The sequence below is a fragment of the Microtus ochrogaster genome, linkage group LG10, assembly GCF_000317375.1.
Source record: "Microtus ochrogaster isolate Prairie Vole_2 linkage group LG10, MicOch1.0, whole genome shotgun sequence".
In the NCBI taxonomy this organism is placed as follows: Eukaryota; Metazoa; Chordata; class Mammalia; order Rodentia; family Cricetidae; genus Microtus; species Microtus ochrogaster.
Genome location: NC_022035.1, coordinates 12877526 through 12937968, shown reverse-complemented (window position 1 = coordinate 12937968; position 60443 = coordinate 12877526). Strand labels below are relative to the sequence as shown.

The following is a 60443-nucleotide window of genomic DNA, read 5'->3' as shown; positions in this document are numbered from 1 at the left end:
AAAAAAAAAAAAAAAAAAAAACAGAAAACACTCCAGGAAACTCCAGCTTCAGGCCCAGGCCTCTGTTTTTGTACAACTGGTATATGATACAATCTAGGGGTCCTGATCAGGTTTGTCTTTTCTGCTAGGTAAAGAATTAAAAGGTAGGAAAAACCTAAAACCTGAAGTATGATAGATAGCTGCAGAGAAATCTCAAGCACCTCAAACAGAACCAGCAGTTAAAGAAAGGCATTTACTGGAGGTGAGAAAACATACAAAGGCAGCAGACACAGAACAAAGACCCTCTGCCAAGTGGGAGTGGGGTGAAAACCCTGTCTATCCTGGGGAGGGGGGTTGCTTGAGGCTTTAAATCCTTTGAAAACTTTTCCTCCCCTAATTCAGTGTTGGTCAGTTTGTAGAAAACTAGGGTAGTTGATTAGCCCAGAACTGTGGTGGGACATGTCTTCATCCAGTTTTGAACTCCTTCGTGACCATGCAAAAGCAGAAGATCTGCTGATAGAAAACAAAAGCTTTTGTGTCAAGTTAGAAGGGTGAGGAAGAAGTTGGATATCATGGAACTTTGCCACTTGTATTACCTAGCCTTGGCCCCTCTCCCTATGTTTGCCTACTAGGGAGTTTAGCTAACACCTAGTCTCTCACCTATGTTTTATGTGTAGCATATTTTTGTCCTTGTGTACAGGTTGAACCACTATCCCTGAAAAAATACCTACAGGTAAATTTTACTTTCCTCTTCTATTGACAAAGGCTCTATGTTGAGACCATAACTTCATTTAACCCTCATACCAACTCTTTTGTGGATACTAAGGCATATCAAATTTTTGGGAAAGGTAAGTGGAGCAATGGGAGAAAGGATGCACAACTATGGCTAATGATTCTATCACTCAAGAATCCAATAGATTTGGTTCCAGAAATCAAGCACACTTACTTTTTTACTTTGAGGAAACCTAATATTCAACAGTCTTACTTTGTTGTATCCCCTTTTTTTCTCTCTCTCTCTCTCCCTCCCTCCCTCCCTCACTCCCTTCCTCTCCTTTTTCCTCTCCCTCTCCTTCTCCCTCTCCCCCTCCCTCTCTCCTACTCTCCTAACTAAAATATTGCCCCCATCAGGTACCATGGTTTGTCTTTAATGCTGTCTCCTCTAAAGCCTAGTTTGGGACTATAGCTGACCATGATGGCATGTGACATAGAGTGAGTATTCTAAAGACCAAGGTAGGGGAATCCAGAATTTACAGCAAGCCTAGGCTACATGGTGAGACAATCTTCTCACACACACACACACACACACACCAACTGTATCTGGCTATACTCAATGATCCGTGATATTTACCGAATTAATACATTGAGCTAGACTAGTGTTCCCTCCAATCCAAACTAGCCTACTTAAAAATACCTCTGAAATGATTTCTTACATTAAAAAAAAAATCCTTCAAGGAAAAAAAAATACTGAAAAAGAATAGAACACGGCTACTTTGCTTTTAAGTCATTCAGATGAATACTTTTTAACCATTTTCCCCCCTGTTGTGGCAAAGATAATAGATATGTCACCAACATTTATTCAATGTGAAGTAGAAAAGTGGGTCTAACCTTCGGCTGTTTTCCCTTGAAGTCGTTTGCTCTCCGGCTATCTGAACCACTGTGTTCTCCCAAGGTTTTGGATCTGCTACTTCCCCCACATTCTCCTCTCACGATTGACGGAAGCATTTTTCTGCTGCAGCATCTATGAGTCACTAGGGGAATGTTTTGAGGTTTTTTTTTTTTTTTCTAGCTCTAAGCAGAGATCTTTGATCACAAGAAAGACAAAGAATGGAAGTAGGGGTGTTTCTCTCTCTTCTGACGGCTTCGGGGAAGTCTGCGGTACTGGCTCACGGCATACTCCAGCAAACAGGGGTCCGTCTTACAAGGTACTCATGTCTTCCAGGAGTCCGTCTCACCCCGCAATCTGTTCTGAGGCGGTTTGGCAGGAGTCCGCCAACAGTATGGGGAGAGAAGCTCAGTCGCGCATGGCTCCCGCCACAAGCGCAAGCATTCTTTGATGCCATAATCACGCATCTTCTTTTTTTTTTTTTTCCTAACAAAACGAAGTACCACGCAGTGGCGGAGCGAGGTTGCGGATCTTCGTAAGGCATGAGGCCACCAGCTTCAGGTGTGAAAGGCCAGTTCCCTCCCAGCACGTTTCCGGTGGGCGGAGGAAGCGGCCTGCGCAGCGCAGCTTCGCGCGTGCGTCAGAGGTCCCGCGCTTGCGCAGGGCCGCCTTCCTGCTCTGGAGCAGCTTGGGGCCATGGCGGCGGCGGCGGCGGGCACGCTGAGGGGTTTGGCAGTGGCTGGCGGAGGCGAGAGCAGCGATAGTGAGGATGACGGCTGGGATATTGGGTATCTGGACCGGTCGTCTCAGGTAGTGGAAGAGACGCCGCCTCGACGGCCCCTAATTTGGGTCTCCCCTGCCTTTTGAAAGAGAGGCCCAGACCCACGACCCCCTTGTTTTCCTCATGCCCACCCAGATCCCTTTCTCCCAGGATTTTGAATTGCGCGTGTTTCGGGTTACTAAGCAAACTGGCAAAGTGTTCCCGTGTTTGTCAACTGCTGCTTTCTTCAGTGGTACCCTTTAGGCCTCAGCGCTTTGCTTGGATTTGGCTCGTCGTTGCCTGTTCCCTTTAAATCCATTTTAGACATGGACTCTTCACGCATTTTATTTGCCCGCCAAAGCGAAACAACCCTATGTACTTCGTTCTTTCCTGATGCAATGGGAATGAAAATGTACATAACGAGAATTTTAACTTCCTGCTCTTTTAGAAATTGAAGAGGATGTTACCAGTTGAAGATAAGAACGAAACTTTTAAGAAAGCGCTGACCACTGGCGACATTTCCTTAGTGAAGGAACTCCTAGACTCTGGTGAGAGCCAAGAAATATTATCAAGCAAACAGAGTTGTCTAAGTTCACTAGACTGCCTTATTTTTAATGTTTGTGCTGTTTTCCTAATGAGTGTTAGTGTATCCAATTGTATTATTGGTGCCTTAGTTGACTTTTTCTCTACCTGACCTATTTTCTTCAACTCTTCTCTTATTTGGAACATGCTGCCAATTACTTTCTATTGGTTCTTGCACCTTCTTTAAGAGACAAGTTCTGACTAATCCAACCCCACCTTGATTGTCTTTTTTAACTATTTACTTGGCTTTCATATGCTTCTTAAGATCTCTTTCAAGTTCTGTTTCCATCTGTGTTTTGTTACATTTTGGTGGATATTGCCTGAGTTCAATATCAGAATGAATATCTGCATCCGTATTTCTTCTAGTTTCATGGCCTATTCAGTCTGATCCCTTGGGGAGGTCACTTAAGCATTCAGGGCATCAGTTTCTTTATGTAAAGTATAATTTTATCCTGGGTCCCATAATGCTTTCTGATAGCGTAAGTAAAACTTACTTTAAAATTACTTCCACATGAAAATTAAGTTGTTGACTCTAATGGTTGAAATTATGCAAGGATTAACAACTGTTAAACAGCTATAAGATACAAAATACACACACACAGCATGAGAAGTCATGAACAGCAAGTGTTTTTCTTCTTTGCTAGAGACAATATATCATTTACTGAAAGTACATTATTGGGAAACAAGATCATGTGTTGATTACTGTCCATGACACTTGATGGCTCTGTAATATTAAATCAGCTGTCAGAGTTTTGAAAGCTCCAGTTTCCCCATTTTTAAAAGGATCTCGACATTCTACCCAAGGTTATTGGAAATAAAATAAGTCAATATGTAAATAGCAGATTAGAATACATAGCTTTCATGTTACTGTTAGCTTAAGAGTTATAAACAATATATAAATCTGTTTTTGTAACAGATGAGGAAGTTCTGTCTTACTTGTGAACAAACACTGGACCTTGTTACTCACTTGGAGTTCAATAAGGAATAAAGAGGTCTGGATATATAATATGAATGTATGGATAGTGAGCATAGTAATAATGGGGTAGGATAGGCAGAAGTTTTAGAGAAGAGAATTTGTCCTCAGAATAGCAGGACAGGTGTTGTTGAAGTTGATAGAACATGATGGATCAGGATTTAATATGATTGGTGGCAAGTTGGGGCTTTTCAGCCTCTTGAAAAGAGCCTGAGTCTATGTAAGTATTTGGTTAGCCATTTGAAATTTTTCTTTAATTACAAAACCATTTAAAACTCATTTTAAAAAGCCAATAATAAATGTATAAGGAGAAAGGTATTTTTCTATTGCTTCTACAAAATAAGTATTTGAGTTGATAATCAGTAAGAATTTTTATTCCAAAAGTCAACATTTACTTTTCTTTTGTTATACTTTTCTTTCTATCTTTGATACCACGGTTTTGGTAACAACTGCCAAAGAAAAGAATAATAACTAAAAGAAAATAATGATTGTAAGTCTGAACTCATTTTCTGATTATTGCAGTGGTTTAGAGGGGAGGAAATGTTAGCAAGAACAAATTCAAGCCCCCCCCATAAAGTTTGTCATTTCCCCAATAATTACCATATACATTATGACAATTTATCTAAGACAATTGGAGATTTTACTTCTATAGTCTTCAGTGACTTATTGCTTCAACATGAGAGAAAAAAAAATGAGCCCCTCAGAGCATTTCCTCAGTGATGACTTTTATCTTTCTAAGTAGAATGCTGTAACTAAGGACCATAAAAATCTGTGAATTATAAAATATTAAAGCCAGTACTGTTGGCCATACAATTTTCTTTGAAATAGAAAAACATTCTCTTTTCTTTTCTGAAATTGACAGGTACTTAATTGTTAATTATTATTATTATTACTAATTTTAATTTTATATGTATGAATGTTTTTCCTGAATATATGTCAGTAAACCGTGTGTGTGCCTGGTGCTAGGAAATGGTATTGGATCCATTGGAACTGGAGTTATAGACAGCTATGAGTCACCACATGGGTGATGAGATGAGATTCCAAGTTCTCTGGAAAAGCACACTTAACACTGAGCCATTCCTCCAGCCTTTCCACCATGCAAGTGTCAATAAAAAATTATCCTTTACTCTCAATCTCCTTAAAGGAATAGGTTTATATTAATTTAATGGGTTGGGTTCATTGCCTTACTGTATTTTTATCCTTGTTACACACACAGCTTCTATACTCCTTAATCCTAGGTTAGTTCAACCTTTTTTGTTTGCATGTGTCACATTGCTAAGCCAGTATTATTGAGGAAATTCTTATTATTAATTCAAGGGATTTGTAGCATTAATGATTTGTAGATTTTACCATTGTCCTTTCTTGCCAGTTATTACCTGTCTCTGTCACATTCTAAATATGATTTACTATATAATGTGTGTGGGTGTTTTATCTACATGTTTGTATAGCACATTCTGCCATAGAGGCCAGAAAAGGGCATAGATATCATGGAACCTGAGTTAAATATGGTTATGAGCCGCCATGTGGGTGGTGGGAATCGAACAAGGTCCTCCTTATCCCTCTCTCCAGCCCTGTCTCTACTAAATAGTGACGAATTTAGACTTTATTTTATATTCAAGGCCTGACATTTTCATACCTCTCATTATTCTGGTTCTCTCCTTGTTATTCATTTTTCTAAAGTAAAACTTGATATTAATATGTTGCTTGTTCTTTTAATCAAACTTCCTCAAAGTAACTTAAATTTGTATGATGCTATCTTTCAATTTCCTTTTGTTTTCTGTCCTATTCCTTTCTCTTGCCTGTTCTTGGTTTTGTTGTTGTCCTATATACTTCCAGCTTCCTATTGGTCTTGTTGCCTCCTGTCCCGTTCTCAACACTAGTATGTTGTGTTTATAAGATAGATATAATATAATAGTATTGATCCTTGGATTACACATTGAAGTCTGCATTTCTCAACAGAACTTTAGTGATCCAATCCTAACTTTAAGTCTTGCTTTATCAATTTACCCATGGGTTTTGTGTTGGCAAGAAGTTAAGGATGTCTTGAGGATGTACATGGTATTTGCAGCCATAGAGATGTATGATGCTGCTCAAATCTTCCTCAATACCACACTGAAAAAGGTAGCATGGAAATCCCTATCATATTGTAGATACTGTATTTATAATGTAGTAAACATTGTTCGAATCGGGTCTCATAAAGCATGGTGCCACTGTAAAACTGAAGGTAGGAAATTTTAGTAATACCAATACAAGAATTTTTTGTTTTTTTTAATTTATTTTTTTTATTTTATTTATTTATTTATTTATTGAGGATTTCTGCCTCCTCCCCGCCACCGCCTCCCATTTCCCTCCCCCTCCCCCGATCAAGTCCCTCTCCCTCATCAGCTTGAAGATCCATCAGGGTTCCCTGACCTGTGGGAAGTCCAAGGACCGCCCACCTCCATCCAGGTTTAGTAAGTTGAGCATCCAAACTGCCTATGCTCCCCCAAAGCCAGTACGTGCAGTAGGATCAAAAACCCATTGCCATTGTTCTTGAGTTCTCAGTAGTCCTCATTGTCCGCTATGTTCAGCAAGTCCGGTTTTATTTTGAAGCCTTTCTTATAAAGAAATGTTCTTCCATAATAAATTACATACGTCCATATAAGTTTACATCTACTAAAGTAACAGTGAAGGGTTTTATTTAGATTGTGGGCCTTTGAAAATTTTGGTTTTTTGGGGCGGGATGAAAGATGACTCATATTAAGAGCATTTGCTGCTCTTGCAGAAGACTGAGATTTGGTTCTGTACATCACTAAGGTGGCTGACAACAGTGTGTAACCCCATCCCAGTTTTTGGAGTACTGATGCCCTCTTCTGGCTTCTGTGGAAACTACACACCAGTGGTGCATATATATTCATTCAGGCCAAGGTTCATATGTATACAATTTAAAAATCAGTCTTGTCGGACTGGAGAGATGACTCAGCAATTAAGAGCACTGGCTGTTCTCCCAGAGGACTTGGGTTCAATTCCTAACATCCACATGGCAGCTAACAACTGCCTATACTCCAGCTCAAAGTAATCTGACATCCTCATACAGATATGAATGCAGACAAAACACAATTCACATATAGATGGGAGGGAGGTAGGTAATAAACAGACAGACAGACAGACAGATCATTAAAACAAATTTGTCTCTACATCGACAGGCATTAATGTGGATTCCAGCTTCCGGTATGGATGGACCCCTCTTATGTATGCATCTAGTGTGGCCAATGTAGAGATGGTTCGCTTCCTTTTGGACAGAGGTGCTAATGCAAGCTTTGATAAGGGTAAGATGCTTGAGAAAATTTCACTTTGCTTTGTATTGTGACTCTTTGATTTTCATGCAAGAGTTAGACTAAATGAGAAATTAAAGTATTTAAGCAAAAAATCTACTAGTTATATTTTATAAAAAAATAGGAAAATTCAAATGTAAAGCATACATTTTCAAAACTATCTCTCAAAGAAGATAGGTTAACAACCTATTTTTGTTATCCTAATAACAGTTATATTTTTATGTACTTTTAAATAATATGCTAGATGATTTTGGTTGTTTTTAAATAAAAGCACACTGAAAGGAATATCAAAAGGCTGGTAATTTTTTTGAAAAATTACTTAAATTTTTTTATATGCTTGAAAATTGAATTATATTAAAGCTGTCTCATAGTTTATTAAAGCTATGTTTTCTTGTTATTCAACAACTTCCTTTTAGTGCCGGGAGTCCATTCTGAAGAGCAAGAGTGTATATGTAAATCCAGTTTGCTACATTATAGCAGTAATTACATTGTATTAAGATGTTTCTAATAGACATTTGAATTCATCTCATATTTTAGGTATAAGTTATGTTTCAGGATTAATTTTCACATTTTTGATCTACATGAGCTGCTTACAAAACTATTTCTACAGTCTATATATTTTAAAGAAATTTCTCTCTTGGTTGCATTCTTGCTGAGGTTTCGCTTTTCATTATGTCATTTGAAAACATCATTCAATGAAAGCCATATTTAAGAAGGAGAGTTTCAAAAATATATAGAATAATCTGTTCAAAAAACATGGTTTTCCTTTTTATCAGAGAAGTACTTTTGGTTGTAAGGCATTTTGTATTTTTACAATATGTACACATAAATTTCTCTGTATCTACAATAACCCCATTCAGTAGGGAGTCCAGTTATTAATTTCTTCTTAATTTATTAATTGGTTCTAGCAAAATATTAAGGCATCCTCATAGTGACATATAAATGATAATACTGGATCAGGTATAATTACGGCTTGTCTGTATTGAGTCATTAATGTAAAGAATGGCTGTGATGTCCTATTTTGTTTCTAGTATTTGAAAAGGGGTTTTGTTGTGGTGTTGTTATTTGTCTTTAATCATTCTTGATCTCCACCACTTTTAGAAAACAGGATGAATTCATAGAGTAGAAATGACTATTTAAAAAAAAAAAAACTGATGGATGCGGGACCAGCAAGATGGCATAGCAGACAAAGGCACTTGCTGCCAAGCCATGCTTGATTATGTAAATTTCATCTCTGAAAACATGATGGAAGGAGAGAACCAGTTTCCAGAAATTGTCTTCTGACCTCTTCATCGGTGCAGTTTACAAACAAATCAAGGATTGTCAAAAGTGAAGTAAAACCAGAGACTGTTGTTATTTTCTAATCACAAATTCAGCAAAGTAGTTTTTTTTTTAATTTTTAAATTAAAACTTCACATGCAGGCTATGTGGATATACAAATTCATTGTGCCTAACCACTTTCTACTCTCTTAAAGAGATGGTAATAAGGGAAGAAAGTTAGGATATGAATTGACATACACTTTAGAGATACAAAAGGCCCATTGCTGAGTGGTGAAGTCTGACTGGAGTGCTAGAGATGGGAAGAGGTTGGGAATTTTAGAGTACAGTAAATGCTTAGTATGGTAAAGAAGGCATTTAGAGACACTTCCTAATGCGTGAGGATTTCTTTGCTTTTCTTCTCATATAGACAAGTTAACCATCTTGATAACTGCATGCTCTGCTCGTGGCTCAGAGGAGCATGTCTTGAAGTGTGTAGAGTTGCTACTTTCACGAAATGCAGATCCAAATGTTGCTTGTAGGTAAGAATCTAATTCTTTGATGAAAACATACTTTATCAGCCTGTTATATTTGATAAAATGAGTTCTTAAAAATCAATAGCATTGTTTACTTGGCCCAATAGTGAATAAAAATGCATCATAAAGTCATAATTTCTTTATTAAAATTATTAAAATGAGATAACATGAAGTTAAAACTCTGGCTTTTAAATTTTAAAGGACTAAGCATTTGTAACTACATGGAAAGAGCACTGTAAACCTATTTCCTGTGAATCATAGCCTTAGAAGAGCATGGTGGTTGAACAATAGTATAGTAATAAAGTTTCTCAAGTTTTTTCTGCATGTAAAAATTAAGAATTTGGTTCTGGCAAGATGTCTCAGTATTTAGAAGACGTATATACTGCTGTTGCAGAGGATTTATGGTCAGTTCCCAGAAACCACATTGTCTGGCTCACAACTACCTGAATCTGTAACTATAGGGAATCCAACATCATCTTCTGAACTTTTTTTTTTAATTTAATTTTTTTGTTTTTTTGTTTTGTTTTTTTGAGACAGGGTTTCTCTGTGTAGCTTTGGTGCCTGCTCTGGAACTAGCTCTTGTAGACCAGGCTCTCCTCAAACTCAAAGAGATCCTCCTGCCTCTGCCTCCCAAGTGCTGGGATTAAAGATGTGCACCACCACCACCACCAAGCTCTCTTCTGGATTCTTTAGACACTTACACTGACATGCACTAACTAAAAATAATAACAAAATAAGTACTTTTTAAAAGAATTAGCAGTTTTATTAATAGAAATACTGAGAAAATACACTGTAAGCAATTTTTCTCTATCCCAACTGCCAACTACTAAGTAATCACACCAAGACTTCTTAATTAACCCATTTCTACCACTCTACCTATTGCCTCGTGGCTCGTGGCTTTATGTGCCCTCCAACATGTCTTGCTCCCTCCGCATCTCCTGGTGACCCTGTGCTTCTCCTTCCCAGTGTCTGTCCTTTGTGCCCCTAAAATCCTGACTAGTTATTGGCCATTCACCTTTTTTTTTAAACCTATCCATATGACAAATATTTGCAATGTACACAAAGATCATTCCATAACATCCCTTTTTGTTTAAGTAAAAAGGAAAGGTTTCTCACATAATAAAACTATAAACAATACAAACAGCTATCAGGTAAAAGCTATATTTACAATGTCCAATCCATTTTTTTTGACATATTTGGAGAAAATACTGCATTATTTATTCTATCCTGATGAGTCCAAAGCTCTGTACCTTATTTACATTTTATTATAACTAAGGAAAATTGTAACTATAACTATCTGGTATTCATCTCTATCAAAGACCCCAGTAGGATATAATATTACCTGAGTAAACAGTAAATACAGTACAAGTCACTTACAAAGCTAACAGTAATGACAGAAACGACTAACTGCTTGGAAAATCACCCAAACTTCCTCTGCAACATTGGGCCATCCATCTTTGGCTTGCAGGCCTAGAATATCTGACAGACTTTTCTGTGAAGCACGAGTTTTTGAAGGAGATTCCTACCCATTCATGGCAGTTTGGCAGTCACTTCTCTTTGTGTTCTATTGGTTCAGTTTGGACAGCATATTTTCAGCAGTCAAGGCAAGAGCAGTTTCTTAACCAAATGACTAGCTTTCGCCACAAAGAAGCAAATTCCATGTGGATGTTCTTTGATGCCAATTATCCATTTTGGAAGTAGATTGGTACTGCCAGGAGCAGACATATCTCACCAGGAGCAGATGTATCTCAGTCATAAAAAGCCTTATGTCATATCTGCTGCAGGAGCTCCTTCTGCTCCTTCAGCCAATAGACTTTAAGATACACTTGGGCGTGGTCTCTCTGGCTTGAAAAAGCACTTTCTCTCTTGCTTCTGACTCCACTTCCGGTTACCAGACTCTCTTCTTGGCTGTTGTCTAAGACAGTTATCTGTAAGTTTTTCCCTTTAAATTAATAACCCTTTTATTAATCATAATTCCAAACTGGTGTGGGATTGTTTTGTGACTTACCCCTTTAATATTCTATAGGTCCTTAAAATGATTGAAGACCATCATCTATCTAAATATGTATGTGTGATCTTGAAAACATACCTAACATGCCTATAAGTTTGACAGTTATAGATGACTATTAAGCTGTATTTATTATCCTAAATAGCTTTCAAAGACTTAAACGTTATATAACCTTTTTAAATGAGCTTCATAGGTACAATGCATTAAAGAAGAATAGTAACATATATACAATATAACAAAAATAACCTTAAATTTGTATCAGTATACAAAAATCCATACCAATGCAAAATATTTGAAATTAGTGATTATTTAAAAGTAGACTCAATAATCCACCGCTTAGCTCATCATTTTTATACTATATTCCACTTTTTTCCTTCAGAGACAGATCCTTGAATCTAACTCCTTTGTTTAGCTCTTTCCCTAACCATGACCAACAACAACTTGTAACCAACCCCCCTAAATGATGACAAACATCTGAAACTCATTCAATGATCAAAAGCTATCCATTTCACCTTACCTTAGGCATGTGGGCATTATATTCTCTAGACTACTTCATGTTGTCTGGGGACACTGGAATCTTTAGAAGACCCTGGAAAAATTGTGATAATGGTCAAGTTCAAGGAGAATTAGTATTATTTGTTGTCCAGGCTCTGTGTACTAGGAAATGCAAGGCTTATCTGAAATCCAGGTTAGAGCAGTCTGTGAAGCTGGACCATCTCAGCCTTAAAGCTGTTCTGGATGCAGAACTCTGAGGAAACTGCAGCAGAGGCACAGGCACTCTGAGAGTCTGAATCACCTGGGCCACTCATTTTTATTGGTGTCCAGTCCCCTTGCTCCGAAAACACATAACTTTCAAAGGTAACATACGTATCTACATTAATACAAGTATGAAATGTGCAGTGTGCACAGGTCAGTTAAAGGTGGTTTTCTGCTTTATGTTTGAGCAGGTAAGCGCATCTGTCAACTTTATAATACATTTGTACTGTATAATCAAATTGTAATGTAAGTTTCTCTCTAACCAAGCTATATGAAAAGATGGTATGTAATAATAACTCATGAGGACTCTGTAGCCAACAAGATTTATCATGGGTCATCTCAGAGCTGTTTCCATGTCAAAGGATCAGCTTAAACATTACCTGTCCTGTAGTCTTTTTTTTTTTTTTTTTGTCTTCTTCCTCCATGTCTTAGCCAAGATATTAGGAGGTTTCCTAGCCAAATCTGATCTTTGTTAATCTGGAAGGAATTTACAGCCTTTTGTTTGCAGAGGAAACCTCTCCCCGAACATAACATGTTATGTGACTTCCATTTTGACGTTAAGGCGTTTTAAAAGCGGAAGAGTACACCATAAAATCAATTTTTTACTGAGTCCAGGAAGCAAGCCTTATTTTAGTCCATTTCCAAAGGTTCAAATTTAAATGACAGCAGCACACTTGGATTCAAATCAACTAATAATTTTTCTCAATTTCAAGGCACAACCAGATCTAAAATATATACTTAAAGAGTTATTATCTAAAGAGAATAAAAATGCTAAAAAAGTAGTATGCTAAATATTATCAGATAGTTTTAATATCCCTTTTTAATCTTTAGTTTTTAGATGAGATTATCTGTATGGCTTTTCAACAATATATCAGGGTTTCTTAACTTTAACACTATTGACATTTTAGGGTTAGTAATTCTTTGTTTAGAGGGGATATCCTATGAATAACAGGATATTTTACCGGCGCATCCTTGACTAACTACTAAATGTAGTGATATTTTTCCAGTGCCATAATCAAAAGTATCTTTGCAGAGTCCCAGTGTGGTATGGAATCCAAAATAGGTCTTGCTTGAGAAATACTCCAAATAGATAAAAATCTTTTTTTTCTTTCAGTACTTTCACAAGATATAATAGGTAATATCCAGGCATGGCAGTCCATGCCTGTTAGTATCCAGGAGTCTGAAGCAGGGGAATTGTAAGTTCAAAGTCAAGCCTATACAACTTACAGAAAGACTGTGTACCGACAGCAAGTAGTGAAAGCTTTGCCTTCTTACTGACTAACTTGGAAGCATCCTAAAGGAGACATCAAAGCAATAAGTATCATGAGTTCTAGTCTAGAGATCATCTTTCAGATACATAGGATAGACCTTAAATGAAATGTCATGTAAAAGGAAAGTAATCTCAGGACACAGGAGAATATAGTGAGATTTGGAGGGAACTGAATACATAAATCATAATTCAAAAAAACTGATGCCTATTTGAATATTGGAAGGTTTAGTTTTATGTATTATATACAAAATATACCAGATATAAATGTAACAGGAATTATTCAAATGTCAGGGAGAAAACAAACACTTACATGAAGGTACTTTTAGTCTGTTGACTTAGGAATTCTTTTGCTCATAAAAAGTATCTAGAGTGATAGAAGAGATCCATAAAGCTTATAAATGACTAATTTTATAAGAGCTAGATGATCACCTAATTGCTAGTTGTCTAGGAAGATTTTCTTTTTAACAAAAATGAGGTCTGTAGTCTTATTTCATGAATAAAAGTAGTAACAAAGCCTTATAGGTCAAGCTGTAACCTAAAATCTGAACTTTCTGTTCTCATGTCTGATGTGGCTTGGGCACATTTACATCCTGCAGAAACAGCCCTAAATACAAAGTCTTTGTAGCTAGATTAGTGGTGTGAAGAAAATGAGGAATTCACTTGTTTGTTAGAAGATTCTTTAGGAGTCTGTAGACTTTTACAATGGAAGTGAGTTCTTTGAATCAAATTACTTTGTCAGTTTTTCTAAAAAAAATGAGAAGAAATAAAAAAGTTAAGAGTAAATGTTAAATTTTCTATTATTTTGTTTGCTAGAAGTCTTTTGGAATGGTACTAATGGATTCCTGTAATAATTTAATTTTTTAAGATTATAGAAAATTAACATGCAGTAAAGAATTTACATTTTAGTGTATAATTGACTGAAGCAGTACACATTTATGTAACCACACTGTAAGCCAGCATTTCTATCCTTCCATAAAGTTTGCTGGAACCCTTTCCTGTTAAATCCCCTTCTTTAGTGGCTATCATGTAGTCCGCAACTGGTTCTGCAACTCTAACCATTTTATTCTAAGCTGTTATGTAAATAGAATTGTATGGTATTTTTGTTGCTTAGTTTCTTTCAGCAAAGAATAAATATCACATTCTTTGATATTTGATATATACATATTGTATATATCAGTTATTTAGTGCTTGATGTTCCTATGAGTATTCTATAATAATTTTTTTATATATATCATGAAATCTTTGTATTCTGGTTGTAGTGATTAAATCATAAATGCCCCATAGTTTTGGGCATTTGAGTACTTGCTTTCCAGTTGGTGGTAAAGGAAGCATGTCACTAGGAGTGGGTATTGAGAGGTTGCAGACTGGTGACATTGCATTTGCTCTCATCAAAACTTGAGACTTCAGCTTTTGCTTTAACTTCCACGATGACTGCTTATTGCCATCCTTCCTTGCCTTGTCAGACTTTATCCTCCTAGAACCATAAGCCAACTTCTATGATTTGCTTAAGCCATGCGTTCTATCACAATAATAGAAAAGAAACTAATAACTGGCAAAAATAGCTGACATAATAAAACATAAAATTGGTTGACTTAAAAATGGAAAGAAAAGGCAATACATATTTTAAATTTCTATAAAGTTATTTGCTAACTTTCAGAGGCAGAATCTAAATCATTTTAAGACTAAGCTTAGGGAGCATGAGTAGTAAGAGAATCGTGATGGAGGTGGTTCTTGTATTTATCTGTTGCTTTTATTGGTTAATTAATAAAGAAAACTGCTTGGCCCTGATAGGACAGAAAATTAGGTAGGCGGAGTAGACAGAACAGAATGCTGGGAGAAAGAAGCCGAGTCAGGCAGTCGCCATGATTCTCCCACTCCAGACAGACGCAGGTTAAGATCTTTCCTGGTAAGCCAGCTCGTGGTGCTACACAGAATATTAGAAATGGGTTAGATCAATATGTAAGAGCTAGCCAACAAGAGGCTGAAACTAATGGGCCAGGCAGTGTTTAAAATAATACAGTTTCCGTGTAATTATTTCGGGGCATAAACTAGCTGTGCGGGGCAGGAAACACAGCCCACCGCCTTTCTTACGACAGAATCGCTGCCAGCATTGCACCTTTCATTACCCTTCCTGCCTAAGTGGGGACAAGCACATTGTGTGGTTCCATGGGGTAGCACTGACTTATCCACACCTATATTTAACCTATTTAGTTGTTTATTAGGAGATCACATTTTGTACTTGTTGTGACTGTTGTTTGCATGGTTTCAGCAAAACCCTTTGTGTGGGTGCTGATCATTACCACCAAGTGTTTGTATGTTTTCAGATTTTCTCTTTAGCCCATTATAGTTCATTGCTGTGTTCTCCTCCCTCCTTCCTTTTTCCCTCCCTCCCTTCTGTCTGGATTAATTTTAGACTGTTTAGAGAAATTACTATTTTATTGTTTGATAAAGTTCAGATTGAATTGTTGGTATGTAGTAAAGGGAACTTTTGTAGGTAGCATGAAATCTCTAGTGTTCATTCTCTGTTGGAAGTCTTTCTACTTTCAGCTGTATTCTAGCCATCAAGGAGAGAAGAAAAAATAGATTGCCTACATAATAAATGTTCAGCATCTGAGAGCATAGACTGTCCCCATAAGAGTTCCTCTTGTTTCGTAGAGCTATGAATTCTAACCTGTTTCCAGAGTCATCAGCCCTTGCATTAGTATGCCTGTTGCTCTGAGTTCGGATGATGTTCTTCACTGACCTGTTCAGGTGACAGCGGAGAAAGCTTTGCAACAGTTCTCTTACAAAGAAGGTTAAAATCTAAACAAATACAGCTTAGTGTTTTTGTAGTGAACCTTGTATTTCTTTCATTAAAAAATGAAAATTTGCCACTTAAAGATAAATATTTAATATCCAGAGCTTTCTTGAGACAGGATTTTGCTATGTAGCCCTGGCTGTCTGGACTTGGCTGTGTAGATCAGGCTAGCCTCAGCTTCATCGTGCCTTTTGAGTGTTGGTATTAAAGATGTGTGTCACCATGCCCAGCTATAGCACAGTTCTTAACTGCTTCAGTATTGCTGCTGCTGAAATTTTGTGTAAGTAAATAGCTACATGTTCAAATCTGAGACTGATAAAATGGCTCAGCAGGTAAAAGTGCATGGCCTGCAAGCCTAATGACCAAAGTTCCAAGAGCCCACATGATGGTGGAAAGGAAGAATGTCCAATCGCCACGCGCTTGTTGTTGGTACAGGTTTATCCACACTCATAACACCCATCATGCACATTCCTTTAGTTTACCAAATCTCATTTTACCTTCATTCTGTTACTAAAATGGTGAGTTGATTTCATTTACTTTTCTGGCTTCTTCTTAAAATTGAAGTGTTACTTTTTATAACTTATTATTCCCTGAGAATATTTCCAACTCTAAGTTAAAACTTCTTCAATGTGGTAAATATGTCATCTAGATTGATCAGTGCCATTATCTAAAATCTTTGTAAGCTTTTTTATGTTGGTAAGATTTCTCATGCCTCTTCTTAATGACCAGGTGTCAGTTACTAGATTTGAAAAATAACTGTGAGAATAATATGAGGCATTCAATCATTTGTCAGTGACATTGTCAGTTCTGGAATCATGTAATCTGAAATTTGGAGATTGAGGTTCCCTTGGACCAGTTTGGAGGTATGAATAGGACAATTTTTTTTTTAACTTGGAAGATACCATCCCTTGAATCTCAGCTTAATTTGTTTCAAGTATGACAGATAAAGCCCTTTACCATGTTTATCCCAGGACTGTTGCCTTAATTCTGATATTCACTGCCATTTTCCCATTGAGTTCTGTGAAGTAGCAAGGGTCCTAGAGGCAAAAGCAATCATAAATGCTAGCTCTCTTACTCGCATTTTGCTCTCTGAATTTCATCTGAGTTTTTCCTTGGTATCTTTGTTTTTAAGAAAATTTAAAAAATCTTAAATACATCTGTTTTGGGTGCCTTCAGAGTTTTTGTCCAAATTATCTATCTAACTTAACCATGTCTACAAGGAGAAATTAGCATCTTCTAATTATAATTTGTTTTTATATTTATGACTGACATAGTGTTTAAACTGTTCATTTTCTGTGTGGATTTCTTTTATAGTTTTTTTTTCAAAGTAACATTAACATTTCATAAGTTTTCCATATTGGTACAAAAAAACTACATGATTCTTTTATCACTTTCTCGATTTTTTTCCTTTTCTTTCTTTGGGATTAATGTCAGCTAACAACTTGAAAGTAATTTTTAAAGTTAATGCTCTAAGACAGAAATCACAATTCTGTTTTTCTTAAATATTGCTGATTTAAATGCTTAGCAGGCAGAGGTTTTCTCCCACTCTGCAGGTTCCTTTCACTATGTTGATGGTTCCCTTTGCTGTGCAGACACGTTATTATTTCCTGTGTCCCATTAGTTAATGCTCTCTGTAATTCCCTGTGCTAGAGGACTTTTGTGCAGAAAGTCTTTGCCTATTCCTGTGTCTTTAAGTATATTTCCTATGCTTTCCCCTAAAAGTTTTAGTGTTTTAACTTTGTAGCATGTGTATCCTCCTCTACCTTTCTGAGTCCTGTGGGTATAACTTCTGTGGCTGGACACAGCCAGGGCTGCTGCCCCACCATCTTATCAGACATGCTGACTTTAAAGGAAACATTTGTCTCAACATTTGCTGCCTCCCAAGCACTGTGTTAATTGCTTTTAAATATGTTGTTTAAAATATGCTTATAAATCAGATGTAAATGAGCTAACATTTTTATTGTTAAAGTAGTAATAAGCCTGATAAAATCCTGTGTAGTTTAATAAGATTTTTGTTTGTATTTAGAATTTGTGAGATTTTCCCCCTAATTTGCTGAAATATTTTCTTTTTTTTTTAAAAAAAAAAAAGGTTTACTTATTTATAGAAGATACTTTTTCTGGCAAAGAATTTTATTAAATTCTGATTTCTCAGCCATGATATAAGTTTTACAAACTTATGTGGCATTTTAACTTCAGTAGATATTTTATTACCATTGATAAATAAGAACACATTACCCAGTGCTCAAGAATTTGACATAATCATTGCATGGTTGTTAACTTGTTGAATATTATTGCCTATTCTAAAAAAGAAGAAGAAGAAGAGGAAACTCTGGGAAGACTTTACCTTTCCCAGAGTGTAAATTTAGTCATAAATGTCACTGGAGCAGCTCGGCAGAGTGCGTATAGTACTGACTTGTAACGAGAGCTTCTAATTTCAGTAACTGTGTGGCATAGCTTGTTGCTGACAGCTCAGGCCAACGCCATAACACTACTCTTCCAGAAGCAGTTTTTAAATTGCTAACTTAGAAATGATCATTAACTTCCTGACGTAGTTCCTCTTCTTTTTAAATATGCAAATTAGTTGACACGTTTTTGTTGTGAATATTTAAATAACAAATAGATCCATGGAGTAAGCACACGTGATTCACTGAGGAAATTCCTTCTGTTCTCTCGTAGATAGTAACTAAATAGTTTAATGAAGATCCAATCCTTCTTAAAACAGAACTGTATTTACATACAAATATATACATGCATGTAGGTTTCTTTCTCACTCAAAAATGAGAGAGGGGTCTTTCTGTCAATACGTTATAACTTTATCTTATTTGAGAACTCTTAACGTATTCGTATTGCTAGTACACTGTCCTATTAAACATTATCATGATGATATCATTAAGTTGCGTGCAATTTAACATTCTTGTATTGTATGGTTAGAAGTAATGTGCCATGAGCCAGATTTCTAAGATTTGAGCTTCCACTTTATTATTTTATAACTCTGTAATTTTATCTTTTCAGCTTTGTTTTTAATAATAAAAGCATCACATCATAGAGGTGTTTTTCTATTTTGAACGGTACCTAGTTAGAGAGAAAGACCCCCTTACAGGATGTACACATTAATTCTGTAAAAAACTTCCAAAGAAGACTGCTTTTAAAGTTCATACATTTAAAATGCATAATAATCCTAAAAAAAAAAAAAACCTATTTGACAGTTGATATTGTAAGCTCTCTGAAAGAACATCCACTTTACATCCTTGGCAATGTACAAATAAGTTGTGTGTCTGTGTGTGTTGTTAGGAATCAATTTTTATTTGTTTCTATTTAAAATAAGAAATATAGCTTTTCTTTTCAATATAAATTATTAAATTAAATAATTGCTAATATTTCTTTTCATTTGGATATTTAGTCCATTATCATTTCATATATATACTATCTACATATGTATTATTAAGGAAATGAACTTTTTTCTAATTTTGATTGAGAATTCAGTTTTTTTTAACATTATTCCATTCCCTACCTTATCAGTTATTTGTTTCTTTCATTGTTCTTTGAGTGGCTATCCTAGAAATTACAATATTGATTCTTTACTTTATTGAAGTCTACCATATATTAATGCTTTTATCAATCCATGGATACCGTTGGATTCTTAGAAGGTTTTTATTCCATTGTCTTTTGTATGTATTGTCATATATTTATATTTACTTGATGCTCATATTTGCTATTATTATTTTAGTATTGCTAGCAATTATGATGTTTTCTTTTAATTTTACCCATATAATTATCTGCTCTGGTGTTCTTCGTTCTGTCCTGTATTTTGTTTCAATCAAAAATCATTTTCCATCTAAAACCTTCTATTAATACATCTATGTCTTAAGGTTTCTATTGCTGTGAAGAGACACCATGACCACAACAACTCTTATAAAGGAAAGCACTTAATTAGGTAGCTTACAACTTCTGAGGTTTAGTCCATTATCATCATGGCAGCATGCAGGCAGTTATGGTGCTAGAAATGGAGCTTAGAGTGGAGAAGCTACATCTTGGGCCCACAGGCAACCGGAAGTAAACTGAGACACTGGGCGTGGCTTGAGCATATATAAAACCTCAGAACCCACCTCCATAGTGACATACTTCCTCCACATTTACTTCAACAAAGCCACAGCTTCTAATGGTACCACTCCCTTTGGGCACCATTTCATTTTCTTTCAAACCACCACAATCTGTTAGAAGTAGAATTTTTTATTTGAAAACATTTTGTTTACAGTTTTAAGTTTTTTAGTGGAGATTAAAATTCTAGGTTAGCAAGTACTTTGTTTTGTAATTTCTTTTGAGATTAGAATATAATTCCATTATTTCCTTCTTGCCTAAGAAAGAGCACACCAATAACAAATGTTCAGCCCTGAAAATATATATGCAATATAATACATACATACAAGTAACATACAACCCTAATTGGATTTATATATTTAGAAATATGTGTGTCTGTACACATACATATATGTAAGTAACAATAACTAATGAAAAACAGGACCATGAATTTGAAAATTAATTTCTTTTAATACTTATGAAAACTTTATGTTGTTGTGCCATCTGCTGTTTCTTCTGAAAAGACTATATATTCTTATTTTTGATTCTTCTGGGATACTTTATTTTTACTCTTTGTTGTTTTAATTTTCTGGTAGTTTTTTAACTGGAATTAAAGAAGTGTACCACCATACTCACCTTTACTGCCTTTTTAAAATAATGCAACAACAAAATTATTTTATTGTATTTTCTTCTTATGTATCAGTTTCTGCACATAATACAGTATCTATATACAGTATTTATGTGTGTACACAAATACACTAACACATTGTCTAGAAGATACAGAATCCATTCTGCAGCTGAGCTCATTATTTCTAATGATTATTCATTGGTTTCTTTGCATGTCTAGGTCTATAATTATAGAAATTGAAAATACTTTTTTGCTTTCTAAAATTTGTGCTTAAATTTTCTTTTTCTGTACTCATAGGCAACATTTCAGATATAAAAATTCCTGATTTGAGAAAATTAGAGTACATATTCTTTTCAGAAATATACAGACTCTGTTTTTATTGCATACTCAGTTGTGTTTAGACCCGAAGTCCAATATTATTAATGTTGCCTTTGTATCTTCTTTGCAAGGCCAAATATTAAAAACATACGTTTGAGATGCTGAAAGCAGTGATTTCTAGACTAATTTCCTGAGCACTCTTTTTAAAATGTATTTATTGTTGTGCATGTATATGATGTCTCTGCATGGGCAGGTACATGCTACAGTATCTGCGTGGAGGTCAGAGGACAACTTTGTGACAGAAGTTCTTTCCTTCCACTTTACTTGTATTCTGGAAATAAACCTTGCACCACACAGCAGCAAGTTCTTTTATGCACTGCTCTATCTCAGCAGCCATACACATTCCTAATATATTTTATAAACCCAAGTCTCCTTATTCCATTTCTAGGTTAACTATTACTTTCCTAGAACTATTTCTTGCTTCTGAGTCATGTTCAACTTCCTTAGCGATCAGGGAAATGCAAATCAAGACGACTTTAAGATACCATCTCACACCTGTCAGAATGGCTAAAATGAAAAACACCAATGATAGCCTTTGCTGGAGAGGTTGTGGAGAAAGGGGTACACTCATCCATTGCTGGTGGGAATGCAAACTTGTGCAACCACTCTGGAAAGCAGTGTGGCGGTTCCTCAGGAAATTCGGGATCAACCTACCCCTGGACCCAGCAATACCACTCTTGGGAATATACCCAAGAGAGGCCCTATCATACAACAAAAGTATATGCTCTACTATGTTCATAGCAGCATTGTTTGTAATAGCCAGAACCTTGTTAAATATTTTTATAATTATTCTTTTGACCTTTTTATCTGGGATTTCATTTGACTTGCTCTCACTTGTGTTCACTACTGTGGAGTTAGTATTTTTAGAGGCATCATACTTCCTTGATTTTTCTTTCATGTTTCTTATATTTATATCTTGGGGTTTGATGCACATCTACGGTTTTTAAATTGATTGAATCTTTGAATCAGTTTTATTCTTTCAGCTGAAGTATATATAATGTTCTAGTGAGACTAGGTATAGCACAGGAGCATAATACAGAAGATAAATCTCCAGCCCATGTGCTCAGGTGTGATCACCTTCTCTACTCTTTAACTTATGTATTAAGTGCAGAGACAACCACAATTCTAGATGAGCACTCTGTGTGAATACTAAACACAGTATTTCATTTCACTGCCTGTTGGAGGGATAAAGGAACAGAATAGTACTGTGTACTGAGATATTATTCACTAAGGGTAGGAGTAGAAGGAAGCAGGTTAAATGAAGGTAGGATTAGTGTTACAGCAACTAAGAAAAAAGTTAAGAGGGTAAAAAGTAGATGGAAAGGGGAAGTTGGTGTCCACAGAATTTAAAGGGTTTGGTAGTCCCACAGAGTTTAAAGATTATTAAACCTTTGGACAATTACAATTTAGAAGATAAAGTTGGAAGGAGAATGAAACGGCATGGGTAGTGAGAGAATAGCAGAGAGCAAACAATAGGCAGATGATCCTAAAATCTTACCGAGTAACGCACAATCTAGAACAAAACCATTAAGCAATATTTATGCACAAGTGAAGTTTACGCAATTAAAAAACTAACATAAAAAGACAAAGTAAAATTAAAAGTACAACAGATTTTAAAACACGACCGCACCAACATTGCTTCCCCTAAGATGGTTTTGAATTACTTTCCTGTGATGTTTCATGTAGAAAACTTTACTGAGAAGAGGGAGGTGCAGTTTGCAATTCTGGCTCAAAAGTATAAAAGAAGATTTGTGTGTGTGCAGTGCCCAGGGGAGTTTAAGCAGATTATCTTTGGATTAGTTCTTATGCTGCCCCCTTATAGAAGCCTTTCCAGGGTGTCCTGCAGGCCACACTTCAGCTGCCATAGCCAAAGCCTCCACTGATTAGTGCCCAACATGTATAGCCATCAGTCCATGCCCCCACAGCTCCGGATTCTAATTATGTAGCACCAGGTGTGTAGGGAAGGGTAGTGTGGAAGTCCTTGGTGATGATTCCTGCAGACCTCATCAGAGTAAGATATAGAAGTATCACTTTTGAACTCCAGGCTTCGTAGCCAGCACTTTGCCTTTCTGCCCATGTGTGTATTCAGACCTTGGGTAGCACATCTACAACTTTCCTTTTTCTGGCTGTTCAAGTGAAGGCAGGGAGCAGCTGAATCCCTTTTCTGGCAGTTCCCAGTAACCAAGACTGGAGAATCTGTTTCAGATTCTTCAGCCTTGAGCCACACAGATTGCATTGGCCGTGCATTTCATTGCTAATGGTGACCAACCCTTAGTCTCTCCAGCTAACTGTTCCTGCCGTGGGGACATGGTACAAGGAGAATAGACAGACTTTCCTGGTATTTCCCACTGACTTCATCAAGCCTCATCACTACTGAGTGCTGGTTCACAGCTCCTCCTTCCTGCTTCCCTGAGGAGCTATAACCTACCACAAGAAATTTGTTCTCAGCTGTTGTGTCAAGCAGGAATGGAAACTATCATTTATTTTTCACCATGTCTCACTGATGGGGCTTCTAAACCACCATCTTACTAGGGAAGTCTCAAGCTACATTGTTCTCCTTGAAATTCTCAGTGCTTTAGTAACACCAAACTCCAAGTTCTGTGAATGGTACTGTGAGAAGACCAGCTGGTACTACTCTCTGCCAGTGCTACCCAGGCATTAAGTGTAGTAATATGATGTTAAACTCTTTGGACTCTTTTAGGGGGCCCGCCACCCAGCTCCCAAATGAATCACAAGGAATCTTATTCTTAGTTATAACCATCTAGCCTTAGCTTGGCTTGTTTCTTGCCCTCTTTCTTTTATTTATATTATCCTGTCTACTCTGGGTTTTTCCCATTCTCTTACTTCTTTAGATCTTGCTCTTACTCTGTGGATTGCTGTTTAGCTGGGTGGCTGACCCCTGATGTCCTCCTACTACAACTCCGAACCCCTTCTCCCAGTTTTCTTTTACTATATTTTCTTTCTCCCTGTCAGCCCCACCTATCCTTTCTCCTGCCTTGCTTTTTGCCATTCTGAGCTTTATTAAAACATCAGGTGTTTAGACAGGCAAAGAATCACAGCTTTTCAGAGTTAAACAAATGCAACAAAAACAAAAGTAGCACACCTTCAAATAATATTCCCAATAATTATGAGCTGCCTCAAAGAAGAACTTGGGAAGAGAATATAGGACTCAGTTCAACACCAGAGGCTTTGTTTTCATGCTCTGGAAGTCTTAGTTTTGCTTCTCTAGCTTCACATGCATTGGATGAACTTTGTCACCATACAAATTTCTGAGGTGGATTACTTACAAAGATAAGAGGGAAGTGTGTGTGCATGTGCGTGGGCTAACATATGCATGTGTGTTTCAGAAATCCTAGTTGTCTCCATTAGTTAAATTTGTATTTTCACTCTGTTTCATAGAATACTAATCACATCTATCTGAAATATAGATATGAAATATAGTTATGAATCTCACACACAGCGCCTTTGAAGCCTCAAAGATGTGGCAAGTCTCAGTTCTGTGAGGGGCTATGTAGTTAATGACAAAGAGATATAGGGATCTCATATGCCAGCTGAAATCTCATCTCAAACTGGAAGCCAGTATCTGCAAACGACCAGACTCAAGATTTGTAACAGTTTCCATGAAGCTTAACAAGATTCCCACAAGATACCCTGGTCATCTTCAAGTACTTTCCCCAGTTAACCTGAGAACCTCTCTCACTATGTCCCACTTCTCAAAGGTTCCACACCTCTTCCTGGAGGTGGGGACCAGCTTACAACACTTGAACATTTAGTGAACACCCAAACTATATCCAAACTAGAACAACCTTCCAACATATTGTAGCCCCCTCAGTATTGATCTGAAACTTCTCTAATCCTGGAAGTGATGTCCAGTTTTTAGCACTTTATCATTGCCCAAACCATGCTAGTTTCATTTTTCTTCCAGCTACACTTGTAAGAAGATTTAAGAAAGAATAATACTTAAATATGCATCAAATATGTATATGAAGATATAGGCAAGCTTTTCTTTGGGCCGCCAGCTCATAAAGTGACACAGACACTTACTATTAACTATGAAAGTTCGGCCTATAGCTTAGCCTTGTCCCAGTAGCTCTTATGACTTAAATTAACCGATTTCTGTTCATCTAGGTGCTGACACATGACTCGTGGCTTCTACCTTTCCTTTTGCATGTTTTGTTCCCTCTGTGTCCAGCTGGAGACAATGCTTGTCTTCTTCCCAGAGTTCTCTCTGCCCAGAAGTTCCTCCTGTTCCTTCTGCTTAGCTATTGGTCATTTAGTTTTTTATTAAACCTGTCACAGTGACACATTTTTACACAGTGTAAAGGATTGTTCCACAGTATAAAGGTAAACCAGTCTTTTAATTTGTAGTACAAAGAAGTGGTTAATTACATCATTGTGACTGAAAATTCCTATGAAGTTGTGTTTTATTGCCCTCTAGTGGAAGTTTTATTGCAATGAAATAACCACAAAGTCAGACTGAATAAAAATTTAAAATGGTTGAGAAAAATTATTTGTTACAAATGCACATAGGCTAGTTCTGCATTTAAACTAGCTGACCTTACTGCTTATACTCTAAACCAGAAGTTGGTGCACTGAGAATGTATTAGAACACAGACATGCTCTTTTATTTATGTATCGTCTGTGCCAGTTTTCATACTATAATAATATAATAAAAGATTTCTGTCCTGCCTAGTCCTACAGGTGTTTAGTCCCAAATAAACACACAGAGGTCTACATTAATTATAAACTGACTGACCTATTAGCTCAGGGTTCTTATAACTCTTATAACCTATTTTAGCCCATAATTCTTGTCTGTGTTAGCCATGTAGCTTGGTACCTTTTTTGGCGAGGCAGTCACATCTTGCTTGCTCTGTGTCTGGCTTCCTTTGTGTCTGGGTGACAACTGCAGACTGACTCTTTCTCTTCCCAGAATTCTCCTGTTCTCATTGTCCTGCCTCTACTTCCTACCTGGTTGCCCTACTTTCTGCCTGACTACTGGCCAATCAGCATTTCATTAGACAAGTACAAGAAACAAATCTTTACAGGGTGAAATCATTGTCCCACAACAGAATGTCACAACTGTGGCACATCCATGTGTGCTCACAAAGATTAAGAGATTTACTCTGTTGTCTTCTATAGGAAAAGTTTGGTGAACTCTGACCTAAGCCATTGAACTTCGTTGCTTCTGGTAAAGCTATTAACCTATTTGTTTTCAGTTTTAAATGGAATAACAAACACTAAGATTCTATTATGTTAAAATTGGTAAGTCCAAAGCAATCAGCTCATAAATTGTTAGACAGAAGTAAAGGGGTGTCATTTTCTAATGCTAATGTGCAAAATTCAGATGATTTCCAATCTATGAATTGTGACTCTGGAGAATGTAATGGTGCCATAGATCCATCCCACTCTTGAGAGCAAACATAAATGTCTAAGATATGTGTAAAAGAAAATTAAAGACTTAAACGAAGACCATATTAAATTATATTTCATGAAATTTTAGAAGATTGAGTATACTTACTTGTTTTCTAAAGGGAGAGCATTTAAAAAGATATTTTATATAATTTATAAAACTAAATAGCCTAATCAAAGGACCTAGGGGATTGTATCCTTTGTGAGTTTTATAGTATGAAATTTATAGTAGAAAATCTGACTGAAATATCAATAATTTGGATGAAAGTACCTTTATGACCTCAACATATAAGCTGAAGCTATGTCTTGATCTTCCACGGCAAATTTAGATATCAAACAACTAAAATCTTTTAATAAAGTTCTATTTAAGCAAAGGGGCTGGAAAAGTCATAACTCTCAAGAAAGAAATGGGACACATGACAATACCTAAAATCTCATTACTCTCAGACAAGGGCAGGACAGGTGACTTGAGTCTTCTGTATTTGAGTACATCATGCTGGTAGATCAGTAAATAAGTGACATAGCCACTAGTTCTTAACATTTAGAGAATACCATTGTCCTAAGATTAAACATGCATAGTAAATTCAGGAAAAGTGACTTAGACTACAGAAAGGAAAACCTGAAGAGGGCCTTATTGCTCTGAGGAATGAAAGAGGGATGTGATGCCACAAAGTAATAATCAGGCTTTTGAAACAAATACAGAAAAGTGTTAAACTGGTCGATTAAAGCAAAATATACCTCCATAATGTCAAACATGTCACTTCTGAGAACAGCTAAGTGGATTAGAAGCAAGATGTGAGGAAACTGTCCAGAATATGACATAATGTAATAGAAATGGAATCTATAAGAAAAGATAAGAACCGTGAAGAACGTTGTCAGTAGTTCAACTGTCTGTCCAGAATATGACATAATGTAATAGAAATGGAATCTATAAGAAAAGATAAGAATCGTGAAGAACGTTGTCAGTAGTTCAACTGTCTGATAAACTTCCAAAAAGCTAAGTTTTGAACTCAGGAAAGACCTGAGTTGTATATGAACACAAGGAAGGTTCCAGGTGAAAATAGAAGGTAGATTTGCTACATTTGAAGCACTAATGGCCTGGAACTGTCATATACTGAAGATACCATTCCTTAATATGAAAAGATTCTTATTTCCATGAAAGAATTTTAATACAAGTAAATGTTGTAGGTGTGGTGGTTAATATTGATTGTCAACCTGGCAGGATCTAGAATTGCCTAGGATCCAAGTATCTTGGCCTGTCTGTGAGTGGGTTTCTGTACCAGGTTAGCTGAGATGGGAGGTCTCCCCTGACTATGTGACACAATTCCATGGGCTGAAGTCCAGGACCGAGGATGTGCTGTACATGTGATGTGACCAGACATGTATGCCTCAGGCACCTGTCACCATGACTTCCCCCATACTTGACTGTGCCCAGGATCTGTGAGCCAGAATACATAGACCCTTCCTTAATGCTCTAGTCAGCTGTTCTGTCACAGCAGTGAGAAGAGTCACCATGTGGCATGTGACTTTTAATTAAGAATTAAAATAGCCTGGTGGTGGTCATGCATGCCTTTAATCCCAGCACTCTGGAGACAGAAGCAGGTGGGTCTCTGTGGGTTTGAGGCCAGGCTGGTCCACTAGAGCTAGTTCCAGGCTCCAAAGCTACAGAGAAACCTTGCCTCAAAAAACCTAAATAAATAAATAAATAAATAAATAAATAAATAAATAAATAAATAAATAAACAAAAATACATAGGTGTAACACAGTAAATTTCACAATAGCTTAAAGAAGTTTAAAATGTATTAAGGACATAAGTTTCATATCAAATACTCTGCAGAAATGACTATCATTATTTGACAATTTAACAGCTGTGTATGAAAGACAAGTGGTCTGAGAAATCAATTTGAATCTGAAATTAAGTATTTGGTCTTTTCATCATCTAAGAGTGAAGATAAAATGCTTTGTCAAATATATGGGAACTCAAAGCAGCAGAAATACTATTGGCATTTAAATGATATCATCCCATGTGTTTGTTGCAGGACACTTTGTCTGGTCCAGGTCTTCATTTAATGCAAACTAATTCTCTCTGGTGGTGATGCTGACCACTAGAGGGAACCAGTAGACCTACTGCAAAAGAAACTTGATTTTTTTTTAAACTCAGAATTGATTTTTACATTAAAACAATTTCAACAATGACATGACTCCCAGACACAAGATAGAGAATAATTCTTTACCAAATCTGGGGAAAGAATTGACATTTTTCACAGCTTACAAAATTTCTCAAGAAGTAAAAACTGCTTTAAAAATATGGTTACATAAGGAGATCTGAATATAACATGAAAAATAATTCCTGGAACTTAAAAACATACATTTGAATTCAAAATACAGAGAAGAAAAGGGGACAAGTGTTAGTGGTTGTGCTAAGATGATTGGTGCAAAGACATCACGTTCAGGACATATCTTCTGCTGATAAACCTTAAGAGAGAGAGCCTGTTTGTTGATAGCATAGCTAAAGGTGAATAGAAACACGGACTTCGGGTCAATATGTGGGATTTTTCAATCTGAACTTCTTCATATATAAATCGGATAATGTGGTGACTCGGAATCACTGGACCCAGAATGTCAGATCCCTCTTGAGACAGATTATTTCATATTCCACTCACATACAGCGGATAGAATGATTCTAGATTCCTTTGAATGGGCTCAGAAACTAACTTCTAGAAGTAGAGCAATTGAATCTAACTTGAGGAAGTGATAAGTTATAAGGAAACCACTAATCTCTCCCAGAGAATTCTCAAGAAATAGTTGACAAATTAAATGAATGGTTTGATCTCTTTCTAGATTGGCATAAGTCCTAGGTCAGATTAAAATTCAATCCTAAACTAAAATAGAGTGATAATAGCCTACATTAAAACATGAGGAGATCCAATGAGATCACTGGATTCCCAGTATACACAGAATAGGCACTCTGATTAAATTATGAAGTAGGATGTAAAGTAACTACTCATGTTAGAAGGCAGGAATTACTTAAAGATGTGTGCACATTTATTTAGTAAACAGTATGGTGTAAGTATTCAGTACTTTTACTTATTTACTGCAAGACTGGATCTCTTAATTTCAAAATATTTTACATACTGTGAGTATATTTTGATCATATTATTTTCCGCTCTTCTATCTCCTCCCAAATCATCCCTACACAACTTCATGTTTTATTCTCTCTCTGTCTCTCTACTTCTCTAATAAAACATAACAATACAAAAGGTTAAAACAAACATAGTCAATAAGACAAAATACCAAAATAAAACAAAAATCACACATAAAAAGTGGAGTTGAACCAGGCGGTGGTAGCACACGCCTTTAATCCCAGCACTCGGGAGGCAGAGGCAGGCGGATCTCTGTGAGTTCGAGACCAGCCTGGTCTACAGAGCTAGTTCCAGGATAGGCTCCAAAATCACAGAGAAACCCTGTCTCGAAAAACAAACAAACAAAAAAAAAAAGTGGAGTTGAATTTGTCTTGACCAGCCTGCCCTGGAGTGTGTTATGACACCCAATTATGTTTTTAAAAATCATTTGCTGTACTAAAGGCTCTTATTTCCTTCTCTGTTTAAACATTATTGATGACTTGGTGTGTGCATATGTCTATGAAATTAAATGGCTGCTAATGGTAACATAAATACAAATGTCTCTTCCTTCTTCCTCCATAGGCGACTTATGACTCCAATCATGTATGCTGCCCGAGACGGTCACACTCAGGTTGTTGCTCTGCTTGTTGCTCATGGAGCAGAAGTTAACGCCCAGGATGAGAATGGTTATACTGTGAGAAATGCTTTTCCAAGTTGACTTTTTTTTTCTGAGACATTGATACTTTGCTATTATATCAATAACCTACACAAATGACTAGTTTTATTTAGTTGATGTTTACTGTCAATGAGTTAAGGAAAGTTGTAAGAAGTCTGAGCTATAGTCACTGCTAGATGAAAATACTCTTGAGAGCAACAGCTTAGAGAAAGGGAGAATTAATTAATACTTGATAAAAGAAGTTATCACCCACAAGAAAAACCAGGGCTCTAGAAAACTCTCATGAATTCCTTAACAGAAAACATCTGTAATAGCAGATAAGTTCTTTATTCCATGACTTTACTTAACTGCGTAAAAAGTGTTTGGTTTGTAAAATCAGTGAGTACAGCTGGGACTATGTTTACATTATATTTTGTAATGCGGAAATTGCATCACTCTGCTAATTAACCATTCTCTCTCTCTCTCTCTCTCTCTCTCTCTCTCTCTCTCTCTCTCTCTCTCTCTCTCTCTCTTACTGTGCCATAAATATCGGTGAAAATATTTATCTGTCTCACATGTGCTGCTTTTTAAACAGTCTTCTTTCCCACACTTACAGGCCTTAACGTGGGCAGCACGTCAGGGTCATAAGAATGTAATTCTGAAGTTACTTGAACTTGGAGCTAATAAAATGATACAGACTAAAGATGGCAGGACACCAAGTGAGATTGCAAAAAGAAATAAACATCTTGAGGTATTCACCTGTGTACTTTATGTGTTGTTATATTGTGTAGAATTTTTCTATTTATCACAGTTCCTAAGTATAATAATAACATACAATTATTAAATACTTGAATAGGTTTTCTTCTTTAAGGTGGTAATGAAAGCTTTATTTTGCTATAATAGTCATCTTTTAAATGAAAACATTGATATTACATTTAATATCATTTAAGTGATATGAGTAGACAGAGAACTCTTATACTGCCCCTATAAGTAACACTGTAACAGGCATAGACTACTTTGGGGTTTGTATATGTGTCGTCATTCAGATTACTTCACTCTAGCTTATCCGTGTGTTTCAAGGACAGCCTTAGAATTTAATTTATAAATAATTTGTCTAAAATGCTTCATATCATCTTGAAAATATTAATCACTATCCTTGATTTTTAAATTTTGGAATTGGTGTGCTTTTATTATTATTTTAGGTTAAGGAAGCATTTACTTGATTTTACAAAAGGTTTCCTCTCGATACAGAGTTATTAAAACTCTGAACTACTCACCTTTTTAGCATTTTCTTTCTATATAGAAAAAATAATACAAAAAAAATAAAAATAAATAAAAAAAATACATTCACATTTCTTTTTAGTGTGAAGGATAATAATAATAATTATTATTATTATTATATTTGAATGGCTTGGGATTTTTTTCAGATCTACAACTTTCTTTCTTTGACTCTAAATCCATTGGAAGGGAAACTTCAGCAGCTAACCAAAGAAGAGACTATTTGTAAACTGTTGGCCACAGATTCCGATAAAGAAAAGGATCACATATTTAGGTAACATGTTTGAGTTCAGCAGAATATATATAAAATGCATGTTTTATTACTCATAGTAAATTTGGTAAGTTATCTAAGATATATTAAACTTTTATATAAGCATTTTAAAATGCCACTTAGAAATGTCTGTGTTTTAGATGCTTTGTTCTCCAGAATTTTAGAAGAATTTTATTTAGTTATTTACTTATTTAACTAACTGAACTTAATACATATTTTTAGTAAAATATCAAATTTTACTTTCAAGAGACTCAAGATTATGTTTATGTTCACGCTTGTTTGTGCTAGATCGTATTTTCTGGTTATTTCTTTCATCTCTCTGGTTTTATAAGCTAATCCGTTTGTTCAGCACATGGCTACGAACCATTCTCTAGTTACTACATATATAGTCACCATCTAATTTATTGCATTGAAAAGACATTTCTGTATGCAATATCCCATAACAAATACATACTGGTGACTATTTTAAATCTTAGGAAAGATGAGCTGAATATTACCCCCCATGTTTTCCCTTTCTTTAGTTAAGAAACTTTGGGGTTGGGGATGTGGTTCACTGCTAAGATTATTTGAAGCCATGAGTTTAACTTTTCAGCTTTAAAAGGGAAGGGAAGAAAGGGATAAAAGGTAGGGGAAGTGGGAGTCAAGGGGACAAAGAAAGAACCTGGTTTATTCCTTTAATGCAGCGTTTAAATGTACTGTGTAAACTTACAAATATATCCTGCCTGGGTTCATTCTTGCCCATTCCATGCTTACTGTTAAATAGACATTCACATATATTACTGTGTATGTATAGTCTATTCTGAAACTGATCTTGCTATGATATATTATAGTCCATATACAGCGTTTGGAGATCTGGAAATATTTTTACATGGTCTTGGACTTGAGCATATGACAGACTTATTAAAGGTAGGATTTCATGGAAAGCAGAGTACATTTTATATGTTTGTGGTTATATTAGAATAAAATTAAATTTTAGTTCATAAGCATGCCATTTATTTCTTCTTCATTTGTAGAGTACCTTATTTTTAAATTTATGATAAGCACATCCAAAAATTATTAACCTAGGAATTTATATAAATTAGAATCTTTCTGGATTTCACAACATCTGTCTGATACATCTGTACACATTTAAGACCTATGTTTACAGCTATTGCTTGCCTTGTGTGGAATGCTGGAAGCATGATTTTGAACCAGACAATCCTGTATTAGATATTTTCTCTGGTTATAAACTAGAATATACTACTTAAATATCATTTTTTCCTTAAGGACAACTATAGGCTTTCATGAAGATTAAGTTAAGTCACACACCAGGAACTATGTAGCAGGATTTGAGTAGATGACAATTGTTACCAGGTAGATAAGGATGCTGAAGCAAATGACTGTTAAGGATTGTAAACATTAGTTCCGGTACTTCTGAGTTTGATTCATTGTACGATGCTGAAACTTCTATCTGAGGACATCTTGGGTCAGAAATCGTATTGTTTATAGTTTGGTCTGATGCCATGTGAAATTTAGCTACTTATAAAATACAGTTTCTGTCACATTTCCAGAATGTTTTCTTTTTTCTAAGCAGATAATGAGTGCTAGCCATTTTCTTTGATTCTGAGAAACTAGATACTGAGTGCTTCTGTGCGTATATACTATCTAGCCAGTGATGTAGCTCGTGAGCTACGTACCCTCTGAAAAACTTGAGAAAGCAGTTAAGTGGCAGCTTCTGTTTCCCTTCCTGCTTTGCTTTGAATTGTTTACACTGAGTGGTGGGATTTTTACCTTCTGTGCAGGAAAGGGATATAACTTTAAGACACCTTCTGACCATGAAGAAAGACGAGCTTACAAAGGTAAGAATCACTTAAAATGCCAGATATATTCTTTGGCATTTTAAACTTGCACATTCTTTTATTTTCTATTTTAAAAATTCTAGGGCTATGTAGACTGATCTTTTGCAGATTCTTGGTTAGAAACAACAGTGGATTGCCATGTACAAATTGTACTGTAATATTAAGTTGTTTAAAGAACATTACAGACTTTTAGCATCAGGCTTTGTAGGATTGCTATATCTCAACGAGAACTACTACTCACTTTCAGATGGACAGTGGATCTGTAAAGCAGGCTGCCTAGAAGGAAGAGGTGATATTTAATGTGGGCATACATGTATTTATCTTCCAAATCAGCAACAATTATGTTATCATCCATTATTAATAAATTCAAAATAGGTGTGTGAAGTTTTGGAGGTACTTTGATAAGGAAGATATTTTAAAGTAACAATCTTACTGTAATAACACATTGGTTACTTGAAATCGCTACCTATCACTAAAAGCCAAAATAACATGCTATGTAACTAAATCTAGGAAAGAAATTTACTTTAATATTGAAGGTAAAATACAGGTTAAAAAGTTAATTCTCTCTTATTACTATTAACATCCTAAATATTTTGAAGGAAAAACTGTTTGCTATGTATTTTGGAATGATAATATTTTCAATTCTAATAATGTGACTTTTGAATCCATCAGAGTTACCATTATACACTGCAAACAATGACTATAGTCAACTATATACCCAAACTATTTATGATACAACTTTGTTGAAGTATAAGCAAATAATATGTTTAAGAGTATTATTTCCAGTATTTGTCTATTTTGAAAGATATGAATTAATCTAGAAAATGGCATTAGTGGTCTTGGATATGAAATTATTCAAATGTAACTGTCTTATTAAACCTTTCAATTATTTCTCCTTAGAATGGAATTACCAGTAAAGATCAGCAAAAAATTCTGGCTGCTCTCAAGGAATTAGAAGTAGAAGAGATAAATTTTGGAAAATTACCTGAAGTGGCAAAGCTAGAAATTAGGTAAAATTATCAGTTTATGCTAATATCAATAAAGTATTCTTTTTAATTTAATGCCTAAGTATTTAACTTGTTGCTTCCATTTTCCCAGGAAAATAGGTTTTTAGATACACAGTAGTGTATAACTTAGAACCAAATGCATTTTATAAAGTTAATTTCCATAGAACTATTTTACAAAGAAGTGAAACAGTCTTATAATTTTTATGTCTTTTATTGCAGCTTGCTAAATCACACCATATAAAAGATAACCATATTTTTGTTAGCATAATTCTCATTCTCTTTAAATGATGTTAGGTGCCAAACTGAAAATTATGAAGCTGGAATCATTGTTCAGTTGTTAAAGTAATTGCCATGAAAACATGAGAACCTGAATTCAGTCCCTAAATCTTTCTAAAACAAGGCAGGATGCTCAGTACTGGGGAGGCAGAGCCAGGCAGATCCTTGGAGCTCTCTGGCATAGCCTCCTCAGTGAGTCTCAGGCCAGCAAGACACTCTATCTTAAAGAAAAAAAGTAAGATGCACAGTATGTAAAGGAACAGTGCCTGAGGCTGTCCTCTGACTGCCATATTAAGTACATGTATACACACTCATGCACGCACATGAGCGCACACACAGACACGGACACTCTTTCAAGCAAAAAGAAAAATGGTAATATTTTCACAACGGCCATAAAGAAACCATTTCTCTTGAGTTTATCTCCATTTCAAGCTTTACTGTGTTAGGGTGACGTCTAAATTTGTGAGGCTATTACTCTAACTTCTCTTTGCTGTCTTGTCTTTGGGGTGACCACATTACAAAATCACTAGGGAATTAGTAGTCTCTTCTGCTTTCCGGACAAGGTTGTGGAGACTAGTGCTATTTTTCTTCAAACATTTATGTAGATTTCTCTCTTGAAACTGCTTGGCCTGGGGTTTCCTTAGGGTATGCTTTTCATCACAATTGTATCTTCTTTAGTAGTTACAAACTATTGAAGCTGTAGCTGTTTTATTTTAGCTTTATTTTAGTTGTTTGTTGTATTCAAGGACTAAGTTCATTACTCACTAGGTGGTTGAATCACAGGCATACAGGGTTGCTGATATTCCCTGCTATCCTTTTGATTATAACGTTATAACATCTCATTTCATTACCAATATTGATGTTACCCTTGCTTATTTTCATCTCTTTTAGTCTTGCTAGAGTTTTATTAATTTTTAGGTAGATGCTCCTTTTTGACTTAATGTTTTCTTTGTGTCTGTGTGGGGATGGGATTTGTGCATGAGACCATGTGCATGTGGGAACACAGGACAATATATGGGATTTAGTTTTCTCCTATCCCCATGTGAGTCCTAGAGCCTGAGCTTGGCTGGTGCTTTACCCACTGAGCCATCTCACCAGCCCATAGAGCCTATCTTTTATTCCTTTATTGCTTTTAATATCATTGGTTTGTGCTGTTACCCTAATTGTTTTCTTACCTCTGCCTGCTTTGAATTTTGTATGTTGAATATATATGCTTTGAATTTTTATATGTTCATAAGATAGAATATTTCTATTTTTCCTTCCCTCCCTTTCTTCCTACTTTTGTGACAGGATCTTCTATAAACCTAGACAGGCCTAAAACACTCAATCTTCCTGCCTTAACTTCCCAAGTGTAGGATCACAGGTGTACACCACCTTGTTTGGCATTCCTTCTCGTTATATAAGCATGTGGGTGGCCATTTGTATTTTCCTCTCAATATGGATGTAATTGAAAGACACAAAAATCTTAATACATTAAATGGTCATTTTCATAGACCTCTATGTGTTGTGATTTTCCAGCAAGGCTTCGTCTTTATGCACATATTATTTAAATGTATGTCCTTTAATTTGCATATGCTTAGAAACCTTCCTGTTATCTTCTGGTTTGATTCAGCTCGGTTACTTTGTGAAAGCTACAAAGAACAGATGGAATTTAAACATAGACTAGAAAAGCTGAAAGGCTTCTGCCTTTTAAATTATGATTGATTACCTTGTACATTTCGCAAATATTTTTATTTGTCAGTATTACCTGTATTTAAAAATAAAACACATAGATTTTTGAAATCCTAAATAACACGCAATTTTTGTTTTTCTTCCAACAGCATGGTAATGTTGAACACGTATTTAGCAACACCAGCAGATAGCTAACCTTTGTGTTCTATAAAAATTACTTACAAATGCCTTGTTGTCATTAGTTATGTAACTATTAGTCAAATAGATTTCTGTATTGTTTTAGAATTAGAGAATTCTTCCAAGAACCTATTTTTATAATCCTGCTGTCTTAAAGCCTATTAAAAAGGTCACAGTATAAATACTCTTTTCTCATTGTTTTGTCTCTCTTTCCTCCATGTAACAGGAAGGACTTAAGTATTTGATGTTATCATTTCTAGATAATATTATAGCTCCTAAATATTTAAATGCATTGTAGAGGATCTCAGTAGTGAGATTTTTAAAATCAGTAACCCTTCTCAAATATATTTATTGTTCCATCCTTGTTTCTAATAGACATAATTCCAGGTCCTAGGTGACTAACTTGTAGATTGCAACCACTAAAGTCGCTTATTTTAATGATGGCAGAGTTGCCTATATGAATGTATTTGTGGCCTTTAATAGACCTAAAGAGTGTAGACTCATGAATAGCTCACTTATTAAAACTGATGAATTTTTTAAAAAATAAAAATGTCAGGCACATATTCCAGGAATTTGACCTTGTTATTAAATCATAGACTGAGTTTACATGATTTTAAAGACAAGGTTTTGCTTTCCATTTGTTTAAAGCCATCCTTTAAAGAAGAAATTAGTCATTGAGTCATAAGAAAACTAACAGCAGGAAAAGTTGAATTGATTGATTGTAATCTCCTGATAATTTTATTTCAACAATTAAACCACTGATTTATTTTAAGATACTTTTTTGTGTGTGTCAAATATCTAAAGTAATCTGTTACAAGAATGCACATATACTGTTCATTTACTTTTTTATGCCTTGGCATGTTTTCAGAGTTTAAATTTTAAATTTAAGTATTAGTTTTGAACAAACTAACCAGCATTCACAATCTCTCCTCAGACATTTTCTTTGAGCTCTGAGCTACCTAAAATCCACTTGAATGTGTCAAAAGTATCTCAATATAAGTCCATCAAGAAGCTACTTCATCTCAAAAATCTATAAGGTCCAATATTTTTTGTATAATATGTAGTTCACGCCTTTTATTTCTAAACATTCTAAAATTGAAATTTCTAAGTAATTAACAGCAGAGAAATGGTTGGCTTACATTGTAGAAACATGATTTTTCCATTATTAACATTATTTTGAAACTTAATGTCATGGAAAAATATCCATGGTATGTTAAAGGCACAATGTAAACTTGCATGTTAAATATTATATTAGTTTTAGAAATCCATAAAAGAAATACTGGAAAAACTATAAGGAAATATCTTGGCAGAAAATAATACTACTTATTATCTTTGGATGGTATGATTTTTTTCAGTTATTTTACAGTGAGTATATAGTACTTTTATTTATAATGTTTTAACCATAGATATTAAATTTTATCTTAATACTAGACTTTAGATTTGTTGTTGTTGTTTTTGTTTTGAGACAGGGTTTCTCTGTGTAGCTTTGGTGCCTATCCTGGAACTAGCTCTTATAGACCAGACTGGCCTAAAAACTCAAAGAGATCCGCCTTCCTCTGCCTCCTGTGTGCTGGGATTAAATGCATGAACCACCACCGCCCAGCTTTAGACTTCACATTTTTGATAAGGCCTAATCTGCTTATAAATGTTAAACATCTGTCACAGTGAAGTTCAGTTTTTGATTTGTCCTTGTCACTGCCCCTCCTCCTTGTTACTCTGAGATCAGGCTAGAACTGCTCCAATCTGGGGCATGCTCCTCCATGACAAGAGATGAGGTATGACATGGCCAACTAGCAGAACTGGTCAATGGCTCTGTAAACTCAGAGGAATAGAAAGTTTGCTGTGAAATCCTGTTTCCTGGGAATGTCAGAAGCTAATACTCATGAAGTCTCACAAACGTGGCTGCATAAACATGAGCTGAATAAGGATTATAGCAATAAACATGTTAATGTGAATGGGGAAAGGTTAATGAGTCAAACTACACAAAGAACTACAGGCAACTAGAAATGCTCAGAGTAGGAGATATAGTCTTCCCTGGGGAAGAGCATACTAAGGTTATCCAGTACAAAACATAGGTACACACAACGTTATGCAGACTGAGCAGGTTGTTTATATGTACTTAGAAGTATATGTATACACACACACACACACATATGTATATAACAACAGTTAATGAAAAGAGGGCATAAATTTGAAAGGAGCAAGGAGAGGGTTTAGAGGAGAAAAGGGAAGAGGAAGTGATGTAATTATAATCTCAAAAAAAAAGTTGCAGTCTTATTTTATGTGCCAAAGTAGGTCACACTGTCAATCCTTGTGTTACTGGGACAAAGTATAATCCTCTGAAAAGGAAAATATAGTTTTCTCTAATTCACCCCCCACACACACACACGTTTGATCAAATAATTCACCTTACGTTTGTCATGTCTGCTTATTTAGAATCCCTTAAATACAAACAAATTGTTAGGGCTACATGCAACATTCTATAGATTGTGTATTATACAGCAGTGGTAGAAGATACCGTACACATGCTATATGACATGATTGGTATACTCTCTAGAGCTGTTCAGTGGTCCAAATAGTTATATGTCAAAAGAAAGATTACTATTTTCTTCTCATCTTAGTGTGATAAGACACTGTGGTGCTTTAAGTAGAAGCATAGGATCATTTATTTGAATGCTTAATCACCAGGAGTAGGACTAATTGAAAGGATTAGAAGTATGTTACTTGGGGGCCAAGTCTCTCCCTCTCCTTCTCCATTTACCTCTCTCTCTCTCTCTGCCTATGGATCAGGATGTGAACTCTTTGCTATCTCTCCAGTATCACATATGCCTGTGTGCCGCCACGTTCCCTGCCATGATAATGGACTAACTTCTGAAACTGTAAGCAAGTGCCCAATTATGCTGTCTTTTTTTTTTGTTTTTTCGAGACAGGGTTTCTCTGTGGCTTTGGAGCCTGTCCTGGAACTAGCTCTGTAGACCAGGCTGGTCTCGAACTCACAGAGATCCGCCTGCCTCTGCCTCCCGAGTGCTGGGATTAAAGGCGTGCGCCACCATCGCCCGGCTATGCTGTCTTTTATAAAAAGTTACCTTGGTCATAGTGTCTCTTCACAGCAGTAGAACACTGACTAAGACAGACAACATAACCAAAGCAACTTATAAAAGAAAGTGTTAAGTTTGGGCTTATGACTTCAGAAGGTTAGAGTCCCTCATAGCAGAATGAAGGCATGAAGGTAGCAACAGCTGAGAGCTTACATCCTGATCCTTGATCAGGAGGAAGAGACAGAAAGAGATACAAGGAATGGCACTAGTCTTTTGAAACCTCAAAGCCTGTTTCCAGTGATACTCCTCCAACAAAGCCACATCTCCTAACCCTTCCCAAATAGTTCTACCAGCTGGGGACCACGTATTCAAGTATGTGAGCATTGGGGAGCCATTCTTATGTAAACCACCACATTAAATAAAGCTGTGTGTTTTTAACTGAGTTCCTTACTGTCTTCAGAATAAGTGCTTGTGAGTTTCTATTTCACATGTATTTATGGATAAACTATCTATAATTTTATACCTGCTATCATTTGATGTTTTCATTGCTAATTCTCAATAGATTTCTAACGTCCTTGAACTCGTTACATTAAATACATATGGTATTAATGAATCGCCTATTGAGTACTTAGTGTTTTTATTGTAGCAAACAAAATTCAAATATCAGAAGAGCACTAACTCTAAATGTGTACAGTATGCATGTACATATATATACAGTATATATATGTGTGTGTGTGTGTATAATGTGTACAAACATTACATAAACACAGAGCAACATGAATAATACTTGATGCTCTGAATTCTCTTCTGTTCTTTCTAAAGTAAAAATCAGGACATGTAATAAAGAAAAATAATATGAATTTTAAGAATGCTTTTATAAATACTGTTTTGTTTCTAAATAAAGCAGTAAGACCTTTATTTATTTTCACTTTGGTTTTGAAAGGAATCAAACAGGTGGGGTGGAGCAAGCCTATATAACCCCTATGCTTGTGAGTAGACACAGGAGAATCAGAAACTCCATGCATCCGCAGCTACATAGTGGATTACAGGACAGACTAGGCTATATGAGACCAAACACAAAAGAGAGAGGAAGCAGCCATGTAGTCAGTGCCTAGATAGATAGTCTGTACTCTGTTTTGTTTTCCAGTCTAATAGCTAACAGGCTTCCTTTAAATGAAAATGCTGTATACATCCTAGTAAGGTACTGTAGGGAATAGTTTCTTTGGAAGTCAACACTGTTTCTTTAAAGACTTTTATCCTAGTGTGTAAAACTGTATAGTATTTAGCCAGAGACACATGTAAGAATGTTGTTTGGAGGTAAAAGTTGTGTTGGTTCCATAGTTGAGGATTGTTTTATGTTTTCTATTTTAGTAGATATTATTGGCATACTATACAGTTTTTTCCCCAGTTTTCTAAATTGTAGTAGCATTTTATGGTAATGTGTTCCCATTTTATCCATTTAAATTTGTCTTTTCTATTTTTCTGAATCACTTATTTAATTTGGTGGGTATTTGTTCTGTTGGATAGTGTGGGTTTCCACTGTCGAATTGTCTAGTCCTCAGACAGTCTCCTGTCTGAATTGATGAATGGATATTTAAGGTATTCAGCCATCTTTCCTGGAAAGTTTCCCCTTCACTGCCATCCATGAGAATGGATGATTCTCTGACTGATTTCCCTCTGCTTCCCAGGCAACCTTTCTTTTTCCCTATGCTGTGATTACTGCTCTCAGTTCTCTTCTCGTATATCCTTTTTTCTGTGATCTTCAGAATTATAGTTGGTTTGTGTTCACATTCATGCTAGAAGGAATAAGTAGTCTACTTAGACACTAGTGAATATAAGATAATTTTTTCTTATTGATGATCCCTACTATCTCTGAATTGTATCAATTCCCTTAGAGTCTATAGATCTCAGAATAGACATTTTTCTAAGACTTACACTTTCTACTGCTTACTAATTGTTACCACCTGCACATCTCATGTCATTGAGGTTACACCATAATTCAACTCACTTGAATGCCAGCCCTTTGCTAGACAGAATACCAAGTACTTTAAATTGTTTTCTTCTGGCCTCCTGAAAGTCTTGTCTCCATTCTAGAGAGTTGGAAATATCTGACTTAAGATGAGGCTTGCCGAAAATCTGAAAGCTCCCTACACGTGGATGCTCAGTCCAAACCTGTCAATCCAACCCAAGAGGCTATAATGTTTTCTCTTCATCTTCTACTCCACTCCCCATCCATCCCAATTCAGTTCCTTACTTAGTGATACATCCATCTAGTGAAACGAAAAATGAAAATCATCCTAAGTTGTTTTTGTTTTACATACACTCTATTTCTTTTTTTTCAGTTTATTCCCTATAAATTTCTAAAAAGAGTTCTACCTCTCCTTCCAACAAGACTGCTGGTTCTTTACCTTAAGTTGTCTCTCTCTAGTATGGAATTTCTCCAGTTCTTCCATTTTTATGTTACTTTAATCCACAACAGTCACCAAGTAAAATTTATACCAAGTTTTGCCTTTCTCCCTTCCTGTTTGAACTCTTAGTAATCCTACATTATGAGAAATACAAAATGCTTTGAAATGTAGCTCCATTTCACCCTATTGCTACTACTTTCTGATGACTTTATTTAATCATGTGCTAACAGGGCCTCTCCTTTTGTACTTTTATAGCTATCAAGTCTTTCTGTCCAGAACTTCTTCACTTCTTATCTAAATGGAAAACTTATTATTTGGCTCCAAGTTCAATCCAAGTATCATTTCTATCAACTGTTTCTAATTCTTTTTCCCACCATAGTGTGTGGTATTAAATTCTCTGTGAGTTTTAGCTATGAACAGGTGTTAGACACCTCAGACACTGATCGGGAGAAATAAAACAAATAACCCATGTAAAAATAATCAATTCAGTATCCTCTGTGATAGCTATACAAATATTGGTTTTTTTAATCCTCCTTCTTTGTGTATCCCCTCAGATAATAATTTCATGTCTGTATCTCCTCTTGGAATTTGAGATTCTTGGAGCAGGGGCTTTGACTTGGTGGCAGAGCTTATCTGGCAAGTGCAAAGTCCAGGTCCTATTCCCATACCACAAAAACTATGTAATAAATACGGAGTGGTAAAGGAATTCATCATTCTTGGGATCGAGACTTGGTATTCTTTTATATATAATGCCCATTTCAGTTCCCAGTACATATTGGATAGTCGATAATTTTTTAAACCTCATTAATGTTAAAATTAGATTGGTAGAATGAAGCAAAACACTTCTAACTGGTTCCTATTTCTCTCCGTTCTTCAGTGGTGATGAGTTCCTCAACTTCCTTCTGAAGTTAAACAAGCAGTGTGGTCATTTAATCACAGCTGTGCAGAATATCATCACTGAGTTGCCTGTAAATTCTCACAAGGTAATTTAGCAAGAGTTGCTCCATGCGAAGTATGGGTGTTGAAGAATGGGCTAGATGGATTCATGATAACTCATTAGGCAGTTCTGATCTGATGAAGTTCTGTTGGTTGGTTAGTATGAATCCCAACACAATAATTTTGTTGGATATTCTTTTCTATGTCTAATCCATTATAAAAACACGTACTTTCATCCTCAAGCAAAGGGGGAATAAGGGAAACCGTAATCTAAATTCAATCTCTATATTGAAATTGTCATTTGTTGTTAATGAGGATCATTTGATCAAATTAAAAAGTGTTAGTATCAAAATGAATGTTATTTAAAAATTATATTGACATAGTTTTTCTTAAGGAAATTTTAAATAGATATTGACTTATAAAAGCAAAGTTATTTATGATTTTGTTTTGCCTGTTTGTCTGGAATGAAAATTTTTAAGCGGACTTATTTTCCTGTGTTAACATATAATACTAGTCTAAGAATGTCACTTTTTAAATTTTTAAAAAACTTATTCATCACAAATCTTGCTAGTATTAATTTCTACATATAAATATATATTTAGGGAATTCATATAGCAAGCTGATTTAACTATTTGTATAAAGTTACTGACTTTTGTTACCAAGATTTATTATGAACAAAATGGTCAATTATATAATTTAATCTTTTAGAATGTCATAATCTTTGTGCATATAAATTGTGAAAATTTATTTCCATTTTTAATGTAACTTCTGGAAATCTCAACAGATAGTACTAGAGTGGGCTTCTCCCAGAAATTTTACTTCAGTTTGTGAAGAACTGGTTAGTAATGTTGAAGATTTGAATGAAGAGGTCTGCAAGCTGAAGGATTTGATTCAGAAGGTATATATTTAACATGAACATGGTGGAAACCTTTCAGAGCAAGATGTTAGACGATGAAGCAGTTTTGACAAGGGTAACAGTAGGACACATGGAGAAATAGTAAAGAACAGTTTCCAAAGGGAGAAATGCACATAAGAAACAGGTACTGTTGGGTGTGAAAGAAGCACGTAAAAAAAAAAGAAGAAGACTATGTGCTTCTTGTGCTTCTGATTAGCAAGCAAACATACCACTAAACACAGCCTTATGCGAAACTGCTTGTACACCCTATAGAATAGTGATACCTTTTGTTAGCAGTTTATTCCAGAATTCTGTGTACCATACAAGGTGTCCTATACAAGGCAGATAAGTTAATAATTGTGCTATGTTTATTTACTAATCTGTGCACTCAGGAGCTGCTTGGGTATAGTTTAGAGGTAGAGTGTTTGCTTAGGCCCTTGGTTCAATCCTCAGCACAAAAAAACGAAAAAGAATTGGAAAGCAATGGAAAATAATTGTAATCATTTATTCACTTGTGAAAGGCAGATATTACACTATTACTTACCTTTAACTGTACAGATGCAAAAAGTCCACATGAAATACTTACTAGTTCTATTAATGAGATAAAATTGGCATTGAAGTATTATTTCTATTGATCAGACTCATCTTTTACAATTTAACTTTTTAGAATGTAGGCATTTTTTATCTGTCTTTACTTTTATAGGAGCAGTATATGTCTAGATTTAAAGGCAGGTTGTTTTTCCCTTTAAAAAAATTATCAGTACAAGGTGCAAGCTACTAAAATAGCAGCCTTTATTGACTCTGGAAAATAAAGGGAAACACTCCAAGTTTCCTAAAAGACTCACTCTGAGTCCCTGTCAATTTAATAAATAAGTTTGATAGCTACAAAACTTTTGAAATACATCTGACTTTTGTAGCTTCAGCATAAGATTCATTTAATATTTTCACCAATATCTTACAAAAGAATTTGAAGGCAAACTTCATGTTCAAGGTAATTTATCATCTCCCTTATTAAAATATATTTAATCAGAAGTCTTTTAAATCCAGAACAAAGTTGTGGAGCAAATTTTGTAATAGTGGAATGAGGGTGCTTTAAATGAGAAAGTAAGAAATGCGCTTCACCTTGTAATAAATCAGTTCCTTTCCAGTGGCAGAGGTGCTTTAGGAGTTGGACTGTGTGTGACAGTCTGCCCAAGCAGGACAGGGCCTGAGTTTGCTGACAGCACACAGATTGTAACACCCTTCATTTTCACTTCCTCCATCTCATCTCAAATGGAAGAAAAGTGGAATTACTTTTATTCAACATGAAGCTCTTCATGAAAATCCATGGAAAAATAGAAAAATTTGTATATGGAGAGTTCCTTGAAAGCATCACTTTAAATGTAGGAAATTCCTGAAAACATACTTTTGTGGCAGGAGTGGATACTAATTTGGGTTTTAAGCTTTTGGCAGCACAAAATTCACTAGTAGGAACTTTTCAAAAAAGTATACGAGTTATCACAGATAAGTGTATTGCAGTAACAAAGAGAGGGTAGGAGAGGTCAAGGCTAGCCTTTAACACCACATCATTCTCTTTCAAACCAACACACTGACAAGTCTTGTTAGGAAGGGTCATCGGTTAATAAAGGAATGGCTGTCTCAGGATTCAGTAAATGGAGCATCAGTGTCAAAAAAGAATCTGTTGCTGAATGAAGCCATTTGGAAGTTAAACCGAGATTACGGTCTTAATGAGATTGGCATCAAAGTTCATTTTTCTAGTATAAATTTGAAATTAATTTTGCAGACTTTTAAATTAAATATTTACACTGTAGAATTTCAAAGTCTTTATTCCTGCTATTGTTGAAAGTATTTCTATCGTCACCCTAGTGCAGGATGTTTCTAGTAAATATCACTCCATGAATGTGTCCAGTTCTTTTTATCTTTTAAATATCTTTTGCTTTCTGCTTATTCTCCTTCTCTTGACCCATTCCAGCAGCTATCTCTCACCTCTTCCCCACCTCCACACCCGCCACCAACACACACACTGGTGGGAGGCTGCTTCACAGAAAATGTCTCTGTGGGGGTTTAGACACAATCTACAAAATCAACTCTCATTGCTGAGAACTGGTTCATGAAGCACTTACACCCTTAGATGCGATTGCTCCTGCAGTAACAATGCACTGCCTTCTGATTTTTACTGAGCTGGTATCGTAGATTTGCCATAAGAATAGATCTGCCTTTTATGGGCTGCCTTTAATACAGAAGGAAATAAATTCCAGTTGTTATTCATTATAGATAAAATAGAAACTTTAAGATGACATGAAAGGAACTTTGTCTCATGACACAAAAAGCACCATTTTAAAGTGTGATAATCTATGAAAGTGTTTGTTATGACTGTAAAAGCGATAATCATCCAGGAAATACACTGGTAAAAGCATATATGTTCACTTTAAATCTGTCTGTCATGGAGTCTTGAATTCTTTCTATCTAAATCCGGTGAATTAATATGAACTTTTTAAATTTTCAGTATCTTGTCTACTAACTCTTGTTTTTCATACTGAAAATCAGATGCAGAATGAACGGGAAAATGATCCAACTCATATCCCATTAGTAGAGGAAGTGTCCACATGGAAGAGTCGAATTTTGAAGAGGTCGGCAGTTACAGTCTGTGGATTTGGGCTGCTGATTTTCATCTGCAAGCTAACTTGCCAGAGAAAATAATTCTAATATTTATCTAAGTTATGTATGTACATCTTATTCAGAGTGTCCTAGCATTACTTTTGATCTTTTATTGTACAGCATAGCTTTATTTCCTTGCCCACACTCCATAGGAAAAATTATGAGAACATAAACAGAGTTTTTCTTTAGAAAGTGACTTCAGTTTGAATTATATAGTTTATTACATTCTTATGTTAATTTCAATCAAGAAAATTATGGATAATTCTTTCATTTAAGCCTGACTAAATCACATGCAGAATAAACATTTGATATTCTTTACATTTGGAGAAAGTGTGCTCACTTGTCATAAAGAAGCTTAAGAGTATTTGTGAAGAGTTCATAAGTTGATATTCCTTTTAGGCCTTATTCCCATCTGTTTTTATATAATAAAGATCATCTTACTGCTTTTTTATTTATATGACTTTGCTAAAGAAATTATGAATTATTAATTAATTATGAAAGTATCAGAGAAGACAAAAGGTAATAGTAAAATGTGAAAATCTTTATAAATTCTTTTTAAAAAGTATTTTACAGTCAGAATAAAAAATCTAGAAGAAGTAAGGCACAAAATACACTAGCATTTTTATGTAAAGTATTTTTGCTGAATATCCTATATATAGTATTTTAGGTATATTATGAAAGCGAATATCTTTTGGTATATAATTTCTTGCCTTTAAAGTGCTTAAAGTTGTATTTTTTCAATTTGAAATACTGACATTCAAATTCTAAAAGTGAAATGTAAAACAGGCAGGTACCATTTAGTAGGTAGTATGGTATCCAAGACTCGGTTGACTTAGTGCTGTACTGGAAACGTCAGTTTTCTGTAGTTAGGGGCTGACAGCAAGCGAAGGGGAAGAAGCTGAGAATGAGAGACGAGCATAAGGACTGTAATGAGCAGCAGTTTCTGCCCATTCCTAATACCAGTGCCACTAGATTCAAACCAGCATTCTGCAGAGGCATCAGTCGTGTGTCATTGGAAGGTAATTACATGGCGAAAGGCACCTAACACTCAACTGTTCCAGCAAACATCCTGTAACATGCATGTTACATGTAATAAGCATGTTGTGATATCTCCTATTTAAGCCAGTTCAAGATATAGACAGAAACATGGGAACTTGTTTTAATAGATGGTGTATCACTCCCAACAAGAAGTTATTTAGTACACATTAATTTTCCTTTTAAAAATAAAGTATGAAAGTGATAGGCATCCTACCTGATTAACCACTTGGTGGTCTTTTATTTCGGTGTACTTTAAGAAGAATGCTCTCTCTTTTGGGGGAGGGGGGTTACCACTGCTTTTTCCTAACAAAATCAAGTTCAGTATTTAGCCCTCAGATGTGAATTTACATGACTTGTTTTCCAGAGTTTATCATAGAATTCTTTACAGTGAAGTACTCTGTCCCAGTGTTCTTCAGATGAGAGGAAATAATTATTATAAATTTAGTGCCAGGCACACATCTTCTAAAAGCCTTATTCCTGTCTTGAAAAATACAGTGTGATTTTCAGATTATAGACTAAAAATAATTAGGGTGTCCTTTTGTACTTATTGAAATTACTTCTCCAGTTAAAGTATCAATAGAATTAATAAATATTTCCTTATGATTTAGAATCAGTTGAAATCTAAAATGTAATTCCCACTCTGATTAGTTGACCTTATGGGCTTAAGGCAGTGGAAATCATTACTCCTGGAGTAGGTAACTACTAAGTGCCTTCTTCAATTACAGAGACAGATGTCATTGGGAATTATTTTAGTCTGAATCAGAAAGTGTCCCTGTTTTTGGAACCAGTTTGGGGATTGTAGCCACTTGCTGAAATGAAGTATCTGAAGAGGATGTACACTTCCCCTCAGTTTGTGGATAAAACACCATGATCAAAAGCAACTTGGGAAACAAAGACTTTATTTCCACTTAGAACTCTCAGGTCACACTCCATCACTGAGGGAAGCCAGGGCAGGACCTGGAGGCAGGAACTGAAGCAGAAGCCAAAAAGGGGTGCTGCTTATTGGCTTGATCCCCATGGCTTGTTCAGCCTGCTTTCTTAGAGCTCTCAGGACCACCAGCCCAGGAGTGCTACCTCCCACGGTGAACTGGGCCCTCCCATATCCATCAATCAAAAAACTGCACCACAGGCTTGCCCACAGTCCATCTGATTTCTTCCAAAATGCCAAAATGACTCCAGCTAATGTCAAGCTAACCAACACCCTTGCTCCTACCTTATTACCTCCATGTCTAAGACAGATGTTTTGTCCCCGGCACATGAGTTACTGGTTCCTTCTGCTCCCTGGCTGCCATAAACAGAGCAGCTTTGCCCTGTCTGCATTCTCAATCGTGGTGTTTTACCTTGCCTCAGGCTGAAAGCAATAGAGCCAAATCTCTGGAACTGTTGGCCAAAAATATTTTGCCCTTTAATTTTTTGCTCAGGTATTTTGTCATAGTCATGGAAATCTAACACAGGAGAGAAAAAAAGAGTTGGAATTGGATATACACCATCTGACCATATGAAGTTCAGAGAAGTTTAGAGAAGGCAAGCTACAAAAAACTCAACAGCAGCAGAGCTTGGCTGGCAGTTTTGGTGGGAGCCAATAAGATCAGATTTGCCGATAAACATGTAAAGAGTAAAGACTGTAAAGGCTTTGCTTACAAGGTTCCACAGGGCAATGAGAACTATATTGTGGATTGCCATTTGTAGTACTTTTGGAAAAGAACTTAACATTTTACCCGTATCCCCAAGACTGGAGCTTAGTTTAATATGGGCTAGTGTGTCTGCTTGAAGCAGTTTCAAGATCACAGTGGACAAGCTGTATAGTACAGATAGCTATGAGAATTGTGAGTGGACAAGCTGTATAGTACAGATAGCTATGAGAATTGTGAGCAGAAAGCCGATGAGAAAGAGTCGAGGTGGGGGGAGTTGTAGGTTGACTGGAAAGGGGCATATAAAGTTGTGGCCAGGTATTTTTGCTGAGAGATTAGTCACCACAGAGAAACCAGAATAGCAGGAAAGAGGAAGCATTGTCCTGGCCCACTACTATAGACTCATGGAAAAGTATCTAAAACTTTGCTTTGAGAATGCAGCGCATGGATGCCCTGCTCACACAGAACTGCCCGGGGTGATTCCAACACACACAGCCCCCCAAATTCAGCCCTCCAGGCCCTCAGACACTTCTGTAGTGATGGCCCAAAGCCCAGCTACTGCCTGAGTGGGTGGCCAAGCTAATCAACATCCATGTGATACTTTGTTTAGAGGCATACAGAATACATGAGCTGCAGGAGCCACCCCTCAGATTTCAAAGGAACTCTGGGAGGCCAAGCAGCATGTGCCAGGATCAGAGTACCTAATGGAAACATGGGAGACTTGTATGTGAAGTCAGGCCTGCAAGGGAGACACCACAAGTCAGAAACCCTAGGAGAAACTGTAGATTGCCACATGGGCTACAGTGAACATAGTCATCAGGAACAAGAACACTTTTTCAGAAGTTTGCTCATGTCCTAATTCTTTCCCAGAGTCCCTTCTCATAATTGGGAGACATCTTCTACCCTTTCTAATTTTAACAGCCACCATTTGCCCCTTGTTGTGCTTATAAAAGTTTCTTTTCTGTTAGTTTTTTTTTTTTTTCAAAGAGCCACCTTTGGGTCATGGTCACTTTTCTCTTGTTCGTATGTTTTCTTATTTCCTTGGTTACTTTAGTCTTTCTTATATACATTCTTGTGCTTGGTTTGGGTTTAATTTGCTCTTTTTCCAGGGTCTTTTCCATGGAAACTTGGTGTTGATTTAGAGCAACTGATAGCTTTTAGCATTGGTACTTGCACAACTTCACAACTTCAAGTCTCCAACTACTCATTTATTTGGGTTCCAGGTGTTTGCATGTTGTAGCTTCATATTTTTAATGAAAGTATTTTTAAACATTATCGAAACATTCTTATGTAAGATTGTTAATCTGATAAGATAGTGAAAATTCTAAGAGTAACTCTAAAACACTCAGTTTTAACATATATATATATATATATATATATATATATACGTGTATGTATTTGTGTGTTGTGTGTTTAGCATATATGTATGTGTGTGCTAAAATATTATATGAGGCTTAGCTAAGTGGTAGGCAAAGAAAAACTCATTTCTAAAGGCTGTCCTGTGTAAATTATTTCAATTAAAGTCTGATTTAAGTGTTAATTCAATGTGATAAAGCGTTTAGAAAACAAAGCCAGCCATGCTTTCAAGTACAAAAATTAAAATTGAGTGTTTTTTTTTTAATGGGAAGTTTTATAGGGCCAGAATTTGTTTGATCTTAACACTACAATGACTGTTAATCTTTGAGAATCTAGATAACCATGATGGCTTCTGTTTTGCACTCCAAGTCCCTCTGTCACTGCCTAATAAATAATAATTTGTGGCTCTGAGGGGGCGGAAATAGGGTGGGGATTCTTTTGTTGGCACATCCACTAGTGAGTAATGCATTCACTTCAAGTGCCAACAAAAATGTTAACTGGACTTAGTGACACATTTGCTAGTTAGTAGAGAAACTAATTCTAAACTGTTTGAGGAGTGCTTTATTTGTCTACCTGTAAATGCAGATTGCCTTATCAGTGCCCTAAACAAAAACGGGCCTGGTTTTTGTTCTGCAGCCTATTTCTATGAAGAATTTTAAGAATGCACCATCTCTGGTCTCACTCCACTAGCTAATGTTTTGATCATTTTCTTTTTTTGTTGTTGTTTTTGTTTTTGTTTGTTTTTGAGACAGTGTTTCTCTGTAGCTTTGGGGCCTGACCTGGAACTAGCTCTTTTTACTGATTTTTATTGAGCTCTTCCATTTTTCTCTGCTCCCCTCCCTGCCTCTTCCCCTCCTCTTCAACCCTCTCCCATTGTGCCCATGCTCCCAATTTACTCAGGAGATCTTGTCTTTTTCTACTTCCCATGTAGATTAGATCTATGTAAGTCTCTCTTAGGGTCCTCATTATTGTCTAGGTTCTCTAGGATCATGAATTGTAGGCTGGTTTGTTTTTTTTGTTTTTTTTTTTTTTGCTTTATGTCTAAAAGCCACTTATGAGTGAGTACATATGATATTTGTCTTTCTGGGTCTGGGTTACCTCACTAAATGTGATGTTTTCTAGATCCATCCATTTGCCCTCAGATTTCAAGATGTCATCATTTTTTCTGCTGTGAAGTATTTTATTTATTTATTTTTTGATTTTTTCAAGACAGGGTTTCTCCGTAGCTCTTTGGTTCCTGTCCTAGAACTAGCTCTTGTAGACCAGGCTGGCATCAAACTCACAGAGATCCGCCTGTCTCTGCCTCTCAAGTGCTGGGATTAAAGGCATGCGCCACCAACGCCCGGCCTGCTATGAAGTACTCCATTGTGTAAATGTACCACATTTTCCTTATCCTTTCTTTGGTCAAGAGACATTTAGGTTGTTTCCAGGTTCTGACTAAGACAAGCAATGCTGCTATGAACTTAGTTGAGCACATGCCCTTGTGGTATGATTGAGCATCCTTTGGTATATACCCAGAAGTGGTATTGCTGGGTCTTGAGGAAGGTTGTTTTCTAATTTCCTGAGAAATTACCATACTGATTTCCAAAGGGGCTGTGCCAGTTTACACTCCCACCAGCAATGCAGGAGTGTTCCCTTTACCCCACAACCTTACCAGCATAAGTTGTCAACAGTTTCTTTGATCTTGGCCATTCTTGGTGTAAGATGGAATCTCAGAGTTGTATTGATTTGCATTTCTCTGATGACTAAGGATGTTGAGCATTTCCTTAAGTGTCTTTCAGCCATTTTAGATTCCTCTGTTGAGAGTTTTCTGTTTAGGTCTGTACTCCATTTTTTTTTAATTTGTTCTTTTGGTGACCAATTTCTTGAGTTTTTTGTATATTTTGGAGATCAGACCTCTGTCCGATGTGGGGTTGGTGAAGATCTTTTCCCATTCTGTAGGCTGCCATTTTGTCTTGTTGACCATGTTTTTTGCTTTACAGAAGTTTTGCAACTTCAGGAGGTCCCATTTATTAATTGTTTCTCTCAATGTCTGTGCTACTAGGGCTATATTTAGGAAGTGGTCTCCTGTGCCAGTTGTGTTCAAGTGTACTTCCCACTTTCTCTTCTGTGAGGTTCAGTGTGGTTGACTTTATGTTGAGATCTTTGATCCATTTGGACTTCACTTTTGTGCATGGTGATAGACATAGATCTGTTTTCATTCTTCTATATTGGAACTAACTCTTATAGACCAGGCTAGCCTTGGTCACAGAGATCCACCTACCTCTGACTCCAGAGTGCTGGGATTAAGGTGTGTACCACCACCACCCAGTTCATCATTTTCTTTTAAATGGCCCTTTAATGACAATTACATGAATTTTCTTCCTTTGTTTTTTTGTTTCTTTCTAACATTTTAGCCTTTTCTTTTTGCAATCTGTGTCTGTTCTTTCATGCTTCTTCACAAGCCCTAATCTGCTGCCGTCCTCTGTATTAACAGGGAGGCAAATCAGAAGAATCCCGAGTCTTAGCCCTGTTGTCACTGCCTTACACCTTTTCTGGGCCTTGCCTTTCTGTCTTTATGATAGATTATCTCTCAAACTAAATGATCCAGAATCATGACATCCTGATAAACAGATTCAGTTTAGAATTCTGAAATCAGACTAGAACCATTAGATTTAATGCTTACACAAGTTGAACCCCTCACAAGTGGTTTTTTGTTGCCCTCACTCTCAGAGACATTACGTTGTGAGATATACTGTTAATACCTGGTTGGTACCCGTATTTCACAGCCTGTAGTAGCCTTTCAACTCATTCAGTTACTGTTTAGGAGGTATAAGTACTATAGCTATGTACATTATACATTTCATAAGCGATCAAAAGACCTAAGTACTATTGCTGTTAGGACAAACCGTAAGATAAGTCTAAAGAATGTAAACTTTAAAAAAAAACAATTTATAAGACTGTTTTAGAGGAGAGAATTGTTTTACTTTTGTCTTGTTATACTAATTTTCCTCAGTGTGGCAATAAATTAGCTTATCTTTCCTCCTGGCAGTAGGACTCAGTTTACAACTCTCTTACAGAACAAAAACAACTTCTTAAACAAAGGGAATTGGCCAAGAGCCTAATGTGAGAACTCTTCTAGGAGAGATGTAGGCCAAATGTAAAGGCAAATTCCCATCACAGATTCAAGGTTTATTCCATTAAACCAATTTGTGGAACTGCATATGCAAAGCTTTCCCTAATGCCAATATAAGGATAATTAAAATAATACAGCAAGAATTTTCAGTGGAAAGCTATATAAACTGCCATATAAGTAACAATATTATAATGAACCACTAAGCTCATGGTAATAATACCATTAACACAGTTTTTCTTCAGCAAGAATGAACTTAAGATACAAACAAAAAAATAGAGTTATGCAAAGGCTTTCCGTTGTTTTCTAGACAGAATAGAAGTGATGGCATAGAAAAATAGAGTGCATTTGTTGTTCTCAGTGAAGCGTCCTGAAGTCAGCACGTACTGTGCCCTCCAAATCACCTTTAGGGATAAAGGAAAGTTCTTACCTATCAGCCAATACTTTGAAAGTTTCCTCCGCTAAAAGGAGCCATGTTGCCAAAACATGTTACATGTCCAGACTAAACAGCATGGGCATAGGGAGGCTGTATGAAGAGAGCAGGGGCTAAGGAAGAGGCTCAGACCATAAAATGCTTACTGACCAAGCATGAATGCCTGAGTCCACATCCCCAGCACCAATGTAAAAGCCTAGGTTCCTTAGTGTGTGCTTGTAATCCCAGTATTAGGGAAGCAGGGCTAAAGGGTTTCACTGGCCCACCAGGTAAAATGGGAGCACTCCAGGCTCAGTAACAGACACTATCTCAATAAATAAGATAGTGCCCTTACTAGCCAGCGTTGATAATGCTGGGAGGTGCCGATACATGCAAACAAAGGAAAAAAGTAATCAACAGTCTCTTCCCAACTGTGAACCCTGTAAGTTACAGTAGCCTTCCTGTAACAAATACTCATTGATATAGTAGTGGCACAAATGCTATTGGAGTAACTAACAACAATTTTTTAAATTGGGTTGAAGCTCACTTCATGGACTGGAACCCATATCTGATAATGTTAATGAGGCCAAGAACCTGAGAGACTAGACAGACCATGGTCCCTTGGAGAAAGATTGCTATGATTATTTTTCTAAGTGAGCCTAGCAATAAGATGACTTCTAAGAACATACTGCTATATCCATAGATCACTCAACTCTCATCAGAGAAGCTTCTTGCAGTAGATGGTAACTAACATGGAGACACAAAACTGGACAGTGTGCAGAGGGAGGGACTTTGGAATCAGCCTAAGTGGGATGTTTGCATTATTCTCCTCCCCTAAAGGCTTGGGATCTGTGCAGAAGAAGGTGGTGGACACCTTTAGGGAAACAACAAAGGGAAAAAAATAAAAATAAGGTGAAGAAGCAATTGAGGAAGAGTTCTAATGTCAACCTTTGTCCTTGACATGAACGCTCCTGCACCCTACACAACAAAGGGAAAAAAATAAAAATAAGGTGCAGAAGCAATTGAGGAAGAGTTCTAGTGTCAACCATTGTCCTTGACATGAACGCTCCTGCACCCTATACAACACACATGATGAATATCAATTAATAAAAATCATTACCTTTAATTCAGCGTGTAGCATCAATCACTTAGCTAATTTAATAAAACCTATATTTGAATAAACATTTAATGAAACCAATACGACTATGAATTAGGTGGATTAAGACTTTTTTTATAATACTTTGTATATAGTGTACACTGAATAAATGGTGGTATATGCAGTTCCTATTGCTATTATAATAAGGCTTTATATGGGGAAATTCTATTCTTCATGAGAAGTCAAAATTGGCAAATTGCCAGAACCAGTATTTTTCATAACAGTGATATATAATAGTAAGGATACTTAAAATCACTTCTCTCTGCTCCTTTTTCTCCTTTCGCCTCTCCTTCGTCTTTCTCTTCTCTCCCCCCATGTGCTGGGAATCAACCCCAAGGCCTGGTATATGCCAGGCTAGAGCTCAACTCCGAGTTGCCAGCCTTGAAAGTCCTTAAGTGCTCTAAACTGGCACATACATCAGAATCCACAAGGCAGCATTCAAAGGTCAGGTGAAGACTAAATTATCTGATAAGGCAATTTCTGTTTCTCTTCTCCAAAAGCTGAGATTTGCCATCAATTGCAGATCTGAAACAGAAAACACTTCTCTGTGAAATCTAAGCCATTTGTGATAGTAGGGCCAGCAAGGTGCACCACAGGTCACCACGTGGCCACCCCACCCCCGTCTGACCTGCCTATTCCCACTCATAAGTTTGTATTCTATCTTCTCTGGTCCTGTCAACAGACCTGTACTCCGCCGCATGCATACTTCTGAAAGAGCGGATGACTGTTTTTCTGCACAAATACCAAGTGTTTGTTACCAGGTATCAGAGTCTCTGTGCTCTGCCCCACTCTGGCACGATTTAGCCAATGAGGAACCCCAGCAAAATAGCCAGTGGACATGTGATCCAGTCATGAATTTGTTCACACGGCTCCCTCTCTGCAAGATTTTTACGTTGTCTGTGTCCCTTCGGTGAGAGGCACAGCTCTTCTCTTGACAGGGCCTTTAAGAATTTTCTCCTTCTGGCTCCCAAGACCCTTCTCTCCTTCCCTTTGCCCCTTTGGGTCTGGGAGTGGTAACAGCTCCTTGGCTCACACCTTCTGAAAATGTCTTTGTAAATCAAACATTCTTGAATTCTCCTGCCATCTGTTTCCAGGTGAGAGCTTGACAGCATTCCTGCTCTATGGTTCTTGGAGGATCTCACATTAATTTACAGGCTCACTAGCAGAGCGTGTGTTCATTACCCTCACAGCATGCCAACTGTTAATATCAATGGACTTAAATTTTATCCTGCCGCCTGCAGTCAGCGAAGGCAGTTTTGTATTTTTCTGCTTCCCAGCGAGATGGAAGTTCTATGTGGCCACAGCCTTCTTCCCCTACACATTGCACATTTTCCCTTCACTTCCATCATCTGAAATGCATTTCTCCTGTCACACTTGGAGAATCCTGCTACTGCTGTGTGTGTGTGTGTGTGTGCATGTGTGTGTGTGTGTGCATGTGTGTGTGCATGTGTGTGTGTGCGTGCGTGTGCGTGTGTATGTGTGCGTGTGTGTGTATATGTGTGTGTGCGTGTGTGTGTGTGCGTGCGCGTGCGTGCGCGTGTGTTTATGTGTGTCACTGTATTGCCCAAGCTGGTCTCAGACTTCTGTTCTTGGTCTCCATAGCTGGCACCCCAGGTGTCTGCACCACTCACTGCTTTTCTTTTGTCTGTGGCAGTCATTGCTGTCCATCCAAACTTTTAAAATATCTACCTATATTGTGTTTTAAAGTTGTACTTTCAGTATTTGTGTTATTAATATATTTTAATATTTCTGTGATGTGAAATGCTGATTTAATTGTACTTATTTCCACATTGTGAGCCACCTTTCACATCAACTGATAGTTTTGTCTGTTAATACTTGCAGGTTTTCTATGTAGAGGTCCACTGTGGACAACAGAAATTTTACCTCTTTCCATTTCTTACACGTATTTCTTTCTTTGCCAGGAAATTTTAGCATTTCAGCCCCCATAGTTAATAATAGTAATTCTAATAGCTGTCCTTGTTTGATTTCTTTGAAGACTACATTTATAGTTCATCATTGAACATGATGGGTTTTTTTTCAACTAGTTAAAATATTTTTCTATTAGATGCATATAAGGAATTTTATATTAATATATACATGCATAGTTTATGTAAATGCTGAGTGTAATCAAGTATTTATTCTGTTTATTTTGAAGTAATCAAATTTTCCCTTTCCTGTGCTTATTCATTAGATTGCATTGACTTTTTTGGATTTTGGATATTGAGATATTCTTGACTTTTTGATTAAGATTTATATATACACTTAATAAGTTGTGCCTTCTATCTATATCTCTAAATATATATCTATATATAATAAATAATTGTATATATTTATTTATATATCTATAAATAAAAGTTAATGCATTATACTTGTCTAGTTTTATTGTTAAGGTAACAATACTTCAGAAAAATTTATTGAGTTTTCTAGTTTCCAAACCTTACAAAACCTGTAGTTATTTTCTTTTTTCCTAATATTAAATGTTTTTGTCTTTTGTTGTTATTTTTCTAGTTGTTTCTTATGAAAACTTGTATGGCTTGCTAATACTTCAAAGAGCATTTGTTTTTGTTGACCTCCTAATGCATCTGTGCTTTTCATTTCATTTATTTATATTCTTTTTTCTACCTTCTGGTGTCCTGGGGTTATTCTTTTTCTAACTTGAGGAAAGGTGTACAACTAATGATTTTACAATGTTTTTGTTTTGTTTTTCTTTTACAATATAAAGATTTAGCACTAACACTTTCATTTGAATATAATTTTCCATTCCATTTTTATCAGTGTTCCATTTAAATTTTATGATTCCTATTATGGATTCTATTCACATCGGGGGTGTATTTAGAAAGATTTTAAAGTCTATTAGTATGCTTTTCAAAAGGTTGTCTTGCAAAAGAATTACCTTAAAATTCATTCTAGATTTGATTGAGTTTTAAAATAAAAATGGGGTTTATATAAAAAGAAAAAACAATTCTAAATTGAATTCAGTGGTGTATGTCTGTAACCCAATCTCCCATGCAAGGCAAAAACCAGAGAGCTGCCAGTGCAAACATAGCCTTTGCTGCATAGCAAGACCAAACCTCAGAAAAACAAAATAGTTATTTCATATTTACTATCATTGTATAGCTTTGTACATAAACAACTTTTTGATAGTATATCATGACCATTTTAAACCTTTGGTATTTTAGCAAATATGACATGAGTGAAACTTAAAAGTTGTTTTTATCTTTCAGTTTACTCTCTCCCAGCTTTACAGAATTTTCATCACGTGAACAAATTCCAGTAATTTAATAGATAATAAACAACTACCACCAAACTATCCCTCATTCCAGAAAGCTCATAGGAGTATGAGACCATTATACACCAGAAGAAAAATTGTCCACTTTGAATTTCTCTCAAAAAAACAATAAGCTACAAATGACTGCTTTTTAAAGCACCTCAGTTTTAGGTTTGTGTGTTACAGAGGGAAAAAAAAAGGAATTAAAGAAAGAAACTAATATAATCATTAATAAGAGAAATGGACTGGGCTAGACTCCCACTAAGGTTATGCATTTATTCTCTTAAATTTTCTGTGAAAGTTTGAGACTGTGATATTAGTAATTTTAAATTATTTATACCATCTAGGTACAAAAGTATCTTTGTCATTATGTGATTCATTTTTGTCTTTTCTAATATTTTGCCTTAAAATCAAATTAATTCTAATTGTTATGTTTTGATCTTGTGTCATTGTGCTTTAATATTTATTTAAATGATGTATAAGTGGCGTTAGAAGAAGTTTATCTGCCTGTCCCTGCCATTAAACAGAGATAGAAAGTTTAGTTCATTTACGTTTATTGTGATTATTGGTATATACATCTGTTTCATCACTTTCTTTAAAGGCTTTTCTCTTTTTCTACCTTCTTTACTGCAGATTTTTGGAAGTTTTGTGGTTCCATCTCTTTTGTCCCTGCTGCCAAGTAAATTTTCATTTTTGTCTAATTATCCTTAAATCATTAACACAATACTAAATAAGCCTAAAAGGAGACAGTTCCTCTCCATTTCCCTTAAAATTACAGGTGAGGAAGCATCAGCTTTATCATTCTCCTCTGGTTCTTCTTAGCATTGGATACTCTGTGGTGTTTTAGGCACCAACACATATATCAGTATCTTCCTCTAAGGAGTACCTGTTTAAGTCTTGTTATAATTGCCCACGTTATAATTACCACGTATTTCTCTTTGTGACCCAAAGTTCTTCTTAAAGATCTTGATAAACATCTTCATTAATATAGAATTAAGTCTGAGTCTTGTATTTTTACTTTCTAATTATTGCAGCTTTATGGGGAGTAAGCTTCCTATCCATAATATAAATCTTCTAAACCGTTTTTTGTTTTGTTTTGTTTTGTTTTCCTTTGGACGTGTCCTGGCTGCTCTAAACCTATTGCATTTGCAAGTCCATCAGCATCAGCAGCTCAGGGACGTCACCTCCACCTGAAAGTCCTTTAGATAATAAGGTCCTGGATACCAAGCCACTATGATATTAGAATAAGATTTCGGTGGACACAAGAAAAAGCCAGTTTGTTTTGTGTGTGGAAAGAATGTGAATTGTTGTGCCAAAGGGAACACTGGGAAGGGTTGTATTTTTTAGAGATAGTGCCTTAATATCTTCTATTGCCACATTCTATTGTTATTTTCCTATCAAAAAACAGATGATATTTCTTGCCCTTTTAAATCTAGACAGGCCCTGTACCGACTTTGATGAGATCCAAACGTAGTTCCTAACTAGCTTGCCAACATTTACATCCTCTTAATTAGTCTTGTGCCAGCCTGTAAGACCGTGATGTGTGGAGGGTCACAGAGCTGCCAGATATATCACCATTAAAGCCGTATGGACCTGCTAGTTTAGCCAGACTCAGGTGAATCTAATCCCAGCTACATCTCTGTGGGAGACCCCCATACATAAAATCATCAAGCCAAGTCTAATCCATAGAACTATGAAAGGTATGTGTATGCTGTAATGAAGCAATAGGTAACTAAACAACTATATATTTTGCCTTTTGTTAATTATCTAGACATAATACATATTTTGACTCATTAAAATATAAATAATTCTGGCCGGGCGGTGGTGGCACACTCCTTTAATCCCAGCACTCGGGAGGCAGAGGCAGGCGGATCTCTGTGAGTTCGAGACCAGCCTGGTCTACAAGAGCTAGT

The 60443-nt window shown here is 36.1% G+C and overlaps 1 protein-coding gene across 1 annotated transcript; it reads left to right on the top strand.

Annotated features, from left to right (window-relative positions):
- Positions 1-2278: 2278 nt before the first annotated feature.
- On the top strand, positions 2279-46751 carry Asz1 (ankyrin repeat, SAM and basic leucine zipper domain containing 1). The gene is made up of 13 exons (XM_005363759.2): positions 2279-2392; positions 2791-2890; positions 7083-7205; positions 8899-9010; positions 30032-30143; positions 30721-30855; positions 31532-31656; positions 32484-32559; positions 33435-33491; positions 34392-34501; positions 42946-43051; positions 43789-43902; positions 46447-46751. The coding sequence occupies exons 1-13, from the start codon at positions 2279-2281 to the stop codon at positions 46597-46599; spliced, it is 1437 nt and encodes a 478-aa protein (XP_005363816.1). The 3' UTR covers positions 46600-46751.
- The last annotated feature ends 13692 nt before the right edge of the window (positions 46752-60443 follow it).

What these genes read in the sequence shown, in the direction of transcription:
- Asz1 (XM_005363759.2), top strand. Translation starts at nt 2,279, where the DNA reads ATGGCGGCGGCGGCGGCGGGCACGCTGAGGGGTTTGGCAGTGGCTGGC. An exon ending in TAATGCAAGCTTTGATAAGG is followed by an intron (nt 7,206 to 8,898) that starts GTAAGATGCTTG and finishes CTTCTCATATAG; the next exon opens with ACAAGTTAACCATCTTGATA. An exon ending in AGAAAGACGAGCTTACAAAG is followed by an intron (nt 33,492 to 34,391) that starts GTAAGAATCACT and finishes ATTTCTCCTTAG; the next exon opens with AATGGAATTACCAGTAAAGA.